Source organism: Odocoileus virginianus, chromosome 3, assembly GCF_023699985.2.
Source record: "Odocoileus virginianus isolate 20LAN1187 ecotype Illinois chromosome 3, Ovbor_1.2, whole genome shotgun sequence".
NCBI lineage: Eukaryota > Metazoa > Chordata > Mammalia > Artiodactyla > Cervidae > Odocoileus > Odocoileus virginianus.
This window is the reverse complement of record NC_069676.1, coordinates 99,337,775-99,409,863: the sequence shown is the minus strand read 5'-3', so window position 1 is coordinate 99,409,863 and position 72,089 is coordinate 99,337,775. Positions and strand designations below refer to the sequence as shown.

Sequence of the window (72,089 nt, the reverse complement as noted above, 5' to 3'; positions counted from 1 at the left end):
GTGAAACGGTTAGTTGCTCATTGGTGTCCGACTCTTTGCAACCCCATGGACTGTACTATGACAGGCTCCTCTGTCCATGGGATTCTCCAGGAAAGAGTACCAAAGTGGGTTGCCATTTCCTTCCCAGGAGATCTTCCCAACCCAGGGATGAAACCTGGGTCTCCTGCATTGCAGGCAAATTCTTTATCATCTGAGTCCCCAGGGAACCCCCTAGAAGAGTTACTTAAAGTGTTTTATAATAGAATGAGAGTGATATTTGTCTTTTAAATTAAAGCAGTGTCGAATATCTTATTTCCCCTTGTTTTTTTAAAATACTGCTAAGTAAGTTTGCATGCTTATAGGTAATGTTATCCTGTTGTTTACAGTAATACTTCTAAAAATTTAAGAAGTACAAAATTTTCTCTCCTGTTATTGAACTGAAGCTCCAATACTTTGGCCACCTCATGTGAAGAGGGGACTTATTGGAAAAGACTCTGATGCTTTGAAAGATTGAAGGCAGGAGGAGAACGGGGTGACAGAGGATGAGATGGTTGGATGGCGTCACAGACTCAATGGATTTGAGTATGAGCAAACTCTGGAGATAGTAAAGGACAAGGAAGCCTATGGCACGGGGCAGTCCATGGGGTTGCAGAGACTCAGACACAACTGAGCAACTGAACAATAATTGAACTATAGGGACATTTAGCATTTCCTACTCTTATAGTTCTAAAAGGTCTTGTAGGTCCTCATAGAACTGCTCAGCTTCTTCAGTGTTACTGGTTGGGGCATAGGCTTGGATTATGTGATAGTGAATGGTTTGCCTTGGAAATGAACAGAGATCATTCTGTCGTTTTTGAGATTGCATCCAAGTACTGCATTAGTAGAAAGTCAAGAAACACCTGGAGTAACAGGCGAATTTGGCCTTGGAGTATAGAATGAAGCAGGTGAAAGGCTAACAGAGTTTTGCCAAGAGAACGCACTGGTCATAGCAAACACCTTCTTCCAACAACACAAGAGAAGACCCTACACACGGACATCACCAGATGGTCAACAGCAAAATCAGATAGATTATATTCTTTGCAGCCAAAGATGGAGAAGCTCTATACAGTCAGCAAAAACAAGACGGGGAGCTGACTGTGGCTCAGGTCATGAACTCCTTATTGCCAAATTCAGACTTAAATTGAAGAAAGTAGGGAAAACCACTAGACCATTCAGGTATGACCTAAATAAAATCCCTTATGACTATACAGTGGAAGTGAGAAATAGATTTAAGGAACTAGATCTGATAGATAGAGTGCCTGATGAACTATGGATGGAGGTTCATGACATTGTACAGGAGACAGGGATCAAGACCATCCCCATGGAAAAGAAATGCAAAAAGGCAAAATGGTTGTCTGAGGAGGCCTTACAAATAGCTGTGAAAAGAAGAGAAGTGAAAAACAAAGGAGAAAAGGAAAGATATTCCCATTTGAATGCAGAGTTCCAAAGAATAGCAAGGAGAGATAAGAAAGCCTTCCTCAGTGATCAATGCAAAGAAATAGAGGAAAACAACAGAATGGGAAAGACTAGAGATCTCTTTAAGAAAATGAGAGATACCAAGGGAACATTTCATGCAAAGATGGGTTTGATAAAGGACAGAAATGGTATGGACCTAACAGAAGCAGAAGATATTAAGAAGAGGTGGCAAGAATACACAGAAGAACTGTACAAAAAAAAATCTTCACAACCCAGATAAGCACGATGGTGTGATCACTCACCTGGAGCCAGACATCATGGAATGTGAAGTCAACTGGGCCTTAGGAAGCATCACTACGAACAACGCTAGTGGAGGTAATGGAATTCCAGTTGAGCTATTTCAAACCCTGAAAAATGATGCTGTGAAAGTGCTGCACTCAATATGCCAGCAAATTTGGAAAACTCAGCAGTGGCCACAGGACTGGAAAAGGTCAGTTTTCATTCCAATCACAAAGAAAGGCAATCCCAAAGAATGCTCAAACTACTGCACAATTGCATTCATCTCACACGCCAGTAAAGTAATGCTCAAAATTCTCCAAGCCAGGTTTCAGCAGTATGTGACCTGTGAAATTCCAGATGTCCAAGCTGGTTTTAGAAAAGCAGAGGAACTAGAGATCAAATTGCCAACATCTGCTGGAATATCGAAAAAGCAAGAGAGTTTCAGAAAAGCATCTATTTCTGCTTTATTGACTATGCCAAAGCCTTTGACTGGGTGGATCACAATAAACTGTGGAAAATTCTGAAAGGGATGGGAATACCAGACCACCTGCCCTGCCTCATGAGAAACCTGTATGCAGGTCAGGAAGCAACAGTTAGAACTGGACATGAAACAACAGACTTGTTCCAAATAGGAAAAGGAGTACATCAAGGCTGTATATTGTCACCCTGCTTAATTAACTTATATGCAGAGTACATCATGAGAAATGCTGGGCTGGTAGAAGCACCAGCTGGAATCAAGATTGCCAGGAGAAATATCAATAACCTCAGATATGCAGATGACACCACCCTTATGGCAGAGAGTGAAGAGGAACTAAAGAGCCTCTTGATGAAAGTGAAAGAGGAGAGTGAAAAAGTTGGCTTAAAGCTCAACATTCAGGAAACTAAGAGCATGGCATCTGGTCCCATCACTTCATGGCAAATAGATGGGGAAGCAGTGGAAACAGTGTCAGACTTTATTTTTTGGGGATCCAAAATCACTGCAGATGGTGACTGCAGCCATGAAATTAAGAGTCGCTTACTCCTTGGAAGGAAAGTCATGACCAACCTAGATAGCATATTAAAAAGCAGAGACATTACTTTGCCAACAAAGGTCCATCTGGTCAAGGCTATGGTTTTTCCAGTGGTCATGTATGGATGTGAGAGTTGGACTATAAAGAAAGCTGAGCACCGAAGAATTGATGCTTTTGAACTGTGGTGTTGGAGATGACTCTTGAGAGTCCCTTGGACTGCAAGGAGATCCAACCAGTCCATCCTGAAGGAAATCAGTCCTGGGTGTTCATTGGAAGGACTGATGCTGAAGCTGAAACTCCAATACTTCGGCTACCTCATGCAAAGAGTTGACTCATTGGAAAAGGCCCTGATGCTGGGAGGGATTGGGGGCAGGAGGAGAAGGGGATGACAGAGGATGAGATGGCTGGATGGCATCACCGACTCGATGGACATGGGCTTGGGTGGACTCTGGGAGTTGGTGATGGACAGGAAGGCCTGGAGTGCTGAGATTCGTGGGGTTGCAAAGAGTTGGACACAACTGAGTGACTGAACTGACTGACTGACTGACTCTTACAGTCTTAAAGAATTATAACATCTAAATTTTTAAAAATTGAGTTATTTAAATGATCTCCACCTATATATAAATATAAGACCATTAACAATTACTGTGATCTCGAAATGGTGGATTTAACTGAGAAAAAAACAGTGCTTTAGATCAGTAATATTTCATGTATCCAGGTATTATATTTAATTACAAATGTTTTGTCAAAGCCATATAATTGACAAGAAATTCCATTCACACAGATTTTACCCAAGGCTTAGTTGTATTTATATTTGACCCCGCACAATATCCAACTTACCAGAATCAGAGGTCAGCAACCCATTTTGGTGAGTCCCACGAATTTACTTCAAACGTTTTGAAGCAATGAAGAAAAAAAGGAACATATTCAGGTTTCTATATGTTTAAATGATGAAACGGATAGCTTCGCCCGGAGCTATCACTTTTTTCTTATTAGTTTCCTTTTTAGCGCCCCCCTCCGCGACCACCAAAGTCAGACAGCCCTGGCCTGCTTTCTTTCCCCCACAAGCTCTGGATGGTTTTCCATGCGGCATTCTGGATACTTAAGACTTCACGCCGGCAGAGCAACAAGGGCAAATTTTAGAAAGCACTTGATGTGCTACCTGCAATGAGCTGAGATTGGAAAAGTTAAGAGGAAACTTGCGTTTTTGCTTACTATATTCCAGAGTGCTGAAAGGATGAAATGGGCTCTTGTCACCCCAAAGACGGAAAGCAGGAGGAGAAGCCGCCTCGTGTGCAAGAGTGTGTCTAGGAGACTGCAGCTGAAGAAAAGAGGGCATTAGGAGAAAAAAGAAAAAGCAGGAGGAAAAAGGAAACTTCGAAGCAAAGGGAAAGACCCAGAGTTCTTCAAAACAAGAAAGGAAATTGGAAACAAGTTCATTTGGGAGGGAAAAAGCACGTGGGAATTTCCTCAACAGAAGATATAAACCCAACTCTTAAAGGATAGCAGCAAAGCAGGCAATGAGGTGAGGTGAAGATGCTTAGGATGGCACGTGGAGGCTTCAGAGAGAAAGATCATTGCTTGTTCTCAAAGTCAGCAGATTCTTGTGATTAAAAAAAAAAAAAAAGAGGCAGTGGCTAGAGAGGGGAAGGAGAAGAGGTTGGTGTTAGACCATGTTCAGCAGAGTTTCTCGAACTATTTGTAACACAGGACTATTAATTTTCTTTAAAAAAAATAATTTCTATCCATAACAGACCAACACAAGTTTCTACTGTTTAAAATGCATGTGTACCGTTGAGCTGCTTGCAACTCACCACCTGATTTCTGGCATGCGTGAGCTGGTTTGCATGTTTGCAGCAAAACAAGTTGAGTGTTCACATATATATGTATCACAGCACTGTCACATGAGCATAAATACTTTAAATATTTCTAAATATTTACTCTTAATTTTTGCACTTATGTCACAAACAGGCACCACATTTTAAGTGGCACTGATCTAATGAGTTTTGATTTGATTCTAGGTCCACTGGGAACTTGTGGGAGAGTTTTCCAAAGCTGAGTAAGCTTGGATGACTTTTTTAAGTCAGAAGCAATGGCCTTTAAAGAACATGTTGGAGGCAGGGCAGTGGTAGAAATAGAGTGTGGGCGACTTTGAAATGATGAAGTCTAAATGATAGTTAGTGACCATGAAGATGGATAGATGGATTCAAAATCTACTGGTCGTGCTTCCACCAGTGTTACTAGGTTGGGTGTGAAAACTGAGAGTGAAGGAAGAATCGAGAATGATTCGGGGATTCTATCTGAAGCAACTGGGTGAATGTCATCCTTTGAAATGGGGAAGATAAGAGGAATGGTTTGAGATAGACGTGGAGATGGTGGAACTGGGAATTCTGTTTTGACTGTGTAAACATAAACTTGTTACAAGAGATATGTGGATGAAGAATCTAATGTGTTTAAAAGGTGATCTCTCTCCTTAGAACAAGACATCTATATTCCTGGTCTCAGAATTTCGAGCAGTCATCCTAACAGTGCTTTTGATGAACTAGTGAGCTGGTCTGACCATAATACTACTAAAGAATAGTTAGGCCTCTGTGCACAGTGAGTGGTTCTGTGGAAAGATAAATTACTGGTCGATAAGCAGAAAACATCCCCAATGTGTGCACACCATCTTAAAAATGTGCTGTTCATCTTTTTGTGGCTGAAATCAGGCTCACTTCAGTGTGGGGTTAGAAAAGGTGGATTTGTATTTGGAGTTGAATTACATGTATAGATTTATAATTTAATTTAAATGGTGGAAATGAAAAAAAAAAAAAGTCCTTTAAAATGCCTTAGCTTACAGGAAAGAGTGCCAGAAAGGAGAAAGAGAGACTAGTCAGCAACTTCCTTAGAGTTCCAGAGAATAACCTTTGAATTCATACTAATTAGCTTCAGAGGTCCTGGAAAATTTGACCCCAGTAACTGCCCTGTTGAACTTTGCTAAGCACGAATAGCAATTTAATTCTCTGGTTGGCTGGTAAGGACACAGCATGCTATGTGAAGAATTTCTCATTTACTAAGAAACTTCCTTATTATACACAGGACAGCATTAACTCAATGCCTCTAACATACTCCTGGTTGTATTTTTCCTAATCTTTTAAAATATGCTTGATGTTGTCAAAACAAGACACACTGTGTCATGTCTTTTTTTTTTTTTTTTTTTTTGCATGTTAAGGTTGATTCTTACTTCTTTTGCATTCTGGTGACATGCAAAGTTCATCATGTAAATCTCTCTAGAATTACCTTTTCTCTCAGACCATAGGTTTAACATATTCCTCCAACCATAAGTTTCAGTGGAAATGAACACACAGTACAAATGATAGATTTAATGTCAAAGACAGTAGAAATAATGTCAAACCATGGCCACTGATCGTTTTTGTGGTTGTTGTTCATATTATTTCCAGGGAAGGAATTTATTTACCTCATTGTCTCTAGATTCTAATTTCCATAGAGTTTTCTAAACTGGATGTTAGTTGTTTAATTGGAAAAAGACAATTAAAAATTATCATTTACTCTGCTGGCCCAGATTTTTTTATTTTTCCCAGAAAATTCAGTGGCAGAAATACATATCCTTGAGGATTACATTTAGTCATGGTTGAAAAATTTAAATATGACACATTTTTCATTTTGAAGACTGAGGGTTGACAGAAGGCCAACTATTTCAACTTCAAAGTCGATGACAACAGCCAGTATTAATTGTTGCTAAATACATGAGATGTATCTCTCATCCCAAGTGAGTCATATCTGCCTAGTAGGGGCTTTCTCTGGAATGTTATTAGAGAACAATATATTGAATTCTTTATCCTGATTTATCCTGGGGGACACAGTTATACTGATGAGATTTTGATCAGGGCATCAGCTAGCAGCCTCACTAGCTACTAGGTTCTAATGCCCAAGGGTAATCCACTTATCAACTGAGATAGTATTTTTTACTTTTATCCCTGGAACAAATTCCCTCCAAGTGTATATTGTGGACTCTTTTTGCCTTTGAAAAAACTTATATACCAAATATAAATATTTCTCTCCGGGCAAGATTAGATTTTGCTGAGCTGGTATCTATAACTAAACAGGGTCTGCAGAGTTATTATCCCTAATGCACCAAGTGGTAATAACTCAGTCAGCTCTGTGCTTTCTAAACCAATCCTCAAACCCACTCCATCAATTTTTGTGTGTGACTGTTGTTAGTTTCTCTTGCTTGCTAAAATCACGTGCCTTTCCCTGCATCTAGGTCCCAAAGCAGTAGGTACTGCTTGTTAAATCTGCAGAGAGACTTAACGTATTGGTTATCAATACTCCACAGTTGTTATTGCTAAGGAATGAGATTTTTTTTATTGTCAGGCTAGTTCTCCTCCAGACATCAACCAGCAAATTTCGAAGAAGTTACTATAGATTTCAGTGCTCTAGGGATGCTTTTTTCTCTCTCTAATCAACATAACACTATATAACTGAAAACACCTCAGGAAATTTACCTAATATTTACAGTGTGAAAGTGGGCTTCTTTTAAAAAAATAGCATTGGTAGCTCTTTAGATTTTATGATTAACCTAGTCAGGAAATATCATAGAAATCAGGATAAACTGTTACCTCTGAAACTTTACCCCTCTGTATATCTTCATTGTCTCAATATTAGTAGTTAAGTACATTAAGTGGACTAGGCAGGTAAATTATTGAATTTTCACTATGTTCTAGGAATTAAAAAGATAACAAAAACAGATGTCTGAACTTTCGTTAGAGGAAACAGGCATGTAAACAAAACAATTCCGTATCTGCATTAACTGCTGTGAGAGAGATGTGTAAGAGACAAGTGACTGCTTGTTGTTTTGCTCTTAGCAGACGGACTAACCCATTTTACCTGGGGATGGGGAAAGGGGAAGGGTCAATGGGAGGCCTGAGAAAAGACGTATGACACAGACCTTGAAGAATTTTGCCAGGTAGAGTAGATGGAGAAATACTCTAGTCAAAGTGAAATTGTTAATAACTTGAAAAGGTGCAGAGTCATGAGAAAGCATGTTAGTAAAGCTTCTCTTTCAATGAGATTTAATCTTCAGGGTAGAAAAATCATTTAGAACCCTCCATTATGTATAAAAGTCTTCCCCGGTGGCACAGTTGGTAAAGAACCTTCCAGCCAATGCAGGAGAAACAAGAGACATGGTTTTGATCCCTTGGTCGGGAAGATCCCCGGGAAAAGGAAATGTCAACCCATTCTGATATTCTCACCTGGAGAATCCTTTATGGGCAAAGGAGCCTGGCAGGCTACAGTCCATGGGGTTGCAAAGAGTTGGACACGACTGAAGCAACTGAGCAATTAGGTATATAGGACAAGCTAAAAAGGTAAAGGGTACTGTTGCAGCTAAAAATAAATAAAGTTATGATAAGATTGAATTTTATACCTGAATTGTAACATACTCTGAGGAGAATTTTTATGCTAGGAAAATATATATAGCTGATATTTCTGAAGTAGGGATAGATACTTTGGAGAGTAAGGGGGTCACAATTTGTATTAATTGATAACTTTTAAAAAGTCAGAATAGTCCTGTTAATCCAGAACAAACATTTATTCAGTAAAAAAACTAACAGATTTTGCTTTCTATAAGTAACAAAGTAGATAATAGTAAATACCCATTCCCTGGAAAAAATATCAGATCTTATCACCATATTGATAAAATATTGAGACATCCTTCTCCATCAGTATGGCAAGAACTGAAATAATGTAAAAATATTTCATCTTCTTTTATTGTGAACTAGGCAGCTGAAACCATTGACTGTGTGGATCACAACAGACTATGGAAACTTCTGAAAGAGATGGGAATACCAGACCACCTGATCTGCCTCTTGAGAAATCTGTATGCAGGTCAAGAAGCAACAGTTAGAACTGGACATGGAACAACAGACTGGTTCCAAATAGGAAAAGGAGTACGTCAAGGCTGTATATTGTCACCCTGCTTATTTAAGTTATGTGCAGAGTACATCATGAGAAATGCTGGGCTGGATGAAGCACAAGCTGGAATCAAGATTGCCGGGAGAAATATCAATAACCTCAGATATGCAGATGACACCACCCTTGTGGCAGAAAGTGAAGAGGAACTAAAGAGCCTCTTGATGAAGGTGAAAGAGGAGAGTGAAAAAGCTGGCTTAAAGTTCAACATTTAAAAAACTAAGGTCATGGCATCTGGTCCCATCAGTTCATGGCAAATAGATGTGGAAATAATGGAAAACAATGAGAGACTTTATTTTTGGGGGGCTCCAAAATCACTGCAGATGATGAGTGTAGTCATGAAATTAAAAGACATTTGCTCCTTGGAAGAAAAGCTATAACAAACCTAGACACCATGTTAAAAAGCAGAGACATTATTTGCCAACAAAGTTCCATCTAGTCAAAGCTATGGTTTTTCCAGTGGTCATGTATGGATGTGAGAGTTGGACTATAAAGAAAGCTGAGCACCAAAGAACTGATGCTTTTGAACTGTGGTGTTGGAGAAGACTCTTGAGAGTCCCTTGGACTGCAAGGAGATCCAACCAGTCCATCCTAAAGGAAATCAGTCCTGAGTGTTCATTGGAAGGCTGATCAAGGTTCATTGATGCTGAGGCTGGAACTCCAATACTTTGGCCACCTGATGTGAAGAACTGACTCATTGGAAAAGACCCTGATGCTGGGAAAGATTGAGCGCAGGAGAAAGGGATGACAGAGGATGAGATGTCAGGATGGCATCACCAACTCAGTGGACAGGAGCCTGAGTAAACTCCGGGAGTTGGTGATGGACAGGGAGGCCTGGCGTGCTGTAATCCACGGGTCTCAGAGAGTCAGACACAACTGAGCAACTGAGCTGAACTGAGGTGGTTGAAGTGGCTGGTGTGTGAAGAACAACATGATGGTATCAAAAGAGTTTTATTATTCGTCCCTATTTCTACACCAATAACGGAATTGTCATTGCTTTGTTGTTATAATTATAGCCTTTTTGGAGAGGATAAGTGTTGAAAAGAAATGTAATATGAAGAATAAATGTCTGATAAAAAGCCAAAGCCTGTGGGCATGTATGTTGGTGATTACTCTTGAGATGTATGCTTATGAAGAGGTATTTTACAATTGTGACATCAGTGTAATAGTTTCTAGTAGGCTCAAATTCTTGATGAGGTTAATTACTCAACAAAAAATGTCGTTTTCCTGTTCATAAACGTGTATCTTCATTTCTGTCCACAAGCCCTTTCTTATTTCTTCCATGTTGTTAAAACAGATTTTCTTAAACATTCTCCTCTGACACCGATCAACAAGGGAATCAGTTCTATTAGACGAGATCTTTAGAATGAAATCAACTGTGGAATGTTTTACAAATGTGGTTCAATAAACTCCATATAATTTCAAAAGAAAATGATGCATACAAGAGCATCTTGGGAATTAGCATTAAAAACACTGTTTCACTTAGACTCATACAAGAAGGACCTTTGGGAGAATAGGACTACTTTTAAATAGCCTGATTGGGAAAAAAAAAATCTCTTACTGGGGGTTCTAAAGAACAAAATTTGCATATTAATAGAAGATTAAAGTGCCCATCAAGTATTCTGAAGCAGTTACTTTCTCTTGTCTGTTTTGTTCCTCACATAAACATCTTTCATAATGAAGAGAAACTTGTGCTTTGCTGCTATTTCAATGAGTCTCCAAGGTTTCCTATTACAATAGGACAGATTTTTAAAATGTCTAAAACCCTCAAATAAAGCTCTTTGGATTTTTATTTATCAACACAATGAAAGGGTTACTTTTAGGGGGAAAAAAATAGAACACTTTAGAAGAAAGGACATATCAGAAAACTGTTCTTTCAGGATGACTCCCTGCACCAAAAAAAGAAAAAAAGAATACACATAACTAAAAAGCGATAACTCAGAATCTCTTCTAGGGAATAATATGTACTAATATTTCAAAAATGAATTTTAGGTGTAGTGACAGCCAAAAGGGAAACTTGTAAAAAGAAACTTTTATGGGTGAAAAAGCGTTTCGTGGCAATTCCAAGAGTCCATTGTGCCCAAAGCGCAATTGTTGCTATGCATTTCCCACATTCATTCCTGATAATGTTATGAGATGCTCTTATAACGGAAGGTGAGTTTTGTTTCTCGTAATACTTCATAACATTTTAAATTTAGAAATAGACTTGAAGTAGAAAATATAAATCCAAATCCATGTAGAAATTCATCACGTAAGATAGTTGTTGTGTGTGCCAAGTTTTAGGCAGGAACCAAGTGGAGGTGGGGAATGAGGATAACTCCCCCCTCCACCTCCTGCCTCTTTTGGTTTCAGAGCTGCCTGCGAGTTGAAAGACCTGAGAGCATGCCTTTCTGCGGCTTTATCTGGAGTCTGACAAGGAACAGTCATACTCAGTCATATGGAACACAGATTTTTTGTTCCATTGATTTTAATATAAACGACTGCTGTTTTTCAGATATACTTTCTAAGCTGGACAATTTATTTTCTTTTATTTTTTAAAGAACAGCATCTTTCTGCCTCTTCCATTAAGAACGTGTGGGATAAAAGTGAATCACGGATGGATTCGCTTTTCACACTCTCTCAGGGTCCTAAATGTGAAATAACCATTTCCATTATGATTAGGGCTGGTACTCCTTCTCTGTGAATGTATTATGCGCACGCTCAGCTTGAAAAACGATACATCAGACAACGGACTTCTGTGTGTCTTTTGGGCCTGGCTGTCCTGCTGTGGGTTCTTAGGCATCCCTAACCGCAGGAACAAGGGAACACAGAAAAGCGCGGGGACTGTCGCCACCAGAGCCTTGGGATTCTCATCTCACACGAAGTGCTCCACCCTCGCTTTGAAGATGCTGAGCTGTGCTGGAAGCCGGCGCCAGGCGTTCCTCGGTTCCCACCTTAGCAACTTGTCACCCCGTACGTGGGTTGGGGGTGCAGCTCCAAGCTGTGGCTGAGTCTCAGTGTTCCCAAGGGTTTTTTCTTTTTCTTTTCTTTTTTTTTTTTGCCATTGTTCATTTGCTCTTGCGTATCTGCTTTTGGTCCAGGAACTATCCTATCCTACCTCAAGTATCCTAGCGTGTTCTCTGGCTTTGTGACATTTTTCACTCAATCCCTTTTTTGATGCAAGGTGTTTCCAGCTATGCTGCCTTAAAAAACAAAATAAAGACACCCTGAGAAAGAAGTTTCCTGAAGAGATATTTCTTCCTGTCTCTTTCTTTCTCACCATGGGTTCTGCTGAAAGTTTGATATAGGAGAGGGGATATCAGTATTTTTAAGAGGAAACCTTTCTGTGACAAGTGTTTCTTGCCAGGAATTCTGAAGACTTGGAAACTTTCGTGAGGCCCTATTGAAAAAGATTTGGTAGTAGTGTTAGATGGAAAGAAAATGACACATTGAAGGTGACTTTTACTTTTTCACAATTGCTCAGTGGCAGATTTTGTTTTAATATATTCATCAACTTTATTTTGGTAAAAATCCCCCATTGTTTCTTTATGAACTGGGTGAATGAGTTGCAAAATGAATGTCAAAAAATAATAAAATCTTGAAGGGGGTCAAAACAATAAACTTCCAGTTAAATAAGTCATGGCAATGTAATGTTCTATATGGTAATTATAGTTTATAACATTTTATCACATATCTGCAAGTTGCTAAGAGAGTAGATCTTAAAAATTCTCATCCCAAGAAAATAAACTGTAACTAGGTGTGGTGATAGACTTCCCAGGTGGCACTAGTGGCCTGCCTAAAGAACCTGCCTGCCCAATGTAGGAGATATAAGAGGCAAGGGTTCAATCCCTTGGTTGGGGAGATCCCCTGGTGGAGTGGTGGAGGGCATGGCAACCCATTCCCGTCTTCTTGCCTGGAGAATACCATGGACAGAAGAGCTAATGGGCTACCGTCCGTAAGGTCTGAAGCAGTCCATAGCAACTGAAGCAACTTAGCACCCACTCACGCGTGATGAGAGATATTAACTGGCCTTATGGTGAATGATCATTTTGCAATACAAACAAATATTGAGTCATGTTTTATACCTGAAACTAACAGCACTATAAGTCAATTGTCCCTCAATTAAAAAGAGTATCAACTCTATTGAGGACACTCATTTTAAAAAAGAAAAATATGACTACAAGCCTGATATAATAATTTTTGCAAAGCTCAGATGACCTCCTAAACACCAAGGCCATTGAATTTGATTTGCATCTTATGTAGATTTAACTCTGTTGACCACTGCCATTGGCTTGAAATCCTCCTCCTTTGCCTTTTGAGACATCTTTATCCTGATGAGTTTTCCCTTTCAGGATGTTCCTTATCTTTCTTAACTTCTACATCTCCTCCCATGAAGAGAACAGCGACCGCTACTAACATTAGCTATTATTTTTTATTGAGCACTTCCTGCCACTGTGAAGACCTTCTGGAACCCTGCAATGCAGGTATTAGTTCTCAAAAAGTGAGGAAACTGCATCGTAGAGAGTTTGAATAAGTTATCAAAGGCCACACAGGTGGGGACTGACAGACTTTTCACTATTCTGCCTGACTCCAAAGCTCACCTCGTAACTAACATGCAGCAATACCTACAGTGTCAGTTGCAGTGTTTCTGGTAACTTGTTGAGGCTTCTCCAGGGCTCCCTTCTAGGGTTTCTTATTTTCTTATGCTACATCATCCTTAGGTAATTTCATGCAGTCAATGATTTTAGCTTTCTTTAACACATTGTTGGCTTTCATATCTAGAGTCCTACCAGACTTACCATATGCACCCTGCATCATTATTTTTCTGCCCAAAGGGCACATTCACCTAGATGTTCCAAAAGACTACAAAGCAAAAACCCTGGATTTCAACTCTTGTTTAAAGTCTGTTATTTTGCCAGAATCTCCTAATTTAAAAAATGATGATAATGTTTACCTAAGCAAATCCCTGAATTTTCTTCAGTCTAATAGATTGCAGAATTCCATATATACTCCTTAGCATTCCCCACTAAGTGTTATCTGGCTTTCCTCCCCACATCTACTCCCCTGCTTCTGAGTCTCTTTATCACCAAACTGGACTTCTTAATAGTTCTATACATAGCTATAATATAAGTCAATGTAGTAAAATTGTAAAAAAAAAAATCTTGGAAACAAAAAAAGCAAAGCAAAGAAGTCTAAAATTATGTATAATCTGGTTATCCATAGAAAACTACTATGCATATTCAGTATATTTCCTTCTAGCCCTTTCTGTTGTTGCATACTAAAAATACAGATTCTTCAGACTTATGGTTGCCAGCATGGAGTAGGGGTGGGTGAGACACGAATTGGGAGGAGTTTGGGATTAGCAGATGCCAACTAGTATAGACAGGATGGAAAAACAACAAATCCTACCGTACAGCACTGGGAACTATATTCAATACCCTGTGAATAGCCATATGGAAAATAATAAGAAAAAGAATGCATATATATGACTGAATCACTTTGCTGTGCAGCAGAAATTAACATACTGTTATATATCAACTCAACCTCAGTAACATAAATTTTAAAAATATATAGAGTCTTATTCTATGTAGTACTTTATAATTTACTTTTACTCAGTGTCATTAACAGTTTCCCACATAATATTTTCTACTACATGATACCTAAAGTCTTCTTGGGATTTCTGATCAGTCCTGTACTGTCAGATAAATAAAATGTTGGTGGGTCTTACATGCATCGAAATCAGAACACACACTTCTTACTGACTTCTTACAATATATTTCCAAAGGAATACACATACTTATGCTTTGTTTTTGAAAAATAAAATATTTTCTTTCTGTAAGATCAATAGACATTGATTTTAACTAAATTCAAAAATATATATAAGTGAAAAAAGAGACTAACTCTTACTGTTACAAAATCCAGGAAAAAGATCACTTTGACTTTTTTCCTCACTGCTGTTCCCTGAAACAGGCCATAAAACCCTCATGTTAAAGTTATACGTATGACTTGCTATGTACATTTTTGCAAATTTTACCTACCTCTGTGTATATGACAAGTATATTTGCATATAATGTTTTTTAACATTCTTTTTTCACTTCTCTATATAACTTCATTAAAAAATATTAGTTTGTAGGATGATTGTTAATGACTGAAGCATACATAGTTGTGTGGTTATAGCTTATTCTTTAATAAGCTCCTTACTGTTGAACATTAATGATGTTGGTAAGTTTGAATTACTATCGTTAATATTTTAATACCTAGACCTTTGCAGATAACTTTGTGTTCATTTTCATTACTTCATTCTTTAATCAGCTTATTCATTTTAATTGGAGGATAATTGCTTTAGAATATCGTGGTGGTTTTTGCCATACATCCACGTGAATCAGTCATGGGTGCACATGTGTCCCCCATCCTGAACCCCCCACATCCCTCCCCACCCCATCCCTCTGGATTGTCCCGGAGCACAAGCATTGAGTGCCCTGCTTCATGCATCGAACTTGGACCAGTCATCTATTTCACGTATGGTCACATACATGTTTCAGGGCTGCTCTCTCAAACCATCCCACCCTCACTTGCTCCCTCCAAGTCCCAGAGTCGGTCCTTTACGTGTGCCCGTTTTGCTGCCTGGCATACAGGATCATTGTTACCATCTTTCTAAGTTCTGTATATATGCATTAATGTACGGGATTTGGTCTTCTCTTTCGGACTTACTTCACTCTGTATAACAGGCTCCAGTTTAATCCTCTTCATTAGAACTGACACAAATGTGATCGTTTTTATAGATAAGTAATATTCCATTGTGTATATCTACCACAATTTCCTTTTCTAATTTTCTTCATTATTTCTTTAGCATGATTTCTGAAATTGGAATCACTCTATCAAAAAGTAAAAATATTTTTTTAAAGACTTTTGATAAATATTTCCAATTTTACCTAAATATGTTTTAAATAACTTATTCCAGCAATACAAGGGATTATTTGTCTGTTCCCTTAACAAAACTGATTAATTTCCTTTCTTTTAGTTCTTTTTTTTCATTTTTTAACCAAATATATAGAAAATATCTCAGTAACTTTAAATATGAATTAATTTCTTTCTAATTAGGTTGAACGTTCTCCACATAGTAACTGGAATATATTTCTTCTTGTGTTCTAATGTGTTATATTTATCCTTTAAAAGTCATATTTGCAACTGCTCTTGAAATATTAAATAAATGATATTCAAAATAATACAATTTTTTCCCCAAGTTTGTGTTGATGGAGTTCTACCCCAAAATATGACCCCCTGGCATATTGAATAGTTTAAGCCAAAGGAGTTTGGGAAAATGCGAGGAGCAGGAAGGTCACTCTGCCCTTTCCTCCAGCACTCTCCACTGAAAAGGGTCATCACACGCTCAAGTGGGGCTTCCCCCCGTTTACTCCTTATATCTTCCCATCCCATTTCTATGCAGCTGCCCACTCTTCCCTTCATCTTGCTTCATTTTGTACTCCAAGTAGTCATGTATAGATGTGAGAGTTTGACCATAGGAAGGCTGAGCGCTGAAAAATTGATGCTTTTAAATTGTGGTGCTGGAGAAGACTCTTGAGAGTCCCTTGGATTGCAAGGAGATCCAACCAGTCCATCCTAAAGGAAATCAGTCCTGAATATTCATTGGAAGGACTGATGCTGGAGCTGAAGTTCCAATACTTTGGCCACCTCATGTGAAGAGCTGACTCATTGGAAAAGACCCTGATGCTGGGAGGGATTGGGGGCAGGAAGAAAAGGGGACGACAGAGGATGAGATGGCTGGATGGCATCACCGACTCGATGGGCATGAGTTTGAGTAAACTCTGGGAGTTGGTGATGGACAGGGAGGCCTGGCGTGCTGCAATTCATGGGGTCGCAAAGAGTTGGACATGACTGAGCAACTGAACTTACCTTATTACAGTGACGATAATCCCACTACAATATTAAGTGATGGAGTGTGAATGGATAGCTTTGTTTTGCACCCAAACTTTCAAGATATCAACATTTTTTATGAAACAAACTGTACCTAATAGGTTTTAAATACGCCAAATGCTTTTCTACACCTGTGGAGACGATAGTATGATTGATTTTCTTTTTTTTTTTAAGTAACAGAGAATTACATTAATTTTCAAATGCTGAACCAACCTTACATTCCCCAGCTAGATTTTCACCTAAGTGTCTAATTTTGTCTGAAAAAAATTATTTACAACATTATTTTTATCCATTTATTTTAATACTGGTAATCTCTGCTTTCTCTATTGTTTTTCTATTATGCATGTTCTGTTTTAGTATGTGTTTTTGTTTTTCCTTTCCTTCTGTGTGTGTGTGTGTGTGTGTGTGTGTGTGTGTGTGTGAATTTTTCCTCAGAAGAATACTGCCCACCTTTGGAATATTTGCCAGCTTTAGCAAATGGTATACAGAATGCTTGGTTACATTTTGAACTTCAGATAAACAATTAACTATTTTTTTCAGTATAAGTATGTCACATGTAAATTTTTCTTTCATCTTAGTGTAGTTTCTCTTTCCACTTTTGGTATATGTTCATCCATTGTTTATCTAAAATTCATATATAACTGGGCATTTCCTGTATTTTGTCTGGCAACCCTCTAGAGTTGTCTTGTGAGGCTTGGGTATCAGAGCATCCTTACAGGAAAATTTTATGTTGGGTACTGATAGAGATGTATGGGATTGAAACTTGTGGTTGAACTTTTATCTTAACCTTAGGTTGGGTTTTGTGAAGAAAGATGGTTTATGTTGGTTATTACATTTCTCACAGATGTTTTTTTCTTTCTTTTTTTACTTTCCACAAGTAGCTTTGTCAGCTTCCTAGCCATTTCCCCTAGATTGGTGAACTATGCTCTTTTTATGGGACTTAACTGTGTACCCCGATACATACTTCTATATCCCTTGCTTCTCATTGGGTCTTAGAGCTCAAGTTGCCAACACACAGCCTTAATCTGTGTAGGAACCTGGTCTGTGCGCCTGCGGCATCATTGCACACTTTGTCATCTACCTTATTTTTTTCTTCATTTCTAAGTTCTGTGTGTTTAGCTTTCTTTCAAAAGTGTGTTTTCTATTAAGCATTTCGGTGTATTTAGTAAAAGAAAAAAAAAATCATCAATGCCAGCCTACCATATGCTGTGATATTCTTTCCTAAGCCTTTGTTTTCTCATTGTTAAACACAGTACTTCATTTATAAACTGTTGTCAAAATTACAAGATAATTAATGCAGGGTAGTCACATAATGTCTGGCACATATAATGTAACTGATAAATGAATCAGATTTCTCTTACATTCCGAAACTTTTCTTTTTCAATGTGTTTTGCAATTTTTTTGCTGTACCATGCAGCGCGTGGGATCTTAATTACCCAACTGGGGTTGAACCTGCGCCCCCTGAAGTGTAAGCACGGAGTCTTAACCGCTGGACTGCCAGTGAAGTCTTGCCTTTTGCAGTTTCTAATTCTGCTTTGGAACTATTAGTTTTCTCATATTCTTGCCATATTTCACTCAGTTTTTTTTTAAATTTCTCTTTGCCCTTTAGCTCATTATCTTTTTATATTCTACAGTTAATCTTTGTTTCAGAGGGCAAATGTTCTCTTGAATTTAAAAGAGAACATGAACAGATATTATCTGAAATCTGCTTTCTTAGGAAATGTTTTCCTAAAGAAGATTTTCTGTCTTTTAAGTGCTATAATTTTTCCCTTTTTTCCTTTGTCTTTTGTGTGTTATAAACATTTTTACTCAGTTGTGTGTGAATTTCATTTCTGTTAATTTATTTTTGATGTTGGGAGAATGTGTCCATGCCTGATTAATGCCTCAGATAAGAACATCTTGATTCTTGGATCTCTTTAGTGTCTTTCAGGATATTGTTAGAAGGATCTCAGATATTCATAGAACTGTCCATCAGTTCAACGATCAAGTAACATCCCAAGAGTGAGTGTTCTCTCAGAAGAATAAGGTTATTTCTGCAAACGTCCTTTCTAATCGAAGAAGCACAATAGCCAGTCAGTTTTCTGTGTAGCTCACAGTCCTTGCGTTTGGGAGGTGTGAAGAAGCATGTGATCCAGTCCCTTTCTTTACAAACTCACTCAGTAGAATACGCCTACATGTATAATACATTAGACAGACATTTGCATCAATCTTTGATTAGAATCTATTTTTTTCTAACAACAACACTGTATGAATTACAGAATATTGAACAATTCTTGGGGCCCAAAGTGAAGAACATAGGCATAGGGGTCACCTTATAGGGTTTAATTGGTTCTTAAGCTGAATTGATTTGAATAGGCTTGATGGAGGTAGGCCCAGACATAGGCTTAGTATGAGCAAATCTTCAAAACTGGGAAATGGGCAGGGAGTATTTAGGATGTGGCAAGGAGAGAGGAAAGGAATTAATAGTTAAAGATTTCCTATTATGAGCTGATGTCTGTGCCAGGCACTTTATTCAACACTACCACCATTAGTACTATTACGCATCTACTTGCAATGTGGGAGACTGGGTTCGACCCCTGGGTCAGGAAGATCCCCTGGAGAAGGAAATGGCAACCTACTCCAGTATTCTTGCCTGTAGAATCCCATGGATGGAGGAGCCTTGTAGGCTATAGTCAATGGGGCCGCAAAGAGTCAGACACGACTGAGCGACTTCACTTTCTTTCTTTCTTTATTCTCCCTTTGCTGGGTCACAGTGAGTTTCGATTACTTTCTTGCCCAAACATATCTGCTTATGACTCACAAAGGGGTATCTCCTGAGACAAATGTTTTGCCTTAACTCCAGCCCAGTTGGTCTGTGATTAGGCAGTGGCTTTAGAGATGGGTTCTTCTTCAGAGGGGTTTCCCTGGTGTCTACTGCATTTTTCTGTTCACTGGAGAGTTTGGTGATCCTAATCTTGTGATGCTTAAATAAGAGGGCACGTGATTCAAAGTACGAAATATTTCATGAGACATGCTGTATTCATCACATGGATGTAAGATGCCTTGGGGATTTTCATGTGTCTTGGAGCTATTCATGCTTCTGGTGTCAGAAGTGCGTGGTCATCGTGAGTCTGGCATCCAGGCATAGGAATGGTGCCAAGGGTAGGAAATAAGAAACTGTGGCTGTCATCCTCAGGCGACCTGTCTCTACAGAACTAGGAGAAAATAACAAGGTTCTTTGTTTGAAGGTTCTTAGTTTTGGCAAAACTAAGGAGGTTGTCACTTAATATGACCAGTAGCAAAGTAAGCCTTGACCAGTGTGATCATGTGATCCATCAGAAAGAAGTAGGGAGATGGAAGGGAAGTCAGCGGTTGGCTTGACTTCAGGCGGCATGGCAAGTCTAGATTAGTTGTCTTAATTGCAATGAGAGCCAGGACATGTTCCCCCAGTTGGAGAGTCAAGTGTGGGGTGGATGGCCTAGCCATTAATCACAGCCAAACCAGTGTGAGCAGAGACAAGACAGATTACTAATGATGCTAGAGTCACATTTTGGTATAAGACAGGAGTCGGACCAAAGTATATTTATGGTCGTGCATAATCCATTATGCTTTCTGTGAGTAGGGCAGCCTCACTGTCACAAAACAATTTTGGTTGAGAATTTAGGGAGGTAAGTTGGAAGGTTAAGCTAGGGCCAAATTAAGTAGAGCCTTGAAATGTTAAGTTGGAATGTCATAGACCTTGGTCTTCTTCTGATTCTCCCAGTTTCATACCACATTGTCCTATGTCCTGACTTGTTTGATCATAAAAGTCATACAGGATGCTTGTTTGATTTCCTGGCTCATCCAAAAATTCTGATTTGAAGTGTATGGGGAGGACCCAGGATTCTAAATCTTTAAAGCAAGCTTTAAGTTATTCTTTGGGGAGTATCTTTGAACAATCTGCCAAGTGTCTCTCTTCCTAGTGGAAATATGCTCCATCTTTTATTTGGATAAACAATCATTTATTGAGTAGTTCCTTTGAGGAAGGTGCTATGCTATGGGAGGTTCAGAGAGGAATAAAGTTGGATCCCTGCCTTTAAAAAGTTTCCCTTGGTAATTGAAAGATACCTCTAGCATCTCTCTGAACTACTTGTAATTACTTAGCCATCTTATTAGGAGACCTCATTATGATTAGATTGTCTGGTTTTATAAAATGTACATTTAAAAGTACTAATTACTAAACACTTGGTTTTCAACAAACGTTTAAGCTGTCTCTTTCCTTGGCTTTGTGTATTTTCTATATTTAATCTGGATTTATATTGTTCCAAATATAAAATTATTTTTATTAAATGTGTAATCATAATATTGATGCTTCTGTGTTAGGTTTTGATTCGAGATACATAATTCTCTGAATTATTAAATAAAGGCCTAAGTTCGCTCAGAAATGGAAAGTTTCTATTGCATATCATTGTAATCAAGCTACTTGATATTCAAAATCTCAGTTTGGGAAGTATTTTAGAAAGCAAGCAATATTTGAGTTTTAAATTCAAAATCTTGGTTACCAGAGCTCTTACCCCTTGATTATACAGAAAATATACAGCCCTCAGACTTCTGAGGTTCCATGCTAGCCTAACCCCGTTAAGTATCTCATAGTCTCGGGTTTCCACAGTATGCATTCATTGGGGGAAGTCTTGCTGAACTGAAAGAGTCCCCAGATGGAATACAAATCACGATTAAGATTGTGTCCACACATGCAAAATTAAATGAAAATTTGTGGTAATTATGTGAAGATTCCAAGCCCCAAACAGCCTCGCTTGAAATACTCAGATAATTGAGACAACAAACATAGATTCTAGTAATTAGAAGGGACTCACAAATCCTCTAATCTGCTTAATTTCATCAAGGAAAACCTGACAGCCCACTCCCCCCCGCCCTTTTTTAAAATAAAACCATGAACCAAAAATGTACCTTTGCCTAAATGTATGGCTGCTTCATGCAAAACCTTATTTTTAACCTGAATTGTCCGGGTGTATTTCTCACTTTTTGACTTTGTGTTGTTAAGGTCTTGGCCCGCTTTTACATTCGACATCAACAGCTTCTCTTGGGTGACCTGCAGCCTGAATGGGGAACGCTGCTTTTCTGTCTTGAGAAACTGTGAAGCTTAGATCGCACTAGACTGAACAGTATATAATAGGATTCAGATCCCTGGGTGTTAAACATCCTACCTCTGAAACCTCTTATGTTCTCAGCATTCACCTTTACTCTCCTGATTTGAGCACCTTCCAGTTTATTCTTCACCACTGACTTCTCTGTTCAATTTTGTTCAGTCTAATGTTCTCCATTTTTTTTTTCTTCCAAAGGACAAGGACTAATGCTCTAATTTGGAGGACTCAAGTACCATTTTTGCCCATTCTTCATCAGAGATTGCACTATTCAAGCACTTTGCTTTTTTTAGATGAATGCTCTAATTTGTTCCTGTTATACAGATGGAGAAATCTTAGTTTTATATTAAAAGGTCTCATCACCACCTTCAGACACCTTAGAATATGGAATAGAAAGAAAGGAGCATTGAATGAACAAATGGTCTCTGACTTTAAGAATGAAAGCCCCTAAAAGAAGAGGCTAAATTTAGCTTCTTTTTTCTTTTTTTAATAAATAATCATAGGTAAAGGTAGCCCAAATCACCTAGTGTGTACAAATATGGCTAAATGGGAAATCATGATTTGCTAATTTTTTGCAAATAATGATATGAAGGAGTAGTTGGGAAGTGAAAGATGCAAAGTAAATGTAGTCAGTGTTTAAGGTAGGATTAGTAAATAGCTAATCAAAGATGTTCAGAAACACACAATCATATTTTAAGTTATTAAAAGCTATTTTGGCATAAAATTTAGCACTAGGATGAAATTTTTGTTCAGCATTAGAACATAATGTGAAAGTTACGACTTGGTTCAGTTTAGTTGCTCAGTCGTGTTAGACTCTTTGCGACCCCATGTGACTTGTTTGGCTAAAAACAAATTCAAATATATTTCACCTGATAACAAGCTAGGTTTGTTTCACTAAATCTTAGGAACTAAGGTCATTTAGAGCTCTTCTCAGTGGTTTCCAGTCCTAGAGGCTGATCACTGAATGGCAATAAAGGACCGGTTACACTTCATATGAAGGGAGGAAAACAGGCCAATAAAACTCAACACTCTTTTTTTATTTGTTTAATACATGTTTAGAAGATGTGAGCTATTAAGAAGAGATCTCTAATGTTCATCAAGGTTTTTTCCCTTTTTTTTTCCCTTTTAAATTGAATATATTTGACACAGAGCAAAATGCACATGTCTTAAGTGTACAGTATGATCAATAACAGTGTGATCAGCAACAAGGGCAAAAACCACATCAAAGTTTGGCATTGTTGTCTGTTGTTGTTTATTTGTAAATGGTGTCTGATTGTGCCTCCATGGACTGTAGCCTGCCAGGTTCCTCTGTTCATAGGATTTCCCAGGCAAGAATATGGGAGTGGGTTGCCATTTCTAAGAATACATTAGGGTTAGGGTGGAGAGGGAGGTGGGAGGGGGGACCGGGATGGGGAATACATGTAAATCCATGGCTAATTCATTTCAATGTATGACAAAAACTACTGTAATGATGTAAAGTAATTAGCCTCCAACTAATAAAAATAAATGGAAAAAAAATAAAATAAAAATAAAAAATAAAAAAATAAAACAGAAAAAAAAAAAAGAATACATTATATATTTTGGCAAATGCAGACATCCATGTAAGCCACATCAACAACCATGTATAGAATATTTTTATCATTTGAGAAAATTCTTATGTTTGCTTGCTAGTTAATCCTCCTCAGTAGCCCAAATACTCAATTGTTTTAATTTTTATCACCATAGTTCAATTATCTGTCATAAAACATTATATAAATGGAATTATATGGAACATACTCTTCTGTGTCTGGCTTCACACAGTGGTTGTGATCACCAGCCTGTACATTTGTTATTGCTGAGTAGTAGTCTAATGTTTGAATACAGAATTTGTGGATGGGCATTAAAAAACAAAAACATCAAAAACTTCTGCTCTTATGAATGAAATGGCTGTGATCATTCTTTAATCTGTCTTGTTGGTTATGGATGTTAGCTTTACTTCTTTAGGGTAAGTCACTAGGAGCAAAGTTACTAGGATAGGTGCATTTTAACTTTATAGAAAACTTTCAAATAGTTTTCTAAAGTGGTTGTTTCATTTTTTTCATGTCGGCAAACAATATATGAGCTCCATTCCCTATTCATTTGGCATTCTCGATATTTTAATAGCCATTCTGGTGAGTATATACAGATATCTTCATGTAGTTTAAATTTGTATTTCTCTGACGTCTAATAATGCTGAGGCTTTGTTGTTTGCCTATTGGACTGTACAGCGTTCAAGACTTTTATCCATTTTAACTGGCTTCTTTCTTTGTTTTTAATTATTATTAAGTTGCTGAAATTCTTTATATATTTTGGAGAACAGCCCTTTTCCAAATGTGACTCGCCATTTACTTTGATGAGCAAAGGTTTTTAACTTTGGGGTAGGCTGTTTCATCTGTTGTTTTATTTTATGATTTAGTGTTTTCTGTGCTTTGTATTAAAAAAACAAACAAAAAATTTTGTAAGGCCAAGGTTGTAAAGACATTTTCTTTTGTTTGCTTCCCAAAGGTATTAGCTGCTGCTGCTGCTGAGTCGCTTCAGTCGTGTCCGACTCTGCGTGACCCCATAGACGGCAGCCCACCAGGCTCCCTGTCCCTGGGATTCTCCAGGCAAGAAACTGGAGTGGGTTGCCATGCCCTTCTCCAATGCATGAAAGGAAAAGTGAAAGTGAAGTCGCTCAGTTGTGTCCGACTCTTAAGCTTTTATATTTACATCTATATTTTCTATTGAATTAATAAATGGTGTGAGATGGTGTCAGTTCACTTTTTTTTCCCAACACTATTTTTCATAAAGTTTTCTTTCCTCATTAAATTCCTTTGGCACATTTGTTAAAAATCAAGTAGTTTCCTAAGTGTAGGTCTATTTCTAGAATTTGCATTTGGTTCTTCTTGTCTGTTTGTCTATCTGTCTTTAGGTCAATACTACACAGACTAGATTACTCTAGCCTTGTTTTAGTAAGCCTTGAAATCAGGTTGTGTATGTCCTCTAATTTGTTTTGTTTTTCAAGATTGATTTTTTTTCCTTCTAGGTTCTTTACATTTAGTTATACATTTTAGAAACAGTTTGTCAATCATGCAAAAAGGGAAAAATAATAATAATTTAAAAAAGTGAAAACACTACTCCTTCTCTTGGTATGAGTGATTCCTAGACTGTTTCAATTTTAAAGGAAATCAGTAAGAAAAGTTAAAATGAACACAGTTTTTTTTTCTGAAATCTTTAATAAATGCATTTCCTAATATTTTCTTGCCCCAAAGGAAAGAAAATTCTTGTAATAACTTTCTACAACTTTCATATATAATCTAGAAAAATGACCAGCTAATGAAAAAGAGCTCATTTAAACTTGGATAATTGATTTGAAAGTAAAAACCTCCTGACACTACATATATTTAGAACCACTGTTAGGTAACTTTCATTTTATATTTTAATTTTGTCAAAGAAAAATGTTCCTACTTGTACAGGGTTTTAAGTTCAGAAATAATCTTAAAAATAACTTGATGAATACCTTTGTCAAAAATATCTCTAAAGGACCATAATTTCAAATGTTTTTAGACTTAGTGTAGCTTTATGTAACCAATACAAAGCAAATTTAGGATAGTCCATACTGTAAACTTTGACCGAGTTGTAAAGGTTATTTTTATCAGTTTTTCTGTACTGTGTGACTATGTAGGTTTGCCTGGAAAAGCTTAAGTAGCAGGCACATTGGAGCATCAATTTGGAATCCAATGAGCTTTATCTGTTCTTGCTCTTATTCATAAGGACATGGACTTGTAATAGTACACAGTTATAAAAATAAAATCACTAAAATAGATTTTAGAGACTGTAACTTTCTTATTCAGTGCTATATCTCAAAGCGCCAGGCATAATATAGGCATGATGAGTACTTATGGGATGAAAATACGAAATATCTGCTTTTACTGTTAATGTTTAGGACTTAACCATTACTTGAAACTTTTGAAATGGTGATTGGCATTATTATTGTTGTGATTGTCATTCTGTTATTCTTGCTCAATCTAACTTGTCACATTTATCAGTACCCTGCAGAAATGTATGGTTCAACTTGGGGCAGGAGGCTTTGGAGGGCAGAAGAATATGTGGAATGAAGTCTATGTGGTCTTTTTGGTTCTGGATCAGTGTGTGACGAGGGGCAAAGAATTTAATATGTTTGGGCTTCTGTTTCTTCCCTTTATAACAAAAAGTGTGGGTGACACAGGTCATTTTTGGGCCTAATAGTTCATAAGATTGTGTTCTGGACGTTTGTCTTGCATGTGTATGTGTTAGACACTCAGTCATGTCTGACTCTTTGCAACCCCGTGGACTGTAGCCTGCCATGTTCTCTGTCCATGGAATTCTCCAGGCAAGACTACTGGAGTGGGTTGTTGTTCCCTTTACATGTCTGTAAATATTTCCCTGGAATTCCTACAGCTGAACTGTTGTTGTACCTCCACAGAACTTACTGGCTTCGAGACTTATAGTAAAAGAAGGAGGAGGTGGACCCTGACCATGATCAAGCAAGCAAATTGCTTTTAGTTGATCTTTAGCTTTAAAACTGGTTCCCTTAGTACTATTTGCTACAGGTTGGAGTGTATCATGGAACTAGTGACATGCATTTGTCATCCTTGGAATGGATAGCAGTTCTCTGTCAAGTCTGAAAATCAGAGAGCTTACTTTAGGAAAAGTCTTTGTGGCTGCCGAGTAAACACTATCCTGGTTGGCGCTGAGAGCATCTCAGCCTCTTAGGAGAACACCGTTGCACTGCCTGTAAAGTTCCGAAGAGAGATCAGAGCATTTGTAAGAGACAGGAGATGGGGGCGGTGACTGCGGAGTGTTCTTTACCGTCATTCGATGCAAGTGAGGATTTTAACTGGACGAGGTGGTTTTCAGCTACTGAGCACATTCTTCGCTAGTATTATTCCAGAGCTTTATTAAGTACTTTCATTGGGGCCATCAACAATCCTGTCACTAGGATAAAAATGCATAACAAAATGCTGATTTCAATTTTGTGTGTCCTGTATTGAAAACTGCTACTAGTTTAAATTTTTTGTGAAAGTTTCCTAGGGACTCCAATTTAACAGTATTTCTAAGACCCAACATTTTGGAGCCCTTTTCTTGCACTGACCTAATTATTTTATAGGCACTAACTCATTGAATTCTTATAACATTGATGTAAGTTAGGTAAGAACTGAGGAAGTTAGAGGAAGGAACTTATTCAAAGTTTCATAGCGGAGTACCGCAACTTCCTACCCAAAGATCTCTGAGTTATGAATTCCTCAGAACCTGAGTTATGAGTTATTATCCAGAATTATGAGTTGTTATGAATAGTTATAAATATTTTAATAATATTGTTTATTTGTCAAATGAATAGTGTGATAATTACGAATTATCCAGAACCCGAGCTGTGAATTGCTAAGCGTCATCTCTTCCTGCGGCTTCCTTCAATATGGCGCCCTTGTTTGCGGCGTCTGACGACCCGTGTGATCACAGAGGCCGCTCCGCGGGGCATTCTGGGTCCCGGTTTGAGGGCAGCGGTCGTTATAAGGCGCCACTGCTAACGCCGCACTTCAGGTCTGCACGCCGAGTCCCTCTGCTCTGCACTCGGGGCTTCCTCCAGGGCAGAGTGGCTGCCCAGCCCCCAGGCAGGCCCGCCTCTGAAGAGCGGAAGCGTGGGGCAGACGGTGCCCCCGGGAGCCACTCTCCACCAATGGTACGCGAGCCAGAGGAAATTCACCAGCCTTTTTAGCTTTTGGTGGGGTAACTCTTCGGAATTATGCTAGTTATGGTGTCTTTGAAGGTTTCCAACAGGACTGAGCCCTGTGTTCATGCACCTTGCTAACTAGCCCATTCTCTTTACTAGCTTTTCTTCTTTCCCTGACTTCCTCACTTTTCCCACCTGGAAATTTCTCCCAAATAAATGACTATATCCAGGCCCTTGCCTCAGGAGAGTGCTTTCAGGAGAATACAGACTAGGACAGTGGTTATTATGTCTTATGAGTACCTGGCTATTAACTCTTGTAATATATATTCTCAGTAATAATCACTCTCTACTATTCCCACTTAGTTATGAAAACCTATCATTTTTTTTTCTGTCCAAATGCCAATTTTCTATTCCTACAACCTACCTCATAGCTCAGGCCTTTAGCGTATTACTCCTGAGGCATGGTGTTCAGCTTCTGGTTAGCATAGGCTCTTGTATCATCTAAGACTTCCTGCATACTGATACCTAGTAAATTTTCTTCCACTGTCAGTTTCATCAGTCACTCTTGGCTCAAAAACCTACAACTACCCTGAACAATTCATCACATCGAGTGTAAATCCTCTGTCCAACCTATGATGCATTTTCTTGACAAATTCTCCAAACCTGATAAATCCTATCAATTTTCCAGTTTTCAGGTCTCTGAATTCTTAGGACACCTATAATCTTGCCAAGATTTAACATGTATTTATTATCTTATATTCTCCTCATATTTTCATAAGCTATCTTACTCCACTAAACTATAGGCTCCTTGATGCCATAAACTATGGCTTGTGGTTAGTTTGCATTTTTCATAATCTAGCAAAGTCATAGGCAAAAGTGTACCAGTCAATAATTCATTCTGGGAGACTTTCTGATGGGAAAACCCATATTTGATTTTTCAGATATATTTTCTGGAAAAAGAAATTTCCAAAATTCGGAAGGTACTTTGATTTGCTCAAATTCTCAGGTAAGCGACAAATCTAGTTCTTTGAACTCGCAGTTCTAGAAAATGATTACTACTATTTTAAGTGGCAAAATTCAGCTAAAAAAAAGTAGAAGATTTGCATGTGCTTTTAAATTCAGAGTATTGTTAAATATTCAACCCCAAGGCAGTGATAGACAGGAAATTGAAAGCCTTCTTATGGATGCCCTGATGATGTTTATACCTTGCAGGAAATTATTTTTAGCCAGGAAGTCACTATTGTTTTGTCTCATTTTAAAGATATCTCTCAGTAAGTCTGTGGAATTCTATCTTGAATTATGTAAGAGATTCTGGAGAAGAAATGATTTCACATTTTAAAACATCTCTAATATTCCCCCCAAATCATTTTCTTTCGGTTTAATTTTTTTCAAAATGCTAAGCTCTTTTAGAGTTTTGCTTCTTTATAGAAGCACATAAAATGTGAAAAATTCTATAACTCATACTATTTAATATACTACTTTGCTATACACAAGGAAAGTGTCTGTCTCTCTGTGTGTGTTTTCATAAGGTACATTGGGAAATACTTCTAGAAAGTATCCAAAACTTGAAACCAAAAGATTTAATTCCCTTGGGAGTCTGTCCAGGTGTTTTTCCAGGCTGAATTTTTATAATTACTTAAGTATGCTCCAAAGCAAAGGTCCTAATAGAAGCATTTAAATCTTACTGTTCAACCTCAGGAACAAAGATATTCTCTTAAAAACTTGATTGCTTTTCTGTGGAAGCAGTTAGCTTTGATTTATATCACTTCTGAAAGGAGCTTCACTGAGGCTTTGAGTAATCCAATAAGGATCATATAATATACTCCCTTTTACATCTCATAGAGCTGCTGTGTATGGAGCTCTTTGTTTACGATTCAGGAAATGGGCTAAAAGCTTCCTAGGTTCATCTCTGTTCACAAAATTTGTTCTGGGGGATGTAATGGCCTTTTGCATTTTAATAAGCAGTAAATCTTAAGTATTACAATGCTCTAGTAACAAGCTATCTTTGGCAGTGTGGGCCTTTCTCTGTTTTTGGAGCTTGTTCTTATTCAGCAGTTTGGATATGAAGATAATCTTATCTCATCACTATGCTCTCATTTGAAGACTCTGCACTGGAAGATGCCGCCCACATTTCTTTCTAAAAATAGTCTCAGCCTCTTTCTTGAGTGCCTAAGGGGGACATGAAAAATTAAGAGAAGCCTTATGAATGGCCAAAAGTTTCATCAAAGCTATATAGCTTCATCTAAAAAACAACTGTATGCTCTTTTACTTCATTTGCCTTTTAAATATTGATTTTTAAAATATTTGTAGCTTATTGAGTATTCAATGTGATGTGTAAATCCTGGGGAAGATACAAACGGGAATATGAGGAAACCCTGGCTCACAAGGGCCTTAGAAAATCTTCATATGAATCAACTATGTGAAGTCTCCTCAGGTTGGACTCTTTGAGTATTGTAACATGGATGCCCTACTAAATATGTTCCTTGGAGAATTTATTTCTTTTAAGTAGAGTGTCCCCTAAGAAGACCTAATATATAAAAGCCTAGCTATGTAAACCTGTTCTATTTGAACAAATAAGTGTGGCTTCCAAACTTAGAGAAGTTCTCATCAGAACAGAGTTATTTTCACTTTTTTTTTATATGCATATGACTTGACATGCCTACAGCAGGATAATTTAAGTCAATTGTTTTAATTTGATCTGATCAATTGTTAAATAATCACCCAGTTGTGGTTAATTTGATATCCTCATGTGAATATATCCCCAAATTCTGACTTAATGACTAGCTTAGTTTCTTAATAGCAAAACTTCTGTAATATAGTATGATGAAATTTGCTTTTAAAATTTTTAACTCATGAACACTTAGACATCTCAGGACCATATAATATGATGATGATTTAAACCGCAGGTAAAATATGCACAAAATTTCACATAATAAGAAAGACTACATGAACAGGTACTTTCAATATATTAAGAGAATTTAGTATGTCCCCTCAGTTCAGTACCTTCAGAAGTACACAAACTTTGGAACTGTAAGAAATTTTTTCGATCTAGTCTTAATTCTTCCTTTTATAAATAAGAAAGAAGTTCTCAGAAGCAAAATGATATATCCAAGATAGAATCAGAACTGGATAGGATCATCCAACTTTAAATTTAGTTCAAAATGAATATATTAATTTCACTATTATGTTTATATTGGGTGCTTTTTATTTTCTCTGAGAAGTTTTCTTCTAAATATTAATACGTTGGAATCGATACATACTATGAATAGTAACATTTTCCCCTACTGACTTCCTTCCACAAGTATTTTTTGATAGTTGCTAAATACAAGTCTAGGTTAGTGATACAGCTGTGAACAAAAGACAGATGAAGTCTCATTGCCATGAAGCCTAAATTCTCATAGGGGAGGCAGACAAAATACAAACAAAAAATTGTCAAGAAAAATAGGAAAAAGTTAAAAATGCTATGTAGAAATTTATATTCGGTCATATAAAAGGAGTGCCTGGGTGGTGATTTTAGACTAACTGGTCTGGGAAGATGACTGTCTAAGCCAGCTTGGGCTGCTTTAACAAATTAGCATAAACTGGATGGCTTAAGCAACAAATATTTATTTCTCATAGTTTTGCAGGTTGGAAAGTCCAAGATCGAATTACGAGCAGATTTGGCGTCTGGTGAGAACCCTTTTATTGGTTTGCAAGTGGAGCAAATGGTATGTCCTCACATGGTGGAGAGGCCACCTCTCTGCCTTTGTGTAAAAGAGCAATAATGCCTTCACGACAGCTCACTCTCATGACCTAATTAGATCCCGAAGCCTCCACTTCCAAAACCAGCTCATCGGAGATTACAGCTTCAGGATATGAATAGTGGGGGGACACAGATATCCAGACTATAGCAATACATTTACACTGAGATAGAGGTGAAAAGGACTTGTGTGGACACACTGGGAAAGGGCAACGCGTGGAGAAGGAAGAGTGAGGATAAAGCTTTTGTTGTGGGAACACACCCGGCAAATTCAGGAAACGTGGGGAATACTAGTTGTCTCGAGTCGCACTGTGCGGTCGAACTGTCTGTGACTGTAGAAGTCTCTGAGCTGTTCAGTATGGCGTTAATAGCTACTAACCACTTATGATTGCCAGGCACTCAGAATGTAACTAGAGCAAATGAGGAACTGAGCTTTTCGTTTTAGTTAAGTTTAATGGATTTGAACTGAAGTTGAAATGTGACTCGCATTTTGAACAGCCCAGGGCTAAAGTGTATTGAGTTTGCCTGGTTGCCCAGTTGGTAAAGCGTCTGCTTGCAGTGCGGGAGACCCCGGTTCAATCCCTGGGTCGGGAAGATCCCCTGGAGAAGGAAGTGAAAACCCACTCCAGTATTCTTGTCTGGAGAATTCTGTAGACATAGGAGCCTGGTGGGCTACAATCCATGGGGTCACAAAGAGTTGGGCAGGACTGAGGGACTAACACTTTCACTTTCAAAGTGTATTTAGAGGTAAGCAGTATGGCGAGTCTGAGGCCACGGGTCAGAGGGACAGGTGGAGACTAGATCATGTAGGGGTTTGTAAGAGGAAGAAAGAAACGTGGTTGTTATTCAAAGTGGTGTGTGGGGGAAGGTGACAACTTGATGATTTCAGGGAATAGCACTGAAACATGTCTATTAAGTGAGTGAAAGTGAAAGTCGCTCAGTCATGTCCGACTCTGTGCGACCCCATGGCCTATACAGTCCATGGAGTTCTCCAGGCCAGAACACTGGAGTGGGTAGCCTTTCCCTTCTCCAGGGGATCTTCCCACCCCAGGGATCAAACCCAGGTCTCCTGCATTGCAGGCTGATCCTTTACCAGCTGAGCCACCAGGGAAGCCCAAACATGTACGTTACCATATGTGAAATAGATGGCCAGGGCAAGTTTTATGCTCGAAGCGGGGCACCCAAAGCTGGTGCTCTGGGACAACCGTGAGGGATGGGGTGGGGACGGAGGTGGGGGGGGCTTCAGAATGGGGGACACATGTGCATCTGTGGCTGATTCATGCTGATGTATGGTAAAAACCACCACAATATTGTAGAGGAATTAGCCTCCAATTAAAATAAATAAATTAATTTTAAAAAAGTGCCTATGGGCATTATTGGGATGTTTTAAGCAAGGTAGTGGCATAATCTATTTTTTTTTTCTTAAAAATAGTATTTTGGCTGCTGGGTAATGAGTGGAGCATAGGCAGCAAGAACAGAAGAAGGGGGTCTGTTAGAATGTCACTGTACCAGTTCATGGGGAAGGTGACAGTGGCTTGGATTAGAACTGGATCCTTTCAGGAATGTCTTTTCAAATGTAGAATTTCAGTACTTGATGATGGACTAGTTAAAAGGGAGAGAAGGATAATAGGAGAAATTCAAGGAAAGCACCTAAATTTTTATTTCAGCAGTTGAGTGGACAGTGGTGTCATTTACTATGTGAAGATGATTAACAGAAAAGCAAGTAAAACAGGATAAGTAAGTTGCATATCTTTATTTTTGAATTTAAATACTTTTGGCCATATGAAGTTTGATATATATATATGTGTATATAAAATGTGTGTATATATATAACAATGGATAAATGCCAAATGGAACTAAAAACACTAATGCAGAACATTTATTATAGCAAGAGATAAAAAATATAACTTTGAACGTTCATAACCACACCAGACATTGGCATGACTGATGGTGTTATCCAGGTTGCTCAAATCTGGGTGAATAGTTACATATAATTCTTGAAATTCACTGTTTTCATACAAACATTATGAAGTTTGAATTGGGAAGTTTGAGCATGGTATTGAAAAGAATGCACACGTTTTTCTTAGGAGTATACATACATGTACATACATGTACATATGTGTACATACGTAATGTATAATATATATAATGTGATGTACATGTGTACATTGTTGCTGTTTAGTTGATAAGTCATGTCTGACTCTTTTGCAACCCCATGGACTGTAGCCTGCCAGACTCCTCGGTCCAAGGGATTTCCCAGGCAAGAACAGTAGAGTGGGTTCCCATTTCCTTCTCCAGGGGATCTTCCTTACCCAGGGATCGAACCCATGTCTCCTGCTTTGCAGGCAGATTCTTTAATGCTGTTAGGGAAGCCCTATCTGGATACATACATACTCATAAAATCTGAGGAAAATAGAGAAAAGTAGTGAAATTGCTCTTTCTAGCATAGCTGCTGTGTCATGCAGTTTTTGCAAATAAAAATAGCATGTATTATTAAATAAACTTCTTTACCATATGAGTGAAGAAAGCTCCTAATAAGAATATGGTGGCTGGTGGTATGCTCCCCGATCAGGGTGTACTGACAAGCTACACCAACGGAACGAGCCTGATGCTGGCACTAAAGCAGACACGTAGATTAGTGGAACAGATCAGACATCCCAGAAGCAAACCTACATATCTATGGTCAGCTCAGCTATGACAAAGGAGGCAAGGATACATAATGGAGAAAAGACAGTGTCTTCAATAGTCATGCTGGAAAAACTGGGCAGCTACATATAAGAAAATAAAATTAAAACATTCTTCCAAACCATGCACAAAAACAAATTGAAAAGGGATTTAAAGCCTAACTCTAAGAGCAGAAACCACAAAACTCCTGGAACAAAACATAGGCAGAATACCCTTTCACATAAGTTGTAGCATTTTTTTTTTTTTTGGATTTGTCTCTGGTAGCATAAGAAATGAAAACAAAAATAAACAAATGGGACCTAATTAAACCTAAAAGTGTTTGCATAACAAAGGAAACCACTGCCTTTAGAAAAAGACAATAAGGATATGGTGTATAGCACAATATACACAGATAATATTGTATAATAATTTTAAATGGTGTATACCTGAAACTAATATAATTCTGTAAATCAACTATACATGTGCGTGTGAGTGCTCAGTTGAGTCTGACTCCTTGTGATCTCTAGGCCTGCAGCCGCTCCGGATCCTCTGTCCGTGGAATTTTCCAGGCGAGACCACTGCAGCGGGTTTCCACTTCCTACTCTAGGGGATCTTCCCCACCCAGAGACCAAACCTGTGTCTCCTGCATCTCCTGGATTGGCAGGCGGATTCTTTTACCACTGGTGCCATCTGGGAAGCCCCAGAGAAAAAAGAAAGTGAAAATATTAAGTGAAAACACACACAAATATGGTGCTTTCTATTCCTGGAGATTTGAAAGAATCAGCCAGCAAAAGTTTCCCAGCTATTGCAGTGGCACGCGTTGTCTGGAGGCGGGACCATGGCCTTCCCGTCTCATTCTCCACCTCCTCCCTCTCAATTCCTCAATCCACGTCGGGCATCTAGAAGTATCTTTACAGTGGGCTTGGAATAGACAGGTCGACCGGAGAGATCCCCCGGCTCCGTGTTGACGACGGCCTGCCGGGGGCCCTGCAGACTTCTGAGCGGCCGCCACGGCCTTTCACTGGGGCGGCTGCGGCCACGTCCGCCGTCTTCCCAAGGTCTGCGCGGAACCACCAGCTACCTTCTCCTGCCTACGCAAGCCGCCCTCGCCAGTGCTCGTTTTGCTGAGCATCAGAGACCATGCTGCCAGCGACAGAAGGCTTTGGTGTGACTGGATTTTACTAAGAACTGGAAGGTGAGTAAAGGAAGCATCCGCTTTAACACTGCCTCAGAGGTTAGCTTTCCGTGTTCCTACAGAGGCCCCGGGTCCTGCCCCTGGGCGTCACTCCTAGGGAGGACCCGGCTTTCGTTAGGTGTCCCGCTGCATTCCTGTTGCTTCAGCATCAGGATGCGCTTCAGCATCAGGATGCGCATCAGCGGGACTGCTAGAGGGAAGAAATGACTGCAGGGAGTAGGAACGGAGGGGGGACCTCGGAGCGAAGGGATGTATTTGGGACGTCTCGGTAGCCTTAGGGAGCATTCATATAGGACATTTAATCCAAATTCCTGGAGGTGAGGTCCTCTTTGACCGGTCAAATGAAAAAGGATACATCTCTCATTTAGATTCTGACTTTGGAGAAACTAGGTAAACTTTTACTAAAGCCCTGCTCGACCCTCGTCATGATGGGTATATCTGTATTCCAGTCTGAGACTCTGGGAAAAGTAGTATTCACACATGTTCCTGTTCATTCCTGCTGTCAGCGGTGGGAAACTGAGGCCATCTAGGTGAGGATATGGCGGGAAGAGCAGGACAGTAGCCTCGGCATCTCCCTTGAATAGCGGCCGCTAGAAAGCTGTATTCATGTCAATGTATGGCAAAAACCACTACAATATTGTAATTAGCCTCCAACTAATAAAAAAAAAAAAATAGAAGAAGAAGAAAACTGCAGCCCACCCACAGTATTAGATATTCATACGGGATGTCAGTGAATGCAAATCCCCTTCCTCCACTTTCCTTCCCTGCCCTCACTCCAGCTCAGCAATCACCATCCCGTTATCCTCCTCCTCCTTTCTCTCTTTCTCATTATTGCCGCAACTTCTTAACTGATTCTTTCTCCTCTATGCATCTCTCTCTGCTGGGTCTTTCCTCCTTTAACAAAACAGTGATCTTTGAAAAAGGAAATCTGCCGTTGCTGCTTACGTAATAAAGCCTTACACAATGAACAATCTGCACATTAAACAAAATGAAAACTCGTTTCCAGAGTCTCCAAATTCACATCGTGTCACTGTCCTCCGACTTGCTTGCCTTTAGTCATACTGACCCTCCTTCGGTCCTGCCACTCCCAGGCTCCTTCCTGATTGGTGGCCTTCACTCCTGCTGTTCCTTCCTTCCAGTGTCACCTCCGCAGACAAACAGGTTGTGCATCTACAGCAAATTTCCTCCCCTATTTTACTTTGTCCTACTCCCTGTTCACATGCTTCATAATCCTCCTTTATAGTTAGCCTTATTTGCTTTACTGTTTGTGTTTTTCTCCTCTGCCAGACAGTATAGTTTGTAAGCTCAGTGTGGGTAGGGACAAGCGTGGTTTTCTTCATAAACATATCTTGATGCCTAGCACGGCCTTTGGCATCAAGTGGGTAGTCAATCAATGCTAGCTGAATGAATGAATAAATCAAGAATTTTGCTCTAAGAGGAGGTATCATAATGCATAAGAAAGTTACATTATGTCCTAGAAAACACGGATTTCATAGGACTAGATAGGTTATATTTTCTTGCATTCCAAAACCACTTCAGACTCTGACTGAAGCCATGAAATTAAACGATGCTTGTTCCTTAGTAGGAAAGCTACAACAAACCTAGACAGTGTATTAAAAAGCAAAGACATCACATCCTATGCTGACAAAGGTCCGTATAATCAAAGCTATGGTTTTTCCAGTAGTCATGAATGAATATGAGAGTTGGACCTTAAAGAAGGCAGAGCCCTGAAGAAATTGATGTTTTTCAATTGTGGTGCAGGAGAAGACTCTTGAGAGTCCCTTGAACTGCAAGGAGATCAAAGCAGTCTCCTAAAGGAAATCAGTCCTGAATATTCATTGGAAGGACTGATGCTGAAGCTGAAACTCTAATCCTTTGGCCACCTGATGAGAAGAGCTGACTCATTTGAACAGACCCTGATGCTGGGAAAGATTGAGGAAGGGAGAAGGAAACGACAGAGGATGAGACGGTTGGACGGCATCATGGACTCAGTGAACATGAATTTGAGCAGACTCTGGGAGACAGTGGAGGACAGAGGAGCCTGGCGTGCTGTAGTCCATGGGGTCGCAAAGAATCAGACACAACTTAGAAACTGAACAACAACAACATCAAAGTAATTCTCAAACTGTGGTGAGCACAGAGTCTCCTGAGGACTGTTGAAAACGCCCTCTGTACTGGGCCCTATCCTCTGAGTGTCTGATGCACTAGGTCTGGCTTGTAGAATTTGCATTTTTAACAACTTCCCTGCATATGCTGATGCTGTTGATCTGAGGATGATGCTTTGAGAACCACTGCCCTAGGATAATGCTTCCCACTTCAGTCATCATGCACATTCAGTTTTTATGCACTGTGTATCATTCAAGTTCTGAGATATACTGAAGATGGCTGTGATTCTAAATCACTCTTGTAAATGTATTGAGTATTCTACAACTCCTTCTACACAGCATTTTCCTCAAGCAGTTTTTGAATTTTAAGATTATGCAAATTTTCTGAAGAAAAAGTAATGCAGGAATCATAGAATCTCTTTTTAATGTTGCTCATGATGTAGCTTATTGTTTTATTTGGGTGATATCTGTAAAACAAAACTAAACAATAGCACTCTATTCTGGCTGAAGAATAATTTTAAAGCCAGAAATATTGGCCTGGCCTTTGATTTGGGGTAAAAAAATATGTAAGTTGTTTATTTAGAATGTTCAGTATATGCAAATAAGTCAAATATAATAACACAATATTTTTGAGGCTCTTTGCCTAAGAGAAAGATATAAAAAGTTAGATTGGCCAGACACCATTTATGCATGGAAACTTTTATTTTCCTTTAAGCTGCTTTAAATTATTCCTAGTTCATAAGTAGCAGAAGACCCTAAACAGCTACCTAGGACCAGAAGCAAATGAAATGGTGCAGTATAAATCTTCATTTGTACCAAAAGATTATAGAATCCTTAGTAGCCACGGTATATGCCAGGGGACATTTATGGGAGGGATAGCCAAGCCTCACCCAACTAAGTTCCTGACTCAGTTAGTTACAATTATTACAATCTGGGTTTGCCTTTGAAAAGGCAAAACTCCTCTTTGTTCAGTGGGTCTCAAACCTCAACACCAGAATCCACTGCAGTGCTTGTGGAAATAAAGATTTCTGGGCCATCTCCCCAGAATTTCTGATCTATAGATCTAGTAGATATGGGTGGGGTCCCAAAGTTGGATTTCTTATGTGTACCCAGGTGGTAGTGGTCTGCTGAGATATCTTGAGAGCCCTGTTCTAGGTTCAGTTTGGGTAATTCTAAGAATTAAAATTTAAAAATGAGAAGATCCTATTTATCCTGTTTATCTTTGGCTGATGAGAAAATGAGGGCCATTTGTCCAGAAATGTTTAAGTTTGGTACTCTAAAAAGCAATGCTCTGTTTCATTCTTCCAGGAACAAACCTTAACCAAGGCCTCTCCTGGTGTCTGCTGAGGGCAGATCTGATTCTTTGAAGTTGTGCTTTCATCAGGAATCCACTTAGGATCTTCTGTACACACGAGATCAGCTTTCTTGGCTCACTGGATTCTCTTTGTATTGTGGCAAAACAGTCGTTGTTCTAATCTCATTCACTTTTTTGCTCATAAAGTTTCAAGGTATGTGTTTCTCCTGTTTATAAACTTCTGGTTTTATTTTAACATGTGTAGATTGGCATAAACAAATCACAAGGAGACTTTTTGACTGGGAGGTTTATTGTGGTTAACAGATCATTTAGGCGCATTGGTCAACAGTTAACTGGTAAATTGTCTTAGAACTAAGACGATTGATTGACTTGAGAGTATTAAGTGTAAAGTTATCTTAGGACTAACGGAAAAGCTTATTTCAATGAAGAAGAAAAGAGGAAAATTCAGAAACAACAACAATGAAAATAGTCAACCCTTAGCTGGAGTCAAAAGCTCTCTAACTTGAACCTATCTCCAGGTTTACTGTTGGGATACTTGGCAATTCAAGTGATACTTTAATTACTTTCGTTATTAGTGACCTATATCTCAGGTACTCCTTCCCGTGTAAAGTGTTCCCAGTATCTTAAAATTATCCCTTGCCAATTTTTTTTTGTTGTTGTTGAAATTATCCAGTTTAAATTGCATTTTGTGAAATTCTTGGTGTAAACAGATGTCATTTTTCATCCTAGGCAGTGGAATGGGTAGCCAGCTGTCCTTCCCTACCACGAAGAATTGAGGAAAAACATTAGATGGTAGAATATCTGAAAGGTGCAGAGATCAATTTCAGGGTTTACTCTTGTAGAGCTTGTACTGATTCAGGCATATTCATGGACAATCAGTGATCTTCCTGACTTTAGCTTTTCTTTATTATAGCATTTTTTTTTAAAGTTACACTTTAAAGATATATATGTACATGTGAAATAAAATATAGAGAGGGTGAGGATGCATGTCTAACTAAAAGAAACAGCGGTTTTATCATTGGCTGAGGAAATCCAGGTTTGTACTCTCCTGATCTGGAGCACCGAAGAATTGATGCTTTTGGACTGTGGTGTTGGAGAAGATTCTTGAGAGTCCTGTGGACTGCAAGGAGATCCCACCAGTCCATCCTAAGGGAGATCAGTCCTGGGTGTTCATTGGAAGGACTGATGTTGAAGCTGAAGCTCCAATACTTTGGCCACCTGATGCGAAGAGTTGACTCATTGGAAAAGACCCTGATGCTGGGAGGGACTGGGGGCAGGAGGAGAAGGGGACGACAGAGGATGAGATGGCTGGATGGCATCACTGACTTGATGGACATCGGTTTGAGTAAACTCCGGGAGTTGGTGATGGACAGGGAGGCCTGGAGTGCTGCTGTTCATGGGGTCACAGAGTTGGACACGACTGAGCAACTGAACTAAACTGACTTCTTTTTTACATCTTAATTAATAGCAGTGTTTCAAAAACCATTTGTGTAACTCTTTTCCATTCCCACTTTGTGATAATTGAGTCGAAGACTTAGCTCTCCCTGGAACTGAAATCCAGCCTAAGACAAGCCTGAGGTCTATGCTGTTGTTTACTTGCAGGGTGCTGTTCAACTCTTTTGTGACCCCATGGACTGGGAGGCTCAGAAAAGATTGTTCGTTTTGTCTCCCCGTTAATAGCAGGGCTTAACATATGTTTCAATGGAAAGTCTGAGCAGCCTGTCCACTAAATTGAAAAATCTGCTTATAGTTTTCCTTGTGTATGATTTCATTCCCTTCATAGAATACCAGGAATCATTTCCTCCTTTTCTCTTATTGATTGATTATTGATTGCTCTGAGCTAGTTATTACCATACTAAGGAGAGGACAGCTTGCCGTAAGTTCTACTAATAAATTTATTTTTCTTTTATCAGTCCTCTGAAAGAAACATGAAGATGAGGCATTTTAGAATGACAAGTGCTAGTCATGTAGTCAAGTGTGATCACTTGTCCTTACTTTTGCAATGCTTCTTTAATGGTGGGTTGCCAGAGTTATGCAAATATCTTCCTGAGTACTCCCAGGTTAGATTAGTTTATACTCAGTGTTTCACCTGTTGAGCTGATTTTTTGTAGCAACTTCTGAAAAATTTGGGAAATTAGAAATTGTGAAAGATCATATAATTTAAGTAATGTTTTTTAAATAGAGCTTACTGTTGTTATTATTTTGATGCAGGTCTCTGGAGCATTCCAATAGACAAAATTTGGAAAGGAAAGATGAAAATTTAAATGTCAAGATATTTCCAACATTGTAAATCAACTATACTCCATTAAAAATTAAATAAAAAAAGAAATTTTAACATCAAATGGGAAGAAATGATTGAGAAGCAGAAAGAGCTAATGAGGAGATCACAGTGCTGACTGGGACCCCGAAGGCAAAGAAAGACAAAAGCAAACTCTTAGAAAGCTATTGCACTAAAAATGATATTAGATTTAATATAGCCCAAGAAAATTATGAAAATTCGAATAGTTACATATAAGATAGCATCCTTAATTTTCACACAAATAACCAGAGTCCACTTACTAAAGTTCATATCATGTTTTGCTTGGTATGATCAAAGAGCTCTGAGGATCACCCCATGAATACCAATTACTCATGTTTGCAGCCCAGATTAAAGGAATACAGGCAGATGGTGTTCCAGCCATTGGAAGGGCTATCTTCCTCATTTTTTTGGTTATGTTGAAAATGACTCCATTTACTTACTAGCCTTCTAGACTAGTGTGTAATCCCCCCTGAGGCAATCACTGACCTATCTCACCTTTATGTGCCCTAAGCCTTGCCACCAGACATGCCACCATGCCTTGTACACAGTAGATGTGGAATACCTCGGCAATGAAATGAAGTTATCGTGCCTAACCTATTTATAGAGGACAGAAGTAAGTGATGACAGTTCATCAGAGCCAAGTAGCTAGTGAAGAGTTTGATCTTATTCACTTATTTACATTTGATTAATAAATGCTTCAAAACACATGTGGTCATCATATGTAGAAATGTCTAAATATGAAATGACTAGCTATTCTTTTTTTAACTTCAATCGGGATGCAGCATGTTCCTGACAATTCCTCTACAGCTGTGGACCAGAAAAAGTCATGTCATTTACTTTTGTAGAGTATGAAAATCTTGGGGACGGTTTTGATCACTGCCTCCTGTACAAGATCATGAACTTCCATCCATGGTTCTTCAGGCAGTCTGTCTATCAGATCTAATCCCTTGAATCCATTTCTCACTTCCACTGTATGCTTGTATTGGACTTGAATTATGTCATACCTGAATGGTCTAGTGATTTTCACTACTTTCTTCAGTTTAAGTCTGAATTTGACAATAAAGAGTTCATGATCGGAGCCACAATCAGCTCCCGGTCTTCATTTGCTGATAGTATAGAGCTGCTCATCTTTGACTGCAAACAATATAATTAATCTGATTTCGGTATTGATGAAATCAGATGATCTGGTGATGTCAATGTGTAGAATCTTCTCTTGTGTTGTTGGAAGAGGGGTTTTCTATGACCAGTGTGTTCTCTTGGTAAAACTCTGTTAGCCTTAGCCCTGCTTCAAGAAAGAGAAATGGAAAAAAGGCAAAATGGTTCCCGGGGGGAGGGTGCCTAAAAAGTAGCTGAGAAAAGTAGAGAAGTGAAAGGCAAGGGAGAAAAGGAAAGATATATTGATCTGAATGCAGAGTTCCAAAGAATAGCAAGGAGAGATAAGAAAGTCTTCTTGAGAGATCAATGCAAAGAAACAGAGGAAAACAATAGAATGGGAAAGAGTAGAGATCTCTTCAAGAAAATCAGAGATACTAAGAGAATACTTCATGTGAAGATAGGCTCAATAAAGGACAGAAATAGTATGAACCTAACAGAAGCAGAAGATATTAAGAAGGGGTGGCAAGAATACACAGAAGAACTGTACAAAAAAGATCTTCATGACCCAGATAATCACGATGGTGTGATCACTCACTTAGAGCCAGACATGCTGGAATGTGAAGTCAAGTGGGCCTTAGGAAGCATCACTATGAACAAAGCTAGTGGAGGTGATGGAATTCCAGTTGAGCTACTTCAAATCCTAAAAGATGATGCTGTGAAAGTGCTGCATGCAATATGCCAGCAAATTTGGAAAACTCAGCAGTGGCCACAGGACTGGAAGAGTTCAGTTTTCACTCCCCAAAAAACTGAAAAATGAAAGTGAAGTCGCTCAGTCATGTCTGACTCTTTGTGATCTCATAGACTGTAGCCTACAGGCTTCTCTATCCATGTGATTTTCCAGGCAAGAGTACCAGAGTGGGTTACCATTTCCTTCTCCAGAAGATCTTCCTGACTCAGGGATTGAATCCAGGTCTCCCGCATTGTGGGCAGACACTTTACCCTTTGAGCCACCAGGGAAGCCCAATCCCAAAGAAAGGCAATGACAAAGAATGCTCAAACTACCACACAATTGCACTCATCTCACATGCTAGCAAAGTAATGCTCACAATTCTCCAAGTCAGGCTTCAACAGTATGTGAACCATGAAATTCCAGATGCTCAAGCTGGATTTAGAGAAGGCAGAGGAACCAGAGATCAAATTGACAACATCTGTTGGATCATACACAAAGCAAGATAATTCCATGAAAACATCTACTTCTGCTTTATTGACTATGCCAAAGCCTTTGACTGTGTGAATCACAACAAACTGTGGACAATTCTTGAATAGATGGGAACACCAGACCACCTGACCTGCCTCCTAAGAAATCTGTATGCAGGTCAAGAAGCAACAGTTAAAAATAGGTATGGAACAAAGGACTGGCTCCAAACTGGGAAAGGAGTACATCAAGGCTGTATATTGTCATCCTGCTTATTTAACATATATGCAGAGTACATCATGAGAAATGCTAGGCTGGATGAAGCACAAGCTGAAATCAAGATTGCCCGGAGAAATATCAATAACCTCAGATATTCAAATGATACCACCCTTGTGGCAGAAAGTGAAGACGAACTAAAGATCCTCTTGATGAAAGTGAAAGAGGAGAGTGGAAAAACTGGCTTAAAACTCAATATTCAGAAATGAAGATCATGGCATCTGGTCCCATCACTTCATGGTATATAGATGGGGAAACAATGGAAACAGTGAAAGACTTTATTTCCTTGGACTCCAAAATCACTGCAGATGGTGATTGCAGCCATGAAAATAAAAGACTCTTACTCCTTGGAAGAAAAGCTATGAGAAACCTAGACAGTGTCTTAAAAAGCAGAGACATTACTTTGCTGACAAAGGTCGGTCTAGTCACAGCTATGGTCTTTCCAGTAGTCATGTATGGATGTGAGAGTTGGACTAGAAAGAAAGCTGAGTGCCAAAGAATTGATGCTTTTGAACTGTGGTATTGGAGAAGACTCTTGAGAGTCCCTTGGACTGCAAGGAGATCCAACCAGTCCATCCTAAAGGAGATCAGTCCTGAGTGTTTATTGGAAGGACTGATGTTGAAGCTGAAGCTCAAGTACTTTGGCCGTCTCGTGGGAAGAGTTGACTCATTGGAAAAGACCCTGATTCTGGGAAAGACTGAAGGCAGGAGGAGAGGGGGATGGCAGAGGATGAGATGGTTGGATGGCGTCACTAACTCAATAGTCATGAGTTTGAGTAAACCCCTGGAGTTGGTGATGGACAGGGAGGCCTAGCGTGCTGCAGTTCACGGGGTTACGAAGAGTCGGACGTGACTGAGTGACTGAACTGAACTGAGTACTAAAATCTAACTTGTGATCTAAGATTCTCTTTATTACAATGAAGGAAATTCCTGAAGATAATTTAGCCAAGGTCTTCCTTGCTGACAATAGCCCCTCCCGCACACTTTGTACAACTTAATCACTATCTTACACTTATATGTTTACATTCACTTTAAAAAAAAAAGTTTATTTTTGGCTGTGCTGGGTCCTCATTGGGCTGCAGGCTTCTCTCTAGTTGCGGTGAGTGGGGGCTCCTCTTTAGCTGCAGTTCTTGGCACTCCTCATTGCAGTGGCTTCTTTTCACGGAGCACAGGCTCCAGGACGCACAGGCTTCAGCAGTGCTGGCTCGGGGCTCAGCAGCTGTAAGTCCTGGGTTCAAGAGCACAGGCTTAGTCATTGTGGCCCGCGGGTTAGTTTCTCCACATCACGTGGGGTCTTCCTGGATCAGGGATCAGACCTGTGTCTCCTGCCTTGGCAGGTGGGTTCTTTACCTCTGAGCCACCAGGCAAGCCCCTTGCGCACACTTTTGGATGTGAGATATTTGTTGTGGGTTAGTGTATTATGGGTTTGTGAACTCCTTGAGGACGGGGACCATAACAGATGAATCATACTACTTTATGCATCATCTGCTGGATTGCTTTGGACATGGCAGGCACTCATTTTTCAATAATTGAATAAATATTATGCATTGGAATGTATGTTTACAAGCGGCAACGCTGTGGAGAAGGTAAGATTAAAGTCCGTAGAGTTAGACCACTACCGAATCCTGGTTTCACCACTTTCTTTCTTTCTTTTTTTTTTTTCAGTTTATATTAGTTTATTTCAATTCCTGAATCCAAGCTACCTACTGCAAAGCAAGCAACCTTTACTGCAAAACAAGACGAAACCCTCCTTTGTTTTCTATGTGGTGTCTTTTGAAAAATACACATTTCTTGAGTTAATCACAAAACCTCTGCGAGGCTTCCTGAACTTCTCAGGGATAAAGGGCACATTGCAAGGTTGTCCTAAGCAGCCTCGGGCTCAGAGGCCAGTGTTTCGTGTACGTTTGCTTTTTCCAGCCTCTGTCTTTTGGCTAAACTAGTTACACTGACAGAATCATAAGTCTGGGGTTTCAGCTTCTTCCTGGGTTCCCATGATAGCAGTGGAGTACTTCGGCATAGGTTCCTTTTATTTTTACCTCAGGGTTCCAGTAGGCCAGGCATTGCTATCTCTGTGTGTTCCTTTGGTTCTTATCTACAGGATGTTACTTCTCCTTTGATATGGGGTAGAGTTCCAGAGGAAATAGAGCACCATCATTTAGATATTCTGATAACAGTTTATCTCTACTCTGAATTAAAGAAGTGTTCAAACTTCCTCTATGATATGTGTGGAGGATACCAGAGGGATTGTGCTGATATTCTGGGTCATAGTCAAGGAATAGCCTCTGCCCGAGTAAGGACTCACCAATCTTTCTTTCTTTTTAAACGAGGTTCCTGAAGCAGCCCTGCACACCGGAAACAGTGGCAAAGGGGATCCTGCGGGCTATTTCTGGGGCGCTCACCTGCAGTCTTGCTCCAAAGCTGCGCTCTCTGGCTCACTGTGTCAAGGGTGTCGGCTCAGGTTCATGGCCTAGACAATCTTCCCCTTGAGCAACTGTCCACTTAGCTTTCAAGTCCACATCAGTGAGAACTCCCAAAGGGCCGCGTCTTCATGGGACAAAGAAAGAGGGCAAGACGACACTGCGCTGGGGGAACGCCAGCTCCTATTAACATCTCTACCTTCAGAAGGCCTGTGGGTTTCTGCCCCACAGCACAGCCAGCAAGACAGGGTCCTAAATGCGACCAAGCATCTTAGTTTCTTCTGCTCTGCAGATAACTGGGGCAGGGGAGGATGGAGAGAGAAGAAAGCCATCAGCAATTTAAGAAGTTAAAAGGCAGGGTTTTCTTCCCAGTAGAAGCTAAAACACGCATTCTCTTGAAGAGATCAATCTTATTTTTAGACACAAAGTAGTTTAACACCTGGATGTTCACATCATTACTGGTTTACAATAGCCTAAACAAATGCTTTTGAACTGTGGTGTTGGAGAAGACTCTTGAGAGTCCCTTGGACTGCGAGGAGATCAGTCCTGGGTGTTCATTGGAGGGACTGATGCTGAAGCTGAAATGCCAATGCTTTGGCCACCTGATACGAAGAGCTGACTCTTTGGAAAGATCCTGATGCTGGGAAAGACTGAAGGAGGGAGGAGAAGCGGGTGACAGAGGATGAGATGGTTGGATGGCAACACTGACTTGATGGACATGGGTTTGAGTAAACTCTGGGAGTTGGTGATGGGCAAGGAGGCCTGGCATGCTGCGATTCATGGGGTCACAAAGAGTTGGACACGACTGAGTGTTGGACTGAACTGAACTGAAGCAAATGTTATGTACTTGAGAGAAATTGTAAAGAATTGGACTATCTTTTTCATTTCTAATGTCTAAATATCCTTAATATTAGTCTTACTCATTAGTAGATTTATTTTCTTTGCTATTAATCTACATAGCTTTGAAGTACTAGGTCAACAGAAAATACCTTAATAATAATATTCTATTTGTACATAATTTTCTGTATTTATCAAACACAGCATGTTCTAAAATAAGGATTTTGATGTATCTTTAAGGATCTCTAGTAAAGAAAACATTTCTCAAAATTTTGGTCATAGTCTCTCTGGTTCATTTGTTGTTGCTTTTTAAAAAAATCTATTTTAAGGCATGAGAGAAGCTAGACTCATTTCATTGTGCTCTGAATCCTTTAATTTTTACCTGTGGATCCTGCTTTAGAGCAGCTGATAATTAGAGGTAGTTCTGATAGATATTATTTTCCTATTCTAAGTAAAACAAAATGTGGATCCCATGGTTCGAGGTATGCATTTTAATCTAATAATGTAAAACTGTTGCAATATTTAGTTCTCAGATAAGGAATTTTGTGGTATCTTGGGTTTTTTGTGTAGTATAATTTGGGAGTAGTAATTGTGTTGGTGGTGAAAGCAAAAAAGCTGAAAGGACAGAGGATGGTAGAAGGAAACTAACATGTATTCCACCAACTGTTGGATGCTGTGTGTGCTGAGTCATTCCAGTCGTGTCCGACTCTTCAAAATGCTAAGGACTATAGTCCTCCAGGCTCCTCTGTCCATGGGATTTTCCAAGAATACTGAGGTGGGTTGCCATTTCCTTCTCTAGGGCATCTTCTCAACCCAAGGATCAAACCCTTGTCTCCTGAGTCTCCTGCATAACAGGCGGATTGTTTCCCCACTGAGCCACCTGGGAAAAATTGATCAAATTATACCTATTATCTTATATACCTCTGTAACTACCCCTCTACTACTGACACACATTGGGAGAAGGAAGACGGGTTTGTATAGAGCATGAATTGCTTGCTCAAGATCATTCAGTGAACAAGGAGTAGAAAGTGAATTTCAACCTCGCACGGTCAGAATTCAAAGACTGCATTTTTCTGAGTGTTTTGTCTGTTCCTAAAGATATGACACTAAGATACTTAAGCATTATTTCTTTCTTTCTTTCTTTCTTTTTTTTTTTTTTTTGCTCACAGGAGTCTTTCTACTGCTATGTGAAGAAACTTGAGTTGGCCTACTGGAAGATAATGCAGAAGTGAAAGACCCTCAGCTGTTCTAGCACAACTATCCAGCCATTCCAGTTGAGACCATCCTGTGTTATTGAGGTTATACTTGAAGACCAGACTGGCCAGTTCAAAAGGTTATGGTAAATATAGAGAAATAATTATTCATCATTGTTTTAAGTAACTATGTTTTAGGTTGATGGTTATGCAGCAGAAGTTGACTGATAACATACTAACATTTTGAAATAAAAAGTGTGTGATAAATTACAAGGAATGTTCTAGAATTCTTAGTTAAAGAGAACTGGAACGATTTAAGTGAAAGAGGATATTAACTTCAAATTCAAAAGAAATAACTTAAAGGGTATATATTAAATGCCATGTACTATGATATTTTTTTACATACATGATCACTTTTAGTTCAAACCACTATCTCATAAAGTAGATATTATCTTTAGTTTACAAATAAGTAAGTCAAGATTCACAATAGGAAAGTAACTTATCCAAGGTCACAACACTTAACAAGTGGGATTGCTAGAGTAAAGCTCATGAAGCTAATTTGAAATTCTTCTGTTTTGCTTCTAGTTAGCCTTGAAGAATTGATGCTTTTGAATGGTGGTGTTGGAGAAGATTGCTTGAGAGTCCCTTGGACTGCCAGGAGATCCAACCAGTCAGTCCTAAAGGAAATCAGCCCTGGATATTCACTGGAAGGGCTGCTGCTGAAGCTGAAACTCCAATACTTTGGCCACCTGATGCAAAGGGCCAACTCATTGGAAAACACCCTGATGCTGGGAAAGATTGAAGGCAGAAGGAGAAGGGGGTAACAGAGGATGAGATGGTTGGATGGCATCACCGACTCGATGGACATGAGTTTGAGCACGCTCCAGGAGATGGTGAAGGACAGGGAGGCCCATGGGGTCACAAAGAGCGGAGCACGACAGTGAGCGAACAGCAACAAGCAGCCTGTAGAGTCAGGGGAGAGCGGGAGAAATGTCATGAAGAAAAGAAGTTCGCAAGCACATGTGCATGGCTAAAGCTGTCCCCTCAAGTTACGAGAGCCTGTCGCTTTCTAGTAGGGTGGCCTTACCGCTGTTTAAAATGATGGATTGATGGGACAAATCCTGTGGTAGCGTTCAGGAAGATTACAGGATTGGGTTAGAAAGAGGAAACGTCAAGCTGAGAAGGAAAAACAGATGAGAGAGGAGTACTGAAAAAGATCCATGCAGCAACTCTTGGCTGGGTCTGGTAGGCCAGCCTGGGAAGTAGAGAGGCATGGGAGGTCATGGTGACAGTCTGAACCCAGGATTTAAAACACGAGAGGACCAGGGCTGGCAGATAATAAAAAATGAAGAATCTCCCTGATATTCTTATAGCAGTCTCTTCGTCAGCCTGGACACCTTGTCTTGCGCTATTTATATTCTCCTTGTGCCTGATAGACTTAAACTAATTTTGACTAGCTTATTATGAGCAGATGTTCATGTCGTATATATTAGCTATGATAAATTCTCTCTTCTCCTTTCTCTCTCTCTCTTTTTTTAAAAGATGAAAAAACGGCACTGACAAAGTTTAACTGAAGTTTATAGCATACAGACTGCTTCAATTTTGCACGTGGTGATATTTGAATTATGTAGTTAAGAGTATCACTGGTATAAGCATCTCAGACCTTGCTTTCAGGCGGGAATAAGACCATCAGTAGTAACATTTTTGAATCATCAGCTTGCCAATGTGTGTATAATGGTAGCAACCTTCTCCACTGAACACTGTATGCATAGATCTTCCCTTAACCGATGAGTGATATGGCATAAATGAATTAAAAATGGTGTCATGTGACTTCACAGTCAAGTAACCAGAATATAATTAGTTTGATTTAATCTGGAAAGCAAATTCATTATTGCCAAGACTGTGATTCAGTGCTCTGTGCTAAATGAGCTAGAGGTAGAAGTTTAACACTCAATTTGCACCATGTGTTTCAAAAAAAATAAAATCAAGCTATGTTTGTAAAGAAACTCTTTAAGATTTCAGAACTGAATGGGGAATCTTGGTAAAAGAACAAATAATAGACATGTTCTATAGTCACAGGAAGACTTAGCAGACCACTCACCCATGGAAAGTAACCTTCTCTCTGGAGTAGATTTATATCTGTCATCACTGGTTCACAACCTTCTTTGCTACATTTGAGATACTAATGATTCGGATGCCATGTGGAATAACTTAATGAACTACACATGTTTAATGGAAACACTTTCATTACCACTCTTGATTTATTTCAGAATCTCTTATAGAAACCCTCCACTATCAAATCTTCTGTGAAAATATATCGAAAAATCCAATAAAACTCCAGACATTTACATTGACTTCATAGAACATAACAATAACAATTTCTTAAATCTGTGTAACTCTTTGCATTTTTATTGTGCTTCCATTCACATTGGTTCATTTGATCTTCATTATATTGATGTGGCCTAGGTAGGGAAGATGAAATTACACCCATTTTACATTTGAGGCCCTGACACACAGATATAAAGTCCCAAGTTCATGGTCACTCTGCTAATAAATGAAAAGATGAATAGAAGATCATTCTTCTAGTTTTGAAAGAAAATTGCTTTATACATTCTTATATTATTTGTTCTCTGTAGTACTAAATATGTTTTTTACTTATTTAATGAAAGCTACACAAAGTATTTATGAAAGAGACAGCTGAAAATCTTTCTGAGACTAATAATGACTAAGGTTAGTTTAAAGCATTGAGTTTATATATTTCCTGAAGTATCGCTAAACCTTCAGCATATACTCTAGTGTCACTTCAAAACAATTCCTATGTAAGCTTGATTCCCATTTTCAAAAATTATAGGTTCTAAGAGGTTGGGGTTTGTATACTCAGGGCAAAGCCAAATATATATATCTACAAAGCAGGACTGCAAATCTTGTGAGAACAGCCTTCCTAAGAGATTTCAGCGCTTGATCATTACTTTCTCATCAGTTAGATATATTAGGGAAGATAAATAAGAAGCAGTTTGTGACTGACAATAATTTTGAACTGGGCAAGAAGTCATATTTTATGGACAGTAATTTGGATGATTTGAGTTTGAAGATACAACAAACTAACAACAATCAAATACTGGGGCAGTTCAACTAACAGGCACTTTGTATTAATGTTTTCAGATTTTTCCGAGGCATCATTGGCATGATTCCCACTGATTTTAATAGAAGTTACTTGTACAAAGTAAGAAGTCAATAAAAATTTGATGATGGAGTATGATAACATCAAGGCTCTTCTGTCAGTTGAATAAAATATGTCTTAGAGCTCAGAAAAACATGCTGAGAGACTAACTGAAATTGTTCTATGGTGCATCTCTTGATTTGATCACTGAGAGCTGACGTATAATATAGTTTGAATAAAAGACTTAGACACATTTCAGACAATCAGATAGCAGAGTAAATATAATATTTTAAAGAACTCTAAATTTATAAAAATATATAGAATCTAAGTATAGTATGACTAAACCATAGACATATGAACATTAATTTTTATTTTACATCCTTTATGTCCTATAATAAATGATACAGAATGTAATTTGTATCTAGGGGAAATTTTCAGAATACAAACTACCAGGCCAAAACTCAGACATGCTGAATTAGAATTTCTGGGACTGACACTGGGAAATTTTATTAAAGAGAAAAAATACAAGTTTCTGGAGGATTCTGATAATTAGCTCAGTTTGGGGGTTCATGGAACTTAATTTGCTGAACATCTTCTATTCTTGGTTTAGGCTCCCCACTTTTTTCCCCCTAGACTTTTCAATTCTAAAGAGAAATTACGCTTTAAATACCCGAATTCCCAATCTGTGAGGGTCTTGGTTCCTCTTTGTTTTGTTCACTGTTGCTTCCCTCAGGCTCTTAAGTTTCCTTCAAATATCTGCATCCTCTTGATCGTTCTTACACTCACTGTGTCTGTTTCTTGTGCATCTTTCATTGCCAACTTTTGAGTTCTCCAAGCATTTTTACAAGAACGACTCAGGCTTTCTGCCTTCCTGTGTAGACTTCGTTTTTCTATGTAACTCATGCAACCACAGGCAAAACCCAGCAAGATCCAAAGTCATATTTTGGGAAACTATTCCTAAGCATATGAAAATATGTCGGATAAATCATTCACCCATACATCCCCCAAATCTTCATGGCCTCGTCTGATGTGTCCTGGTACTGTGCACTACATTCTGGGGGTTCAGTGACGAATAAAATACACACTTGTTGCTCTCATGGAAACTCTATTAGGAAAGAGAAGAATAATTCATTAGGCAAACAATTTCAGGTAGTGGTAAGTGCTTTTAAGAAATACATAGCAAAATAACATAGTAATCTTAGCACAACTAAAATGGCTAACAGTTGGGAAAAGTTTAACTAAATTATGGTAAGTTATGGTAAAAATTGAATGCATTATTCAATTATTTAAAGATCACTATTAAGAAGATTTTGCCACTAAACACAGAAAATACTTATGACACAATATTTAGTGGAAAAAACCGAGATAAAAGTATATCCCTATGTGTCTGCAAAGCATATAGAAAAGAAAGCAACACCGGAAGAAAGGCCAGTTTTGAGATCATGTTGTTTTTATAATTACAATGTTACTCTGGATTAAATGTGAAAAAGTACAGTTTCCTTGGTGTCTTGTTATGCAAAGAATTCTATTACCTGGCTCTTCTCTCTCCCACAGCATTGATTTTTCATAACGGCAAACACAAGATGTTAAAGTACACTTTAGTCGTCAGAGATAATGATTTCCTTCAGCATAAATTCCGTGCTAAGTATATTTTATTGTGTTTTAATTTTTCATAACAATGCCAAGAAGTAGAGGAAAACAATAGAATGGGAAAGACTAGAGATCTGTCTAAGAAAATTAGAGATAACAAGGGAATATTTCATGCAAAGATGGGCTCAATACAGGACAGAAATGTTACAGACCTAACAGAGGCAGAAGATATTAAGAAAAGGAGGCAGGATACACAGAAAAACTACACAGAAAAGATCTTCATGACCCAGATAATCACGATGGTGTGATCACTCACCTAGAGCCAGACATCCTGGATTGTGAAGTCAAGTGGGCCTTAGGAAGCATCACTATGAACAAAGCTAGTGGAGGTGATGGAATTCCAGTTGAGCTATTTCAAATGCTAAAAGATGATGCTGTTAAAGAGCTGCACTCAATATGCCAGCAAATTTGAAAAACTCAGCAGTGACCACAGGACTGGAAAAGATTAGTTTTCATTCCAGTCCCAAAGAAAGGCAATACCAAAGAATGCTCAAACTACTGCACAATTGCACTCATCTCACACGCTAGCAAAGTAATGCTCAAAATTCTCCAAGCGAGGCATCAATAGTACATGAACTGCGAACTTCCATATGTTCAGATGATTTAGGAAAGGCAGAGGAACCAGAGATCTAATTGCCAACATCCGTTGGATCATAGAAAAAGCAAGAGAATTCCAGAAAAACATCTATTTCTGCTTTATTGACTACACTAAAGCCTTTAACTGTGTGGATCACAACAATTTGTGGACAATTCTTAAATAGATGGGCATACCAGACCACATTACCAGCCTCCTGAGAAATCTGCATGCAGGTCAAGAAGCAACAGTTAGAACCAGACATGGAACAAAGGACTGGTTCCAAATTGGGAAAGGAGTACTTGAAGGCTGTATATTGTCACCCTGCTTATTTAACTTATAAGTAGAGTACATCATGTGAAATGCTGGGCTGGATGAAGCACAAGCTGGAATCAAGATTGCCAGGAGAAATATCAATAACTTCAGATATGCAGGTGACATCATCCTTATGGCAAAGTGAAGAAAAACTAAAGAGACTCTTGATGAAAGTGAAAGAGGAGAATGAAAAAAGCTGGCTTAAAACTCAACATTCAAAAAATGAAGTTTATAGCATCTGGTCCCATCACTTCATGACAAATAGATGGGGAAACAGTGGAAACAGTGAGAGACTTTATTTTTGGGGGCTCCCAAATCACTGCAGATAGTGACTGTAGCCATGAAAATAAAAGACACTTACTCCTTTTAAAATGACACTTTTTAAAAGAAGAAAAGTTATGACAAACCTAGACAGCATATTTAAAAGGAGAGCCATTACGTTGCCTACAAAGATCCAGCTAGTCAAAGCCATGGTTTTTCCAGTAGTCATGTATTGATGTGAGTGTTGGACTATAAAGAAAGCTGAGCGCTGAAGAATTGATGCTTTTGAACTGTGGTGTTGGAGAAGACTCTTGAGAGTCCCTTAGGACTGCAAGGAGATCCAACCAGTCCATCCTAAAGGAGATCAGTCCTGGGTGTTCATTGGAAGGACTGATGTCGAAGCTGAAACTCCAAGATTTTGGCCACCTGATGCAAAGAACTGACTCATTTGAAAAAACCCTGATGCTGGGAAACATTGAAGGCAGGTGGAGAAGGGGATGACAGAGGATGAGATGGTTGGATGGCATCACTGAATCAATGGATATGAGTTTGAGCAAGCTGCAGGAGATGGTGAAGGACAGGGAGGCCTGGCGTGCTGCAGTCCATGGGGTCGCAAACAATGGGACATGACTGATAGACTAAACTGAACTGAACTGAATTTTTCATAGTCAATCATATATACATAGAACTAAGTAAAGAAATAATCTATTAACCAGAATATTTGATTAACTAGAGCACATTTCCTGATGCCCTAGATAAAAGTTATTTATTGGAAAAAATAAAGAAATTAAACCTCAACTTCAACTACTTCTTGTTACCATTCAATTTCTTAGAGGATGTTCATTATGAAATTAGAATCCTGTAAAGGTATCTTGATAGCATAGAAATCTGTCCCTTCATTTCACTTGAGTGCCTCTATTTTTCCTGTCCTTGGATATTGTAGATTTGGAACTGTCTAATATAGTTTACATTCTTTATCTGAATGTATATCAGTTCATTGAAAACATACAGTACTTGATACAAGACTGTGCTATCAATGACTATAATATGCATTGATGAATTATATACTGTTTTTGTGGAGGAAAAAAGACAATGATATTAAATATGTATATTGAAAATTTTAGTTCCATTCCAATTAAAAAAATTAAAATGCTAAATATGGCTTAGGATCAAAGATATATGCTACATTTTCTGGAGAGTGTTCAAAAATTTACTTCCAGGTGATTCAACTATGATAAAATTCTAGTACATATCCTGGGCTGATACTCAGATGCAGCTATGGCAGAAATCACAGTTTCTAAACAGGGGTCTCTACCATTTTGATATAAATTTTTCACCCATGTGTGGTGAAATGAAAAAACAAAAAAAGGAGATAATGAATTTTCTCAACATTTTTTTCCAGTTTAAAGAATAAGATGTCCCTTCTTTTGTGAACTGATGATTGTTGTTATGTAGGTTTGTTTTTGTTTTGATGTGTTTTGCAAAATAAAACTTTAGCAATCCTGTGGTGGCCTCCAAAATATTTTTTGAAAGTTTCTGAACTCATGAAACTCAATGAGTGTAAGTGGCCAATTGTCAATAAGGACGGACTTACTGTCAAAAGAACTGGGGTTCGTTCTGCAATTAATAGCTGTGTGTTCCTGACTATGCCTGACTCTCTAGTCCTTCATTATAAAATAGGCCTGTACCAGGCCCACAGACAATACTACCTTAATGATACAGCATTTGTCTTTGTCAAGGGCCTGCTCTCTAACTACCACTGTTACTTTAGATGATTATGTTACACTAACTATTGTTTAATTTCATTTTTAAAGTGATCTGATTGAAAGAGTATTAATCAGCCGCTCTGGGCTAACTTCCCTTTAAACCCTGAAGTCCCACTTGATGAAATCCACAGGGAACTTTCATGATTCTTTTGCAACCATCCTGTACAATTACGATACTACCTTATTATTTTCTAATCAGTCCTTCTTCCAGGACTAAGAAATTTTCCTGAGCACATGGTCTGTGAACTTCTTTTCCTCCTCTCAGTTGCAAGGGGAGAGGCTTTTTCATAAGAGGTGTCAGTCACATCCACATTTGGGAAGATAACGGTTTGGCCTGTGTGGAAGGTTTATGCTGTTTAGTTTAGGTTGCATTCGTGTGATATCTTGTGTTGTTTGCCATTGTAATGTTTTACTTGGTTTGGGAATTGATGTTATTTTTCATTCAGCTCTCTGAGTGACACAGCAGTGAGGCACTCTGAACGCCAACCAATGTGGATTACAGAGTGAGCTATACAGTGTAGAAACCAAAATCCTCAAGTCTGCCAATCCTAAGGAACTCAGCAAGAATCCAGGACCCTGCAGGAAACACAAAGAGAAGCAACCTTTCAAAATGGAAGGAAGAGCGATAATTACCTCTCCATATTTTGAATCAAAAGGGTTTTTACTCTAGGAAATGTTAGAATCAAAGATGAAAATTGGTGAGTTTAGTATAATTTTTATTGGAATACATTTTTGGGGGAGTGTCAATTTATTTTTGAGTGTACAATCTTGCCAAATCTAAAATTCTCACATATATATAGTACTTTTAAATTTGATCTCCTGGCTTGTCAAGAAACACACTACTCTTCTAAAATAAGATATCTACCTAATAATGGAAGCATTTATCTTAAATTCTCTATTTAAATGACTACTTTGAATGACTGCTGAAATTAATCTAATCTCAAGTTTATATACCTGTATAATTTTTTTTTTATTTTGACAACAGGATTTCATAAGCTATGATTAGTTCAGGGATTTTGTGGGCGTAATGTACAAGATAAGCAGGTTGAAAAGTTTTTTGACTTATCAGAGCCACATTTTTAGAAGTAAGGAAATACAGTTTTTTTGACTGGCATTTCCATAATTATTTGCAGAATTGTTTGAGCTGTTTGGCAAGTTCCCATTTGTCTTTAAAATAAAGAAGACTATGGGGAGAATGACCTCAGACCTTCCAGGTATTTTAAAGCATCTTTCATGAACAAGCAATATTTAAGCCAGAGGGAAAAAATTGATACTTTTTTGAATTTTTTAGGCCATATAATGCTACTACTTGAGATCCACAGAAATTTTGGCTCTAAGGGACGTTTTTGACATAACTCTTACTCTCTCTGAATTAACATTTAAATATTTATGCAATTTTTCAGTCTAGAAGAGGAACTGTAAGACTTCTCTGAATGAGAGGTTAAGCAAAGGTTATGATGTTACAAATTAGAACTAAATAGGACACTGATCCTGAGAAACTGGAATCCTGTTAGTTAGACTCATAATGAATCAAGTCAATGAGACAAAGGGTCCCTCAAGGTGAGGTTTGCTGGAGTCTGAATATAAATGGCCACATTATTATTAATGCATCCATTCATGAAAATGCTGTAATACTAGTTTATGCCACAGAAAAGAGAGCATGAATCAGTGTGAAGGTGTGCATACAGGAGAATTATTCACACTTCTCAATTTAAAGTAAGTTTAATAAAGGAGTAAATAAGCTAATTTAATTTGTAGTATATTTCTCTATATACTTTTCCATACTGAATAGATAAGAGTTTTGCACTGCATTTATTTAAATGGAAGTATGGTGGCTCAGAGGTTAAAGTGTCTGCCTGCAATACAGGAGACCTGGGTTTGATCCCTGGGTTGGGAAGATCCCCTGGAGAAGGAAATGGCAACCCACTCCAGTATTCTTGCCTGGAGAATCCCATGGACAGAGGAGCCTGGTGGGCTACAGTCCATGGGGTTGCAAAGAGTCGGACACGACTGAGCAACTTCACTCACTAAAGTTCTATTAGTTTATATAAAATAAAGCATTAAAAAGAGTTTGACGATTTCCAAGGCCTATTTGAAGCTTTAAATTTTAACACATCATTTCTTATAAATAATTCTTACTATCCTGGTGCATTTTTGCCTGCATACAATGAGGAACTGAATTAATGTAAAGAAAATAGAGATGTTTTTGTCCCCTTACCCAAAGTTTTTATCCAGGCCCTTAACTATCAGTGAAAATGAACGGTTTTCCTAGCCTATAATTTTGAAGATGTTTCAGAGGTATACGGAATGAAATTTGAACATTTTCACAAATTTAAATGTCTCTATAAATATTGTTTCATATTCATAAGATTCTCTCTTTGTAGAAATGATACCTACTGGTCAAAGGTGTTGGGAGTTAAAGTTTTTCTACTAAGTTTGTAAGTGAAGAAAAGAAACCCAGTAGTTGAAATAACCAACTTCACCTTAAGTGTGCTGAGAGAAATGAGTTTTATGCAGCTTAACATAAGAGCAAACCTACTTTGCCCCCAAATTTGGTTATCTTTCTCTGCAATGCTGTAAGAAGTCATACTGTGCTGAGAATGATACTGTTGCAGTAACATTTAATGTTGTTTATTGAAACTTGAAGTTTAAAAATTGAATTAGATTCACATTGTTCTGCTTTAGCACACTCTATCTGGAACGTAATGCCAATAAAATTTCTACAAATACTCATTTATGCTTTCTGATGTTTTCGTAGATAAGTCTGGACACACATTAATTTTAATATAGTACATATGAAGCTTTTTGTCTTACTCTTTCCAAAACAAAAGAATTTAGATATAGTTCTGCCCAAGGAGAAGACACATACAAATTAGCATTGTAACAGAGCAATATAAATATTAACTATATATTTATTTTGTACCCATTTTGAACCTGGCTCTGTGTCAAGTTATGGGAATATAACATGTGCTGAGCAGATGAAATTTCTGCCTTCATGGAGCATGCTGTCTAATACTATTACTGGAAGCTATTAGAAATAAATAATTCGTTCTAAAGTCAGCCAAAAGTAGTGCAAACTCTTTTCAATCAAGGATCTTTTTATTTCTATCTTTCTAATGTCCTGCTCAAAGACCTCATGCTTTAAGATTTTGTTGATAAATCAGATTCTGCATCTTAAGAAATAAAATTCCTATTCCAAAATTAGTGAAATGCATATATTGCTGACAATTAAATTTCCAATTCCATTAACAAAAACTATCTTCCAGCATTGAATTAAAATTGATGAAGCATTTTCTTAAGCAAATGTGTTCCAAGAATTTTGAAATTGTTCATAAATTCTGAGGGGGGAGAGGCTTCCCGCGTAGCATAAGCTCTGGGGGATCCCTTAGATTGGACCCTGCAGTAGCTAAGAGTTGCTTGAATGTTTTACATTCTTTATTGCATTGGTCCTAGGCATCCTCAGTCAAAGCATTCAGAACTCTGGTAACATTATATTAGAAACGTGGTTTCTTTTTTACAAATCCCTTCACTTCTCAGTCATCAGTATGCTAGCTTCTGACTCACACTCCCCACATTGTCCAACATAAAATGTATTTTCACTCCCAATCCTTTATAACTCAGCTTCAGGGTTTGATACAATTGACAGACCTAATTTCTTGAAAATTACACTTCACTTGAGTCTTACAGAATCATTTTCTCCCACTTTCCCTCCATTCCTTATGTTGTTTGATTAATCTTATCCCTATTCATTATGCATAAGGGAAAATTTTTTTTCCCTAGGAAGATTCACCTTTGATCAATTCCTGCTCACCACTGGCGTGTTCTCCTTAGTAGCTCTCATTGCACTTGTGACGTCGAGCACCATTTACAGTTCAGAAGGGCTCCCATATACACATTTCCGATTCTCCTGGTTCCAGACTCGTATTCCCCACTGTTTGCTGGAAAAGCTCACATGGGTATTGTGGATACTTACCTGTAACTAAACTCTCCTGCTTTGAACCTGGCTGCATCCTATGTGCCTGCCTGCATACTGAATCGCTTCAGTCCTGTCCAACTCTTGGTGATCCCATGGACCATAGCCTGCCAGGCTCCTCTGTCCATGGGATTCTCCAGGCAAGGATACTGAGTGGGTTGCCATGCCCTCTTTCTCCTCCTCTTCTTGATGATGAGTTGGGTATAATTAGCCTGGCAGGGATGAGCCCTCCACGGACTCGGGGATCTAACCCGCGCCTCCTACGTCTCCTGCATCCACAGGCAGGTTCTTTACCACTAGTGCTACCTGGGAAGCCCTACCCCCTATGCACATATGCAAATGTGCCCACACACAATTGAATCTGATTTCTCTTCTGTATTCTTAACCTTTCCTATAGTAATTAGCATTAAATTGGCCGTGATTTCTTACCCTCCCTACTTCTCAGACCCAATTCATGACAAAGTCCGGTCAGAACTATTTTTGGTCTCTACCATTTCCTCTGTTTCCTCTGATATAGCTGATCTCATTCCTTCCTTCCTTGCACAGACACACCTTGAGGTCTGTGTCGGTTTGCAAGGGCTGCTGTTGCGAGGTACCGCACACAGCAGGGTGGTTTAAGCAACAGACATTCATCCTCTGATGGTTCTGGAGTCTAGAGCTCTGAAATCCAGGTGTCAGTGGGCTTGGCTCCTTCTGAGACGCATGATGGCTGTATTCTCCTTGTGTCTCTTCAGATCATCTTTCCTCTGTGTCTGTTACTGTGTCCAAATTTGCATTCTTTATAAGGACACCGGTCAGATTAGATTAGGTCATCGAATTATCATTAGGTTTGCTCTAATGACATCACTTTAACTTGATTAGCTCTGCAAAGATCCTTTCTCAAACAAGAGCATATGCTGAGGTACTAGGGGTTGGAAAAATGCACATTTATATTTATATATGTGTGTGTATATATATATATATTTGTGTATATATATATAGGTGGTGTGACACTGTTCTACATCTGGCAAGCTCCTACTATGTGTTAGACATTGTTTTAGACAATGAGGACCCATGCAGAGGGGAAACATTTCTAACTCATGGACCTTAAAATCTAGGGCTGAGAAAGTGATGACAAATTATTCTTAAAAATGAATAAAATAATTTAAGCAGATGCTAAGTGCTGTGGATAAAATGAAGCAGGGTGATGCTGTTTCTTTATTCAGACTTTTATAATAACTCCCCACTCTACTTTGTCACTGTCCACTCTGCCTACTCCATGACTTTGCCTTTATAGTTTAGTAAGAGCATTCAGAATCTGTACCATGAGTTATCTGCATACAGGTCTATCTGTAAAACTAGCAAGTGCTGCAGGACTCATGTCTGTATCCCTGGAACAGAGCATAAGGCCTGGCACTTTCATTAAGTGTTTGTTCAATAAACTCACTTTGTAGTCATGACTCTGCCACACGCAGCAAACTCAAAGAGGAATAAAGACCATGAAGCAGTATTCTGTAAAGGGTGATACTTCTTTGGCTTGCCCATGGTAAGTGAATGAATGGTTAATAAAGAGGAGTCCATCTGGTTTAGATACCATACTGTAAACAAAACTTAAAAGGTTCATTGGTTCAAGGCTTTATGATGATAAGAGAAGCATTAAATAGCAAGGCTGAACTCACACTGTAGAATGAAACCAGAGTGATGCTCGTTACCTTTAGAGTTGCTTGTTTTAAATCAACATACTCAAGTTCTGATAATGTCTGTGCTTTATCCATTACAGATCGGTGGAAAACCAGCAGCCATCAGTGGTTCCGTCAAACACTCTCCTCTACTCTAGTCCTTATTTTTCTTCTTGGTTTGTTCTAGAACTGATGATCATCTTTGGTATGCTATGCACAATCCGGCTCTTCTGATTAAAAACATTCTCAGATTTTGCTTATTTATTGACCTAAAGTCCACTCTTGGTGTATGATTTATATCAATGGTATTTCTGAGTAGTCTTTGTTACTTTCTGACAAGAAAAGTTAACATTTTCGATCAGGATGGCCTTTGGTATCTCTTTGCTCCTTTCACCACCTCTTCTTAATGATGAGTGGGGTATAATTAACCCTGCAGGGAAAATAACAGAAGGAACTCCCGGATAAGAGGTAAGTGGAGAGGGACATCCCATTGGGCAGGATACGAATTCCAGGTCTGTATCTGCTGAAATACCCACCTCTCTGTGTGGGTGTTGTCCTGTCTTTCACCGGCCACCACGTCTGCTTCTGCTATTTGCAGTATTACTGGATCAGAGATGAGAGAGGACTTGGTAAAGTGAAAAGTGCTGGGTAAGTGGAAATAGTAATACAACTGTGACAACTTATTTAGGAGCAAATGACTGAGGTATAATGAATAAGTTTAAAGACAGAGATTGACTCGCATTTCTGCCCTTAGAGACTTGGTTTCTTTGATTGCACTGAGTTTATGCATTTTAAGAATAAAAGAAAGGATATATGTATCTCAAACCAGTCAATCCTAAAGGAAATCAACCGTGAATACTCATTGGAAGGACTGATGCCGAAGCTGAAACTCCAATAGTTTGGCCATCTGATGTGAAGAACTGACTCATTGGAAAAGACCCTGATGCTGGGAAAGATTGAAGGCAGGAGGAGAAGGTGATGACAGAGGATGAGATGGTTGGATGGCATCACCAACTCAATGGACATGAGCTTGAGCAAGCCCTGGGAGTTGGTGATGGACTGGGAGGCCTGGCGTGCTGCAGTCCATGGGGTTGCAAAGAGTCAGACTCAACTTAGCAACTGGACAATAACAACCATCCTTTTTTAGCCTGTGAGTCTATCCACCCTCTGCCACCCTTGTTTCTGAATATTTTTTTCTGCACAATCAGGGGAAGGGGAAGCCAGAGTAGAGATGTGGCCTAGAATTCGGGGGCACTAATCCAGGGAGGAAGTTACTATAATGGAGAGCGAGGAGAGGGGAACTGCAAAACAGCAGAACACAAGGTGTGTGCCAGTCCTGGGGTTTGTAAGGTGATGGGTTCCGAGACAGCTATGGTTTACAGAAGACACGGGTCTTGGAAAAGATATTTGACAAAATGTTTCCGTAAACTGGATTCCCCTTAATGTTCTTTTAAAACCTGAAATAAATATTGGATTTCCTTTTAAATTATTTAATAGCTGGATTTTGCTTACTTGAATTTTACTCCACGCACTGACTGGATAATTCAGGGGTCATAATTTAGATTTTAGTTGTAAATGTGTAGGTAAATGAAGAGTAAGATTTTTACTAAGAATGTGGATATACAGAGCCTGATGTGTGAATTTTCCAGTTTCAACATTACCTCCCGCTGCCATTACTGAGTTCTAAGATTTGGTAGTCAAATTTTGGGCGATAATTGAAATTAAATAGGAAATGCTGATATTAGGATTCCAAGAGAAACTGGCATTTCCATCACTTCTATTTAACAAGAAATACTGAGTCAAGAAATACCGAGATGCAAATTTGGGGTTTTGGGAGAAACATCCGTGCTTCTAGGCCACTGGGGCATGGTTTAGTAAATTGCTTCTTCAGCAATCAGGCTGGAGTTGCCAAATTTCTACGAATTTAGCATTGGAGTTAGAAAAAGAGTCCAATCTATTTCAGTTACTAGCCAAAATTGGGGCAGCAGGCCCACCTGTGAAGATGCGCTTTCTTTCCCTAGTCGGGTCTGCCAGACCTGTTTCTAATGGATTAGAGGCCCCCAGTCTTGCCTCTGATCTGGAGATCAATCACCAGTTGTGGTTTTTAAGTAGCAGTGCCTTTCCTGAGTTGGAAGATACAGATACAGCCATGAGGATGGTGTAAATTATGCATGTGTCTGCATAGTGTAAACTGAAGAGTCTTCACCCTTCAGCCACTGTCTTCATAGGTTTTGGAAGACTCCAAATTCCAATCATTACTCTTTTTTTTTGGTGGGGGGTGGTGATAACCATTTCTGGCCACTGATAAATATAATCAAATGTTGCTGGAACAGTAATATATTTTGGCTCATTAGGGTTGTCTCAATCTGCATTAGTTTATCAGATTAGCTGGCGGAAATCAGAGCTTCAGGAAATTAGAGGGAGCAATGTCTGAGCAAAGCAGGGTGAACAGAAGGTTTCGGGGAGCAGGAGGAGGAGGGAAGGAAAACCATGGAAAGAATGATGTGGGGAGTTAGTGAGGAGGCCATGGGTGAAAAAGAACTCCTTCAGAACTTGATCTAAGATCAATCCTGGCCTGAACAAGAACTAGATAAAAAATCCAGTTTGTTTTTCTTTCTTTAAAATTAATTGCATGGTTTTCTGTTTATTATATTTCTGCAGAGTTTTAACAAAGACTGTCTGTCTAGGCTATCTCAAGAAAATAAAAGAGAAATACATAAAAATTCTTGGATTTCATACTCAGTACATAGAGAGGTACATTTTAAAGAATTTATCACAGTAATTTTTTACATATGTCAAATGTATCTGAAACTAGGTCTGATGTTTTAGTGAAAAGAGTGTTAAAGCAAAACATTTATTATCTCTTTTATTCATACAGAGATTGTTTTATCCATGTAGAAATGCAGTGTTAAGCTCTTATACTCCTATTGAAAACAGTGTCTTAGAATGCATGAAAAGAAGACCCTAAGCATTTCATTTAATTTGATCTGAAATCCATATGCTGTCATTTAAAGAGATCAAGTCTAAGAACCTGGTGGGTATAAAATGTGCTCCGCATGGTCCTATTTAGAAAGATGCCTCAAATGTGAGTTTTCACAAGTTCCATAAAACACATTTTCACACCAAATTTGATACAGACATGTATTACAAAATCTCCCTATTGCCATTTGAATATAGAATGGAAAAGTTTCCCTTGAGTTTGCAAGAGTGCTTTCAAGCGTAAGTTGGGAAAGTAGAAGCTGTATTGACATCTGCCACTTGGAACTGTACTGTGGCGTTTACACTTTCAAAGAGACGGGAGTAGAGAATACATCCTTCCTTAATGTAGGCCCAGAGGAACTTTACATATACGAAGGGGAGTCTCTAACGGGTTCTCTCATTAATTTCCAAATTAAAAACGACTTTCGCCCCATGTAGAGTGCTGTTTTCTCTGTGAACAGGACTGGCGCGGGGAGGCCGAGAGGACTGGCGCGTCCTGTGTGAATGTGTGAACCTGTTCAGGTTGTGAGGAGGCTGTATCTGTGCGGCCCTCAGTAAGACTGCACACAAGTGTGACCTAGAGGACGGCGTGTGGGCATCCATGGAGGACGCAGCATCTGGAGATTCTGGGTGTTTGGCTCCAGGGCTGGAGCTGTGGAGGTCAGCCGGCCTGCTATGCATGCTCACGCAGTCGGGATAGGACAAAACACGTCCTTACCTACACGGGTGTTGGCGTGGACGCTCCTTCTCCTAACTTCACACAGGCATCACCCAAACATGTGTGCTGTTCAAGGTGCATGAAAAAGCACTAATTTAAATGTTAGCCTTTTGTCTTGAGAAGAGGAGTGCCTATTCTAAAGTCACACAAATGCACTTTACAGGGTCATGGCAGCCCTGGGTAAAGGAGGGGACATTTTACTCTTTGTAAATGAGGGGACATTTTACTCTTTATACACTTCAATGCTTTATTTTTTTAATTAATTTTGTATTTTTTATATTTTTAGGGCAAGAAATTTATATAAGTAAGAAAAAGCAAAGCTGGCTTTCTAAGCGGTACACCGTAACGCCATAATACTGTTGCACGTTTGCAGTATCTTTCTGGAAATCTTGAAAGGGGGCTTCTCACTGTACTGCAACAGAACTCTGTTTTGGGGGGAAATGAGTGAACAGTGCGCACAAGAATTTTGGGTTAGCGCAGCTTGTGTGTGTGTGAGCAATATTCAGAGGCGGGCTTCTAAACGATGCGGCGGTAACAGCGTCTCCGACACCGGGCCGAGTTGAGCCGCTCGGAGCGGAGCGTGCGCGGGGGTGCAGAACACGTGGGTGCGCCACGCATGAGCAGGTGCCTGAGGAATCGCAGCGCTCTCTAAGGCATCCTGCGGGACAGGCACATCTGTTGCAATGTCTAAGGTTTCCCCAATTACATCTTGGTTAAACAATCAGTCATTCAGCAAGTATTAATTCAGCGTTCCCCGGACATCAGGGGAAGAAGGACGCGCTGGCCTTGATCCAGATCTTTCGCCTGGGCTCAGACAGCACGTGTTCCCAGCACTGTCAGTGAACGGCATTTCCCGCAGGATGGTCAGAGGCGCATGCTGCGCAGCCAGCCAGCCGCTCCTCTCCGCCCAGCATGCCCTCTCCAGGTCAGCGCTGGGCTCGGCCCAGGAGCAGGAAGCGAAGGTGCCTGCCTTCAGCACGGCCTCAAACGGACTCGAGATGTTTTCGTGCTGCATCTAGGCATTTCAGTCTATTGTGAACCTCTTCGTCCTGGGAATTCCAGTTTCCAAAATTCTTGGATGGTTCAGGCTAGTCTTTATCCTGTTAGGGAAAGTTTGTGGTTTTATCTATATCATATAAATATGTGCACATATTATATCATTGCAAAAATCACGCATAATAGAAAAAAGAAGAAAATAAGATACGCCATTTCTGACAGAAAAGAGCAGTTAACAATTTAATGTGTATCCTTGCAGAGTTGCCTTCATTCCAATCTATATTAAATATACTTTCTAAAAATGGTATTATAAAATACGGGCTCATCTTAAACCTGTGTTTTAGACTTAACAAAATATGATGAATGCCATACTTGTAAATATAATATCTACATTACCTTCTCATCTGTATATTACATTATGCTTGTCTTTGGATCGCTTTAACACTTACATTTCTCTAACACTGGAGCTTATTCTTTAGACTAACAGGAATCGATTGTATTTAGACATTGCTAACAACTGGTAAGCCAGAACCCTGGTTCATATATTATACAAAGGGCTGGGTGTTAGCTGTCAGATTGTTCCCGAGGCCACACTCTTCTGTAACCTCTAGAGAGAAATGCCCTCAGATTCTACTTTAGATGCTGGCCAAATTCAGCATAACTTGTATATGAAAATGCTGTATGTATACTTTAAGTGCTGCAATGCAGAGCTGCCTTTTCTTCTGAATTTCGCAGGCTTGGCTCTGAAGGGAACAGGGGGCTGTGTCTACTACCCACGGGGCATATTCTCCCAGCCGCCCACCTCCAGCCCCTGACGCGGTAACTCACGTGCCGAGCGTCGCCAGTCCAGAAGGCCTGGGGCTCTTTCAGAGGAGTTTGCTTCTGTGGAGACTTGGTGCGCAGCGGGCTCGGATTGCCCTGGGCTCACAATTTCTTTATCATCAGTAGCTGGCATAACTCTAAATAGCCATTCTTTTGCTTTTTAATAAGGCACATTTTTGTTAAATGGGAATGCAATTTAACTTTGCAGTAGCAGTAACACCGGTCTATTCCCAAGGCACTTTGTTTAAAAAAAAAAAAAAATGAGTAGAGAGAACACTTTTTATTTGATCCTGTGGAGCTGTTCCTGTTGAGGGAGCAGACGTTCACATTATGGAATTTACTTTTGCTTGTACTGGGATTGGGGAAAAAACCTTCCGTAAATAGACAGGTTTCCTGAACTCAACCTCTGAATCTTCAGATAAATGACTGCCCCACGTCTTACTGTTAGGAAAGCAATTGGTCATTCTAGCTGTGCGTTGTGTGGCTCAGAGGCCACTATGGACTTTCTCTTGGGTCTGGAGGTTCTTGGTCTCAGATGACCTGCAGTAATTATCTTCTGGCCAGACTGGAATCAGATTAATATGTAAACCTCTTTATGTCGAGTATTGAGCTTGTAATTAAGACCAAAGAAAGACCTTTGGCAGTTTAGGCATGAGGCTAGATAGCTACCTTGAACACATGATCTAATTTAACCCCACAGTCTGAAATGGATTCATATCACACTTAGAAAAAAAAATCCAAATTTCAAAATAGAGCCTTCAGGGCCCTAAGAGACCTGCCTTCAAAAATTATGATTCTGCATTCGTTATTACTTTATTATTTAGGCTGCCTTGTGCTGGGCTTATGCCATGGGTAAATGAAGCAAACACTGAACTCATTAACCACGCAGGGCTAGTGTAAGAAAACACAAGTAAGAAAAGAAACAGATTTCAAAACAGCATTTTGAAACAAAATTAATTTCAAATGTTACACTAAGGAAGTTCTCATTGGGAAGAATTTTAAACTTGGTTGAACATTCATACACTTATTTATGGTGTGTGCGTATGTATATGAGATACTGACATTTTAAAGTGGTGACGACCTTCAAAGCCTTAATCCTTCTCTTCCCCCATGGAATGTTGCCGCAATTAGAAATATCCCAGTGAAAAGGTAAGGGAAGATGAAAGACAGTGTTTGACATTACATGAAACCCTCCAGAGTGGGCAACTATTATGGTCATTCATAATAACTTGGTTGCCTTACATTTCTCAAAAATTCTCTGTATGGTAACATTAAACCTAGATTAAATAATATAGCAGGAATATTTAAATACAAATGAGTTTAAGATAGTGATTAGAATAAATGTGTGAAGTTAAAGATATACAGAAAGCTTTTTCACGAGTGGACAGGGAAGCCTGGCGTGCTTCAGTCCATGGGGTCGCAAAGAGTCGGACACGACGATGCAACTGAACTGAACTGAACTGAAAACATTTGTTAAGTTTGCCAAGAATATCTATTTTATACAGATAGGATTCATCTAACTTTAGGTGTCAACAGAATTCATCTAGTAATGAGCTAGATTGGGAAGTGCTGCTGAAGATTTGGGGTGATATATTTTGGGCAACAAAACAAAACAGTATCTTTCTTTCAGTGGCCTGATAACACCTCTGCTAGGTTCATGCTTGGCAAAGACTTTCTGGAGAACTTGGAAGCTTAAAAATTCACTGTGTGTTTGTGTTAAGTCGCTTCGGTCATGTCTGACCCCTTGCGACCCCGTGGACTGTAGCCCGCCAGGCTCCTCTGTCCATGGGATTCTCCAGGCAAGGATTCTGGAGTGGGTTGCCATGCCCTCCTCCAGGGGATCTTCCCGACCAGGGGCTGAAGCTGCTTCTCTTGCAGCCCCTGCATTGCCGGCAGATCCTTTATCGCTGAGCCACCAGGGAAACCCAAATATTAATACATGCTCATTTTACACAGAACTTCCAAAAATCCTTGAACCAGATAAATCCTGCCCTATGCTCAATATATTTGTGCACATCCCATTATTTTATTTAAAAAACTGGAATCACGGTTGTCCCATTTTGCTGTTTATTTATTGATCACCTTTCCATGTCACTTTATAATTCTTCTCTGTATCATTTTAATGGCTGCTAATTATGCCATTGTGTGTTTCACTTTTACTTGAAGTAGCATGCACTGTTGGACATTTAGTTGTTTTCGAAAGGTTTACTATTGTAAGTATGCTTAAACAAGCGTTCCTACAGAAAAATCTTTATAGACCCTCATGCTTATTTCCTAGCAATGAACTTGCTGAACCCAAAGTTATGTACCTTTTTAAGTATTTTGATTCCAACTGCTAAACTGCCTACCAAAACAGTTTGACATTCTCTCTGATCATCAGGCACCATTTTTTCCCTTGTCAATAGAGAACAGAATTTGGGGGAAAGCAGCATAAACCTTAGGCTAGAATGAAAGCTAAGGGACTGTGAAGAAATTACAAAGTCTTGTTAGAGGCATTGGTCTGCTTAGTACATGTTGTAATAAAAGTTGTTACCATTTTTCAGGGATTTACTATGTACCAAGCACTGTGCTAAATGCTTCACATATTTTATCCCATTTAACCTACATTTCAGCCCTATGCGATACAAGTATTGCTTTGATTCCAACTGAGATATTGAAGCATGCATGCATTAACTGACTTACTGAAGGTCACACAAAATCACTTATCCAAGATTTGAACACAATTATGTTCAGCTGAAAAGTATAAGCTCTTAACACACCTTAATACACCTTATTCTTTTGGCTATTGTAGAAGGGCTTGAGTAATATAGATAACTTATAGTACTAGATGAACTAGATTATGTGTCAAAGGGGGCAAATAGGACCCCAACATAGTGGAAATACCAACAACAATAATTTTGCCCAGAACAACATTGCTATTGTTCAGATGCTCAGTCGTGTCCAAGTCTTTCCGACCCCAAGGACTGCAGCACACCAGGCTTCCCTGTCCTTCACCAACTCCTTGAGCTTGCTCAAACTCATGTCCAGTGAATTGGTGATGCCATCCAACCATTTCCTCCTCTGTCATCCCCTTCTCCTGCCTTCAATCTTTCCCAGCATCAGGGCCTTTTCAAATGAGTCAGTTATTTGCATCAGGTGGCCAGAGTATTGGAGTTTCAGCTTCAGTCCTTCCACTGAATATTCAGGATTGATTTCCTTTAGAATTAACTGTTGATCTCCTTGGAGTCCAAGGGATTCTCAAGAGTCTTCTCCAACACCACAAATCAAAAGCATCAATTCTTCAGTGCTCAGCTTTCTTTATGGTCCAACTCACATCCACACATGACCACTGGAAAAACCATAGCTTTGACTAGATGGACCTTTGTTGGCAAAGTAATATCTCTGTTTTTAATATGCTGTCTATGTTTGTCATAGTTTTTCTTCCAAGGAGCAAGCGTCTTTTAATTTCATGGCTGCAGTCACCATCCACAGTGATTTTGGAGCCCAAGAAAATAAAGTCTCTCACTGTTTTCATTTTGCCCCATCTGCTTGTCATGAAGTCTTGGGACCAGATGGCATGACCTTCATTTTTTGAACGTTGTTTTAAGCCAGCTTTTTCACTCTCATTCTTTCATTTTCATCAAGAAGTTCTTTAGTTCCTCTTCACTTTCTGCTTTAAGAGTGGTGTCATCTGCATATCTGAGATTTCTGATATTTCTCCCAGCAATCTTGATTCCAGCTTGTGCTTCATCCAGCCTGGCATTTCTCATGACGTACTCTGCACATAAGTTAAATAAGCAGGATGACAATATAGAGCCTTGACATACTCCCTTCCCAGTTTTGAACCAGTCTGACAACATGAATGAGAGCTCATCTTCATAAACTGAGTTCATAATCCATCAGTTGGATTGCTCACTGCTGGCCATTGTGTCTGTGCGGAATGTGCCAGATTCAAAGTCAATAAGTAATGACAGTGTACCAGCACTGTTTACTCTCCATGTAAACAAAGTATCTTGGGGCCAGGAAGAGATGCTTAACCTTGAATCTATGTTCTGCAGGTCTTCTCTGAGGTGATGACTAGAATGTGTCACTTAATGAAAGGAGCTAGTATGTTGGTTGGGATTACTGGCAATGGAAATGAATTCTTACCATAGCTGGTCTGATTATGAAGGTTGCTGATAAGTGACATTTTATGTAACTTTCTAATAAGCGTAGGAGTCTGTGAATTTCACCATGGTTTTCCTAGCTTGGAGTTAAATAAATGTTCTTTTCTTCTCTTCCTTTTTTCCCCCACCCTTCCATTCCCATTCCCACTGCTTTCCTTGGATTATATATTAGATTCTTTGGAGAATGGCTTATGGTATTTAGCTTGAATGAAAAAATTTTGCGTTTGAATATAGTAAAATAAATATCCAGCTGTCAGCACATACCTTTATGAAAGTCACTTAGAGTGAGTAGAACCTTGGCATGTAACAAATATTTTACCCAAAGTACATATCATGTCTCCTTATCAGCTGCTACTTGATATGCTTTTAAAATATAAACCAGACATGGAAAATGAAAAATTGAATGTCTTAAATTGTTTTTAGACACACCACCCCCAGAAGATAATTTGTGCTTATTTAGCTTTAAACTTGTTAAACTGTAACTTGAAGTGTGCTATTAGTTTTGAGCATCTGCCAGTCATTAAGTGCTTTCGTGGCCAATGTTTCATATCTTTGAAACCTGCCTTTGAGTTCACTAACTGTTTGATATGTGGTGGCAGCAGCCACAGAACGAAAAAAAGCAAATGTGAAAGAGTTTAATATGCATAGTTTATCTCAGGGCTACAACGGCTCTAGGGCCAACTGGTCTCTCAATGTATTCTTTGTCCTCTGGTGTTTCCATAATGACAATTATGCCGATTTTGCTTGACTCTTTAAAAATGGATCATATATATATATATGTTTATACTATATATATATATATATATATTTCATGCAGTTGCAAGCCTGTTGCCATGTGTCTACCTTAACACCCCCGACTTCACTTCTCTTGTAGTGACTGCGGGTCTATGCTCTCCTTTATGGGATATCACCTTTTCAAGGTTAGTAGAATCTGCTCTAAACTGTGGCTTCCCATGATGGCTCAGTGAGTAAGGAATTCACCTGCAATGCAGGAGACACAGGAGATGTGGGTTCAATCCCTGGATTGGGAAGATCCCCTGGAGAAGGGAATGGCAACCCACTCCAGTGTTCTTGCCTGGGAGAATCCCAAGGACAGAGGAGCCTGGTGGGCTACAGTCCATGGATGGCAAAGGGTCGGACGTGTCTGAGCCACTAACACTCTAAATTGAGAAAGCTCATAAAGAGCTTGAGGGTTCCACTGCTCTAAATGTTAATAGGAGGTGAGCACGTTTGCTTTAATCCAAGAGCAGCTCAGCCCAGGTGGCCGGCCATAAGCGCTCTGGAACTCTTCTGGGAACAGCCTTATAG

General features: G+C 39.1%; 1 long non-coding RNA gene across 1 annotated transcript; it reads left to right on the top strand.

Moving 5' to 3' along the window:
* The first annotated feature begins 27,260 nt into the window (after positions 1–27,260).
* LOC139034481 (uncharacterized) lies at positions 27,261–44,822 on the top strand. The gene is made up of 5 exons (XR_011487030.1): positions 27,261–27,443; positions 28,376–28,440; positions 31,053–31,141; positions 38,446–38,645; positions 40,664–44,822. It is a non-coding gene; the product is annotated as an uncharacterized lncRNA (long non-coding RNA).
* The last annotated feature ends 27,267 nt before the right edge of the window (positions 44,823–72,089 follow it).